General features: G+C 39.8%; 1 protein-coding gene across 1 annotated transcript; it reads right to left on the minus strand.

Annotated features, from left to right (window-relative positions):
• Positions 1-10452: 10452 nt before the first annotated feature.
• DCTN4 (dynactin subunit 4) lies at positions 10453-41593 on the minus strand. Its single transcript, XM_003404605.4, has 13 exons — positions 40884-41593; positions 36501-36571; positions 33980-34158; positions 28332-28375; positions 26297-26404; positions 24668-24741; positions 24138-24250; positions 23726-23835; positions 21094-21167; positions 17346-17400; positions 16204-16311; positions 13842-13939; positions 10453-11241 (listed from the first exon to the last, which is right to left on the minus strand). The coding sequence occupies exons 1-13, from the start codon at positions 41016-41018 to the stop codon at positions 11028-11030; spliced, it is 1383 nt and encodes a 460-aa protein (XP_003404653.2). The 5' UTR covers positions 41019-41593; the 3' UTR covers positions 10453-11027.
• Positions 41594-63765: the final 22172 nt, after the last annotated feature.

Raw genomic sequence — 63765 nt, forward strand, 5'->3', positions numbered from 1 at the left:
CCAGATCGGGCTCCGAAGGTCACCTGCCTGGTACGCTGGCTCCTGGTTCTGAAAACGATCGCTGTCGGCCCGTATTTGTTCGTTCTCTGTCTCTAAGTCTGTGTTTGTTGTTCAGAGTTCGTAGATTGTTATGTATGTGATCGATTCACTTGTTTTTCTGAGTCTTTGTTGCAAGAGGGATCCGCGGTAGCGTCCACCTAGTCTGCCATCTTGGCCCCGCCCCCCTTTTTATTGGTATTTATTGAGATGATTGTTTTTCTTCTTTGGTTGGTTGATACGGTGAATTACACTAATTGGTTTTTGAATGTTAAACCAACCTCACTTTCCCATGATAAACTCCATTTGATTATGATTGTATTATCCCTGTTATATGCTGGATTACATCTGCTAATACTTTGTTGAGAATTTTTGCATCTATGATCATGAGGGATCTTGGTTTGTAGTTTTCTTGTAATGACTTTCTCTGGTTTTAGTCTCAGAGTAAGGCTGGCTTCATAGATTATGTTGAGAAGTATTTCCTCATTTTCAATGTTCTAGAAGAGTTTGTGTAGAATTGGTGTTATTTCTTTCCTAAATGTTTGGTAGAATACACCAGTGAAGACATCTGGGCCTGAAGCTTTCTTTTGGGAAAAGTATTTTTTTTTTTTTTTTTTTTTTTTTACCACAAATTCAATTTAGTATAAGACTACCTGGGTTCCATTTCTTACTGAGTGAACTATGTTAAATTATGTCTTTCAAGGAATTGTTCATTTCATCTAACTTTGCAAACATACTAGCATAAAGTTGTTCTTAATATTCTCTTATCATTCTTTTGAAATGTGTAAGAGCTGTAGTGATGGCCACACTTTCATTCCTGATATTGGTAACTATGCCTTCTTTCTTTCATTCCTGGATAGCCTGGTTAGAGGTTTAAAAATTTTATTCATCTTCTCAAAGAACTTTTGATTTCATTTATTTTCTCTATTGCTTTTAGCTTCATCGATTTCAGCTCTTCTCCTTACCATTTCCTCACTACTGCTTGTGTTGGTTTTAATTTGCTCTTCTTTTTCTAGTTCCTTGAGATAGAAGCTTAAAACACAGATTTCATATACTCTTTTCTGATTAAGCATTTAATATTATGTTTCTTTATAAGTGCTATTTTTAGGTATATCTCACAATTTTTTTTCATATTTATTCAATTAAAATATTTTATAGTCTTTTTTTTTCAGTCATGAATTATTTAGAAGCACTATGAGTCGGAACTGACTCGATGGCACTGGGTTGGTTATGTTAATTTATCAATATTTGGGAATTTCCCAAATATCCCTATTGTTGATTTCTAGCTTTATTTTGTTCTGGTTAGAGAACATACTTTTATTTCAATTCCTTTGAATTTAAGTTTTTTAATGGCCTAGAATGCAGTCTATCTTGGAGAATGTTTCATATACACTTGAAAATAATGTGTTCTGCTGTTTTTCATTGGAATGTATAAATGTCAATAAAGTGAAATTGGTTCATCTTCTACGTTCTAATTTTCAGTCTACTTGTCCTAGTATTTACTGAGAGGTGTATGTTGTTGTTGTTAGGTGCCTTTTGAGTTGGTTCTAACTCATAGTGACCCTGTGTACAACAGATAACATCTCGTTATCCCTGATAACATTCCTTGTTCTGAGGTTTGATATTAACGTAGCAACTGCAGCTTCCTTTTGATTAGTCTTTGCATCCTTTTTAGTTTTTCCATCCTTTTAATCTATCTATATCATATTTACAGTTGGTTTTCATTTTTTTGTATTTTTTTTTGTAGAAAGTTGGGTCTTGCTTTCTAGAACATCTAATCTGATAAACTGTCTTTTAATTAAGGGTGTCTAAATCATCTACATTTAATGCAATTATTGATATGGTTGGATTTGAATTTACCAACTTGCTATTTCTTTTCTATTTATTTCATCTATTCTTTCTGTTTTTCTTCTTTCTGCCTGCTTTTGTATTGAGTAGTTTTATGATTCCATTTCACCTCCACTATTGGCTTAATTAATATTGATTGCCTTGGGTTTTACTAAAAAAAAGCTATACATCTTTAATTTATTGCAGCCTATCTTCAGATGATACTATACAATTTTATGCAGTAGAATGTCCAAAGCAAAAAACCAAACCCGTTGCCGTTGAGTCGATTCTGACTCATAGCAACCCTTTAGGACAGAGTAGAACTGCCTCATAAAGTTTCCAAGGAGCATCTGGTGGATTCAAACTGTTGACTGCTATGCTGCCAGGGTTTCTGTAGTATCGTGTAAGAACCTTGTAAACACAAGTCCAACTCCTCACTCCCAATCCTTTGTGCTATTATTGTCATACATTTTAATTTCACACATTATAACCCCCATAATGCATCGTTAATTCTTCTGCTTTAGAAAGTCAACTATATTTTAGAATGATTAAACTACTCTTCTACAATTATTATTATTATTTTTTTAACCATTTCCAGAGCTCTTTATTTTTGTGTGGATCCATGTTTATTTCTGGTATCATATTCTTTCTGCCTAAAGTACTTCTTTTAATGTTTTACAGTGCCTGTAAAACCCATTGCTGTCCAGCCAATTCTGACTCATAGTGACCCTATAGGACAGACTGCAACTGCCCCACAGAGTTTCCAAGGAGCACCTGGTGTATTCGAACTGCCAAGCTTTTCGTTAGCAGCCAGAGCACTTAACCACTACGTCACCAGGGTTTCCGTTTTACTGTACAGGTCTCCCAAAAGTGAATTATCTCAGATTTTATTTGTCTGAAAAAGTTCCAATTTCACATTTATTTTTTAAAGATTTTTTCACTAGGTAGAGAATTCTGGGTTGACAGTGGTCTTTTGTTTCTTTCAGAAATGTAAACGTCATTCTATCCTAGTTTTTAAAATTTCTGATGAGAATTCTTACCTTTGTTCTTATGTATGATTCTTTTTTCCAATGGCTGTCTTCAAGATTTTTCCTTATAGTTCCTACTTCTGTACTGATATCTGTTCATAAATGTTGTATATATTTTCACTTAGATTCTTTAACACGTTAATCAGAGCTAAAGTCTCTGATATTCCTAACATCTGGATCATAATCTGTACATAGTCCTGTTGATTGCTTTGTCTATGGAAAATGCATTGGTTTTTCTTGCTTGTGTCTCATAATTTGTGATTGAGTTCCAGTCATTATTTACATAACAGTAGAGACAGGTAAACAGTATTAATGCCTGGAAATGGGCAAGCTGCTTCTTCTGTCAAGCCATTTGTGTGGGGATTGGTCAATCTCATTAGGAACTGAATTGGATTTGGGTTTTGTTGTTATGGTTACCTGCAGTGCACCACAGGTTTTAAATACTCTACCATTATTTTGTGCTTTAGGTTGGGCTCCGGTGCTGATGAACTTTTCTCAAGTGTTCATGTTTCATCCTTAGCTTTCAGCCATCCTGCATGCCAGCACTATAGTGTTAAGTCTCTTTCCATACCCGTACCCTGGCATTCTGCTTCTGTAAAGATCACAGCCAAGAAAACACTGAGGGGAAATTCTACTGTCATATGGGGCTGCTTTGAGTTGTAATTAACTCTATGGCACCCAACAGCAAAACCACCCACCCCCCAGCAGCTGATACTTGTTACCAGCCGCTTGCTAGACTGGTATTGGGATAGTGGGAGGGAAGTTGTCTCCCTCAGTCTCTACCTGGCCCTTGGGAATGGGGCTTTTCTCAACATTCTTGCTCCTCCCTGTGGCAGCCAAACTCTGCTTTGTATCTGTGGATGGTCTTGTGGGGGACAGAGTTTTCTGCCCTTCCCCTCAGTGGTTATTGTTGTTGTGTGCTGTTGAGTCAATTCTGACTCATAGCCACCCTACAGGACAGAATAGAACTGCCCCATTGGATTTCCTAGGTTGTAATCTTTATGAGAACAGATCACCAGGTCTTTTCTGCAGCAGAGCTGCTGGTGGGTTCCAACCATTGACCTTTCAGTTAACAGCTGAGTGCTTAGCCACTGTGGCATCAGGGCTTTTAATGGTATTGGTATAGAATCCTGGCTCAGGGCTATATCTTGTCCCTTCTTTCTGCCCCAGTGGCTACGGGCTTTTGCTTCTTATGCCTGGAGGGCCTGGGCAAGGGAACAGAACCTCCTGCATGCCTCCAAACCAAAGGAAGCTCTTTACAGCTCTCAGTCCACCTCAGTCTTTCTCATGAACACCTGGTGGAGGTTTTGGAAAGGAGCTTATGAATGCATGCAAGCTTCCCTTGTGTCTTGGGCTCCCAGGGGTCCTATACTGTCATGTGAGCCCAAACTTCGCCCTTTGCAATTCTTTTAGTTGGTATCTTCTTACCTGCTTGTATGGTGACCAACACCTCTTCCTTTCATGCTCTGCTACAGTTAGCCAGCCTATACATCTCCTTGAAGGGTTCTGTCCCTCCTTGAAATTCAAGCTATTTGACTGCCTTGCAACATCAGTTCTCTAATGGATCCAAAAAAATTATGGTTTTGTCATTTGTCCACTTTTTCTTGTTAAAAGTGGGAGTGACACTTTCTTCAGATGTCTACATTGCAGGCAGATGTGGAACTCCTAAGTTACTTCATTTTACTTAAATTTAAGAGGGAAATTTCCATCACTACTGTAAATGAACAACTTGTATCGCATGCTACAATGTGATGGAATGCTTTTGTGTGGCCTTGCTTGCCATGGCCTTGTAACTCCCACAAATGACTGGGTGGGACCAAAATGTGTATGGAGCCCTAAGGAGGGGTTTTGCCATCCTGCTGGGCTTGAAATGAGCCACCCCAGAAGTGGGAAAGAGAGGATCCCACCACCATAAGGGAAGAACAGCCAAGAGCAGAGTATGTCCTTTGGATCCAGGGTTCCTGTGCCGAGAAGCTCCTGGAGCCTGGAGATGTTATAGCAGCAGAGACCGGCAAGGGAGTCCAGTACATGGTGTGGTGGGCTTCCTGGCCCATGGAGTGAAAAAGCTGAGTGCTTCTGGGCAGGAGGCTTGCTGGTGGAGTGGGGTGCCTCTGGGTACTTATTGGCAGAGCTAAAAGAGCCTTGTAACACTTGCCCGAGCAGGGTAGAGGCTGAGGGCCGGGCCGGAGGCATGCCAATGGGCATGGCTGGGAAGAGCCTGTCCTGATAGAAGAACTGTATCCTAAGCCTGAATTGTAACCTGTTACTTCCCTAATAAACCCCATAATCGTGAGTATCGTCTGTGAGTTCTGTGTGGCCATTGCAATGAATTATTCAGCCTAGTAGAGAAGTAGAGAGTGCCATGGGAGGGACGGTTGGAGAACTGGCGGAGAGAGGAGGCATGTACGACCCCTACCTCATAGGAATCAGCCTTGGGCTGCTGATCTGGATTCTCCCTCCCCCAAGTGAACTTAGAGGAGGTCAGACACCACCTCCACTCTGTTTTTACACATGCTTAGATGTAGCCTTAAAAAATACAACGGGAATAAAACAATGTTATTTAGTAAGTAGCTACTGTTGCCTGTCAAAAGCTCTGAGCCACAAGTCTGTTAAAAAAATTGAGGAAGTATCAGATGTTAGAAACATGATATTATCAATACTTTCTCCTTGATTTAACCAGAAGGGCAGCAAAACAAAATAAAACCTAAGAAGGAAACAATTTTTTTATCATGTGATTTTTACTTAATGTCACTTGCATTTAACATTTAAAGTTAATACCTTGCATCCCATGCAATGAGATGTATTTAAATGAGGATAAAGTTATGAACTACAATCCAGCAAGTGATTTAGCTCTTTGATATTTTGAGTTTGATCCAGGGGGCCCCTGGAATGAAGTTTAGGAGAAAGAGATGACAAAGAGGGCTGGATTTGGCTTTCAGGGAGTATGCAGTCCATTTCAGGGACCTGACACATACAAAAGCCCATAATACAGAAGAGGTAAATGCCCTGCAGGGGTAAAGTGCTATGGATTAAGATTATATCTGGGTGGCAAATAGGGAGAGATGGAAACAGAAAAGTAATTCTGGAAGAGATGCAGAGAGAGGGAAGAATATTCTAGGTAGAGAAAACACTACAGCAAAAAAAAAAAAAAAAAACCACAAAGCAGTTAAGACATTTGGCTTATGACAAAAAGAGGCACGTGTGTACAGATCTTTACCTTTTTAGTATAACTTGTTTGCCATCCAGTCGATTCCAACTCAGCAACCCCAGAAGACAGAGCAGAACTGCCCTGTAGGGTTTCCAAGGCTGTATTCATCATGGAAGCAGACTGCCCCATCTTTCTCCTGCAGAGCAGCTGGTGGGTTCAAACCACTAACCTTTCAGTTAGCAGCCAAGCGCTTAAACACTGCACCACCACAGATACATATATGAGACCCAGCCCTTACCCCCACCTCCCCAAATTCATCTACTACTCTTCCCCCCATGGCTCACTCCACCCCAACCACACTAGCTTGCTCGTTGTTCCTGAAACATCCCAGGCAGACTCCCTCTCAGGAGTGCATTACATTAAAAAGATAAAAGAGCAAAAGCTATATAAATACGGAAAAGAATGCTGTTGTTTATTTGTCAAGTACTGGGTGTCTACCATTGCCAGACATTGCTGTATGCTCTGCAGAGATACTGTAATTAAAAAAAGAAAAAACAAAACATCTGGTCTAATGGAGCTTGTATTCCAGTATGAGCTAGAAAATAAACAAGCACAGTGTACTGGATGATTAGTCCTACGGAAAACAATGAAGAAAAGAAGTGGGATGGAGAATGTGTTTAGAGAACGGGAGTTTGCAACATTAAATAGGGTTAAAAAACCCCACTGCCATCAAGTTGATTCTGACTCAGTGACCCAAAAGGACAGAGTAGAACTACCACATAGGGTTTCCGTGGAGCCAGCTGGTGGATCTGAACTGCCGACCTTTTGGTTAGCAGCCAAGCTCTTAACCACTGTGCCACCAGGGTTCCCTTAAATATGTTTATAGAAGGTTAAGTAGATACTGAGACTAGACCTAAGAAGGACTGTATTGGACCTAAGTAGGAAACCTTTGAGCAAAGACCTGAATGTGGTGAGGGTGTGAGCTATGCACATACCTGGGAGAAGAGCTTTCTAGGCAAAGGCCCTGAGAGGGAGTCTGCCTGGGGTGTTTCATGAACAGCAACAAGGCTAGAGTGGCTGGGGTGGAGCATGAGGGGAAGAGTAGTAGATGAATTTGTGGAGGTGGGGTAAGAGCTGGGTCTCAGATCATATACCTCATAAGCTATTGTAAGGACTTTGTATTTCTCACTTGAGCAAGCTAAGAAGTCTTTCAAGGGTCTTAAGCAGAGAAGAGATGGCTGTTGAGGAGAAAACTAACTAAAAGAGTATGGGCCAAGATCAGGGTGGTTTCAGGGAAAGTAGTTTGGATACTACGTTAAGAACCTAAGGGTCTAGGAAGAAGATCATGGCTTGGCCCAGTATAGTAATGGCGGAGATAGTGTGGCCAGTCTGAAGGTAGGGCTAACAGGATGTGGCATATAAGAGGAGTCAAAGGTGATGCCAAGGTTTTTGATCTGAGCAACTGGAAGGATATAGTCGCCACTTAGTTGGGGACAACTACAGGAGAGGCAGATGTGCTAAGGGAAAATTCAGGCTGTGGTTTTGGATTATCAGAGAATATTTCAGAGTTTGCATTCAAATTTGGAGATGGCCTGAAAACTGGGCGAGGTCATTTAAAGAGTGTAGAGAGAAAAGATGCATAAGAAGCAAGACCTGATTCGTGTCAAGGCTGAGGAGACGGGGAAGAATCTGCAAAGGATATGGAAGAAAAGTTGCCAGTGGGGTAGAAAGAAAACCAGGTGTCCTGGAAACCACGCGAAGAGTCTCAAGGAGACGGGTGAGATCAACTGTCAGATTCTACTGGAAGGTTAAGAAGATAAAAACTGAGATTTGGCAGTTCTATTTAGCAATGTGGAGATCTTTGGTGACCTTGATGAGATCAGTTTTGGTGACGTGGTAGGGGTAACAGCATAACTGGAATGGGTTCAGGTGAGAATGGGAAGAGAGGAACTGGTTGATAGTAGTTTTGTATTAAAGGAAGTAGAGGAATGGAGGTAAACGGCAGAAGGGTATGAGGTCAGCTTTTTTTTTTTTAAGATGAGAAAATCAGAGGATGTTGATGGAACTGATTCAGGACAGGGAAAAATTAAGAGGCGTGGGGGGGTGGGGGTGGCGGCAATTGCTGACATGATATCCCTGAATAGGCACAAGGATGGGATCTAGTGCATGAAGTGGTGAGACTGGCTTTAGACAGGAGGGGCATGAACAATTCATCTAGAGTAACAGGAGGGAAGAATATATGGGTATAGGCGAAGGTGAGTGGCTACTTGTCGGACTGGACTATTTTGTATATTGGGAAGGATATCTTTGGGGAGCAATGACCCAGGATTAAAGCTGGTAGAGAACAAAACAGCATTTATATAATGGCTTACCTATATAATGTTCTGGTGAACTAATCTGATATGAAGTTTTAGTTTAGTTCATTTAAAGAAATGGTAGAAGACAGCATGGCCCACTGATTTTCATATACCAGTGCTCTTGATTCTCCCCCATCTTCTGACTGTGAGCCGTGCTGGTTCGGTCTTCATGAACCCAAACAAAAGACACACTCAAGCTTCATCTGCTTTATTTTACTACATTAAGTTACGCAATAAGGCAAAACAGTAACCTGTCATTAATAAACATCAAGAAGGAGTGCCTCTTATTCCCAAAAGGGACCAAGGAAGATGCTTCTTCACAAACATGGATGACATTTAGCGCATGACACCTATTTTTTTTTTTTGCAACAAAAGAAAACTTCAGTGGGTTAATAGAATCACAAATCTGAATTAACTTAGACTTAAGTTTCCAAAACTTACAGTTTCAAGTGCTAACAGCATCTAATTCCCTTGTAGCGGTCCTCACTGACTACGCATTAAACAACCCTACCCCTGATCTAACATAAAAAAGCAACAAATACGACTCCTAATTCACCAGCTGAATCAGGAACCATTTCTGTGCACACATAAAATACCAGCTTATACTAAAACTATCTGGAGGAAACATTAAACCCATGGCTCTGTTATTCTGCAAGTTAATTTGGCTTCTGAAGAAATTCTTATTCTATGACCAAAAAGTGTTTTTGTGGGGGTATGAGACCCATTACCTTATTACTTTAGGGAATATACACGGGCTTTCTGCCATAAACACATGACATACAACTGTGTGCAGGCTATGCAAATGTGTAAACATATGAAGCTATTCTCTACCCTGATGCCCATTTCCTTCACTGGCGATTATGGAGCAGTGGCTTCATAGGTAGTGAAAAAAAAAATTACTCTGACACCCTGTGGGGTTACAAAAACTTAAAACTCTTCCTATAGTCTGAAAGTTTGTCATTATCCAACCCCTACCCCAAGTCCTAAGAGGCTAAACCCTACTGAACACTGTCATAGATACAAGTCATTTTTTCTTACACTGCAGCATATATATTACTCTGTAGGAATATTGTTTCATATAACTGACTTGACCTCAAGAGTACAATTTAGTGTCTTTCAAAGGCTTCCTAAATGCTTCTATCTTTCAAGGGGGAGCTGACAAGTTACTTTGTCCTGTCTGTGGTCTAGATGACAGTTTATCTTTTTTCTTTTTTTCAAACGAAAGACTTCAAATTAAAAACCAGGGTAAACAGGAAATTTCTCTTTCCCCCAAATGTCTGTTGGCCACTTGCTAACAATGCATTTACTGAAAATGTAGTGCAGCTGGTGGTATACTTTGTCAAATTTCATTTTAGAAAACATCACAGACATTAAGGTTAGCAACCCAACTTCGGAATACCAAGGGAAACAGCATGTGTGCTGTCTGGCCAGCATTCTGGCCTATCTGCTGAACTAATTTTATAGTTTACAATCAAAATGGTCTTACTTGACACACCAAACGATAAAAGTCATAACTTCAGGAAGGGGAAAAGGTTCTCTTTCTTCCTATCTAGTTTTGGATTCAAAAAACTGTATGTAACTGTCAAATTTCTCTTTCAAATCAACAGAAAGAACAGTAATTCAGATGATGCCTAAAAAAAAAATCTAACCTTTAAAATGTTTTCTGCATTCTTGGAGTGAACTTGTTCACTCAAGTTTCTTTTGGACTCTTTCCAGATCCCAAATACTCTGAACAATTTATGGAGTTCAAGAAGCAGAGCAGAGTGGGTAGGGAGTAAGACATACCAGGACTGCCTCCCTGTGGCAGTATCAGTCCCTGGATATTACGGCAATATTTAAATGAACAGAATTTGCCACCCTCTTGACACAACAGGTAATTATCTGCTTCTCAAATTCTTCTTAAAAGACAAAGTTTCATAGTCTACTGAGGAAAAAAATTCAGAGCAATCAATAAATGAAAGTGTCCTGTTCTGTTTTCATTAAGAGAGCAAATGAGAGTGCCTCAAGAATTTCACAGGTTGTTCTAATCATCACAAAGCTAAAGACAATGTGACGATTCTATTTTTTTTTTTTTTGGTCTGGTCAAATGGCAGTTTATGGCAAGATGGGAGCCAAGATGGAAAGTGAGGGGACATGTTCAGACTGAAGATAATTAATGCAATGCAAAAAGCAGCTGGTACATTGAGACCAACACTGAACCATTAGGAGCAGGTCCACCTTTGGGTTATAACTTTAAGCGGTTATCACTAAGTTTCATATATGAGATTCAGACACTTTGTGAGATCAAACTGGGAGATGTTATGGTCAGAGCGTCTTAGGTGGTAAATCTTACACCACTCCAAGGAACAGCTGTCCCCTTTCCTGGGATGGATCTATGCTGCTGTTATTCAACATGCAGGGATTGGTGAGGGAGACACACGTTTACCGGTGTTACAGAAGGGACAGCAAGAAGAACAGCAGTTTCCCTGTGTTCCTAATACCTTGCCTATGCCCCCACTCTCCTAAAAATAGGATTCAGTAGTGCATGGGTACATCGTTAATAAACAAGGCCTAACGGAGCAGTGGCTTTGATATTTTAACACAGGTTCGTGTAGACACTGTCCTCGGGGATCTGCCTACCAGTGGAAACCTTTAAGGAAGAAGAGGGCCCAAGCTGAGTTCCACATGCTGAGTGAGCCAGATGACTTCTGTGCCCTGGTCACTTTCTTCGATGGGGCGGATGGGCGCTGCCAGGTTTTTAAAATCATGTTTCATCTTAAAGCACACGGTCACTTCGCCCTCCTCACGTTGTGGGGTAACTTTGATGAAAATTCCCACTTTGTTGGCCTTTCTGAAGGCTATAATGCTGTGAGAGGAAATCAGCACAGCATTAGGTCACAAGTCTGTCAAACCACTAAAAGAGTCATTTTATGTCTTAACAGGAAATCCCTGAAGACAAGATCTGACCACTACCCCATTTACCAGCAATGAAGTTTCTTCAGCAAAATGATGATCTTTTCATTTTTTTTTTTTGTATTACAAAACTAAAATATAGCTACAAAAAATTCAAAGGGAAAAAAGTTAGTCTTTTCCCTTCTTTTCCCCTTCAACGCACCACCCTCCAGAAGAAAACTCTCAACGCTTTGGTTCTTAGCCTACCATTTTCTGTGAACTTACACTTTTCTGTTTTAGAAAACACAAGTGGGGCATATTATTTCATAACTTTTTCCCCCACTTAATACATATAGCACAAACACCTTTTCAGATTGGTATATATAGACTGTGGTCTTTCTTTTTAATGGTTGCACAGTATTCTATCACATATTTAGCATAACTGGTATACATTGATGTTGTGGCCAATTTTCTTCTATTATAAACAATGCAGCTGTGACTATCCCTTTACATCTATCTTTGTGCACATGTGGTGGTAACATTTTTATTAGCTATAGAACTGTGGGAAGTTTTAAGAACTCAGAGTTTTAAGGGAATTTCAATAAATCAGTGGTTTTCATAACTAACCTCTGTAAATTAGGAATTTTAAGAATAGAAAAAAGTCTCTCCAGTTGAGGTTTCCATTTCAGGTTTCCCTCATAAGTGCTTTAATAACTTAGCTTCAGTAAGTAAAAGGGCAACAAAATAAAAAGAATCTGACTGACTACCCAAATGATACTCAGGTACTCTAAGTTACTAGAATTAAACATTTGCATATTTATACAGTATTACAGTATTAACTTCCAGATATTTTAAAGTTCTATAAAATACATTATTGTGAAATGTAATTAACTCATTTTTCTATTAATCTGTCATGTACTTTGGCTGGAATATATGATATTTTAGAATATTGTTCCAGAAGTTTACCTTGGCTTAACAAACTTGTGTATCTAATTAATACAATTTAAGGACACAACCACAGTCACTATGAGTCTGGACAGCAAAACGCATGGATTTCAGAGAATGTATTTTGTATTGTACTAATTAACCAAACCCTTGATTTGTATCAAATTCATATGCCAAAAAAAAAAAAAATTCAAATGGTTAAGAACAGTGTAAAGTAAAAAGTAAGTTGTTCTCTCTCATTATTAATTTTCCAAGCAACCACTGATATCTGGAGAGCTTTTAAAAAAATTTTAGATTTCTAGTCTCCACCTAGGACTGCTAAAGACAATCTCTGGGGATGGGATATCGGATTCTAAAGAATGAAAAACAAAACAAAGAACCCGCCCTGGTGTTTTCTCAAGTTAACCCAAATTTGGTAATCACTGTACTAATCTCACCTTCACTTTATTTTTTCCAACTCTCCCCAGGTTCTCCAGGTTCTCTCCAGTATCTTGCTGAGGGAACTTTCAATCATTCTGCTAAAAACCTTGAAATGGTCCCTGTGCCCATTTATTAAGCTAATGTTTTCCACCCCCAAACCCACCTTTCTATACCTGGCTTTGTGACACAGGACTCTGCTAAACACATTTCTGCTTGGTAGGCTGGCTCCTGTCAGGCTCTGTCAACAGAGGCTCTAATAGGAGACTAGGAGCCTGGAGGAAGAAAGGCCTTGCTCCTCTCTGCGAGCTTCCTGTTTGTAATTTCTGTGCGCATCACTTCAGCTATGTTTCTTCACCCCAAAAGTGGCAGTATCCATTTGCAGATTTCCAGCTCTTGCATTCCTCTGCCAGCTTGTTGAGGTGTCAGCACCAGCCACGCAGTACTCCCTCCACTGCATCCCCAGAGGTCCGAGTTTCAGCTCTACATGGCTCCTCCTTCAAGCTGCTAAATTTTAATAATTCTAACCATTTCCCTCTGTTTCCTCAGCATAGGGGTGGTAGCTGTTTCATAAAGTTGCTACCTCTGGGATACTCTAGAGTTCTATTTTACTCTTTCAGTTACCCATTTAACGTGTTTAACCTACTTAACAGTTCTTTGTATTAAATTCTCTCTGTTCAAATAATTGATGTGATTTATGCCTTTAGAAAGAATTCTGACTGATATATTCCCTATGCAGGGAAAGGTTTGGTTTTTTACTTCTCAGTTATTAGGTATGACAGAATAAAATCTATTAATTACTCTAAGGGGGAAGGTGGGAACAAATCCAACTGTTACTCGATAGGGATGGAATATTACACCCTATATCACATCCATTAGAAATTATGCACTTGAAAAACTTTCATTAACATGGAAAGACGTAAAAATATTTAAATGAAAAATAATGGCAAAAAAACTATTTACAGAATGATCTCAATGATGGAAGACATATCTGGAAGGACAAACACCAGAATGTTAATGGTGTTTACTGGTGTTTAATAATAGGTAATTTTTATTTTATTTCCTCTTCATGGCTTTATATTTTCCCAAATTTTCTACAGTATTAGCTTTTATAAATAGAAAAAATTATTTTAAATCCAGGTAAAAAAATTGGAATATATAAATGGTGGTGTGTGTGTGTGAGGGAGGGGGTGTCACAAAAAGATCACTCACTCAGGGTCATCCTGAAAGTCCTGGGGTTCTGCCAACTCATCATATTCTGCTGCTGCGTCCTTGCCAGCTAAAACAAGCTCTTTGGGAGGCACCACCACCTGGAGATCAACACGAAAAGGCCTGGCTCAGGAAGGGTCAGTGCGTGGTAGTATGTTTATTCAGTGCAATACAGTCAGGCACTGAATCAATCTAGACATACACAGTGAAACCTGGGAGAGCCTGAACTTGATAGGACTGCCTTGTTTTTCTGGGTCTCCCAACTTTTCTGCCTTTGACAGGGTGCAGTCCTACCACCTTTCTACGCTCGTTTTAGTGGAAAATATTTGAGTTTTCCTTTTACGACTATTTTCCTTTCTGCCTTATACAAGTTCTGGCTTTTGTAGGTTTTACTGTGTATGTAAACAGCAAGTTTCAGGAAACATAAAGCATTATATTAATGACATGGTGTTTTACAACACTGTTTCAGAATACATACATTTCAAGTAAAAGCATAAAAACAGAGAAATTCAAGGGAATGATAAAGTCAAGTGAGTAGTTACTTCATTGGGGCTGCAACGGTAAACTCAACTGGAGAAGATACATGGGGGCTGAACTGTGTCTTTAGTATTTTATTTCTTAGGAAGGTCGGGGTTACATGGGTGTTTGGTATATTAGTCTCTATACTTCTTGGTGTATCGGAAACATTTCATCATTTAAAAAAAAAAAAAAAATATTGTTCCAACACTGGATATTTTCAGAAATGAGAAGGCTGGGTATGTTTATGATTACAAAAACTGTTAAGAATCCTTCAGACTTATGTTGTAACTAGGCCTCAACTTTGCTATGTTAGAGGTTGACAGATAACAATATCAACGAAATTTGCAATTATGGCTATGAATGTGGCAAGGGGAGGTGTAGAGAGAGAAGGACAGAAAATCTACAAGCTGGCTGTAAGCAGCAGGCATTTCTTTCTTTCTCTGTCCTTAGTGGAGGTGCTTATTAGTGTTCTTTAAAACAAGAGCAAGGATAGATATAAACATCATCTCCTCTCTTTGGAAGTGATGCTAGTAAGTGAAATCATTAAAAACTAGCAGAAGAAAAGAGAAAATGGGGGTGAAGAAATTCTATGATAATAAGTATTGATACAGGGGTCCTTTCTACCAAATGGAAACCCTGGTGGCGTAGTGGTTAAGAGCTATGGTTGCTAACCAAAAGGTCGGCAGTTCGAATCCACCAGTTGCTCCTTGGAAACCCTATGGGGCAGTTCTACCCGGAATCGACTCAACGGCAACGGGTTTTGAATATCAGGCTGACTGCAGTTGTAAGTATGAATGTTACGAGTACTATGCTGAATTAAGAATCAGCAATAGATGGTATGTAGAGAAAAGTTCTTGATCTAAAATTTTAAGTACCAGATGAATCACCAAATGACAAAATGTAGAAAGGCCACATTTCATCCATTCAACAAACATTTAGTAAGAGTCATATTCACCCATTATGGTATTTTGTTAAACCCTGTTGCTGTCAAGTCAATTCCAACTCATAGTGACCCTACAGGACAGAGGAGACTGCCCCAAAGGGTTTCCAAGGCTGTAAATCTTTATAGAAGCGGACTGCCACATCTTTCTTCCACGGAGTGGCTGATGGATTTGAAATGCCAACCTTCTGGTTAGCAGCTGAGCACTTAACCACTGAGCTACCAGGGCTCCTTGATATTTAGTTAGTGCTATGTCTATATTTCATATAAGCTGAGGGAATCTAGAAGAGGCATACCAGCTTCTAAAAAGAGATGGTATTTTATATAAGCCTTGAAGAATAAGTATGTGCTAAATTCAAAGAGATGAGTGGGTGCGTGTTAGCGGGGTGGGGACAGGAGGGACACATTCGAGGGAAAAGGAATAGCATATGCAATGCTCCAGGTACCAGAGTTCACAGCCCCCTGATCTGCTTGGATCACAACCATCAATCTGTACTATTTGGAGACTGTAAATGTGGGGACTTGGGAGAAGATCATGCTGGAAGAACAGACAGAGGTAAGGTCATTAGGGAGCTTTCATGCTAGGCCAAGGAGTTTGGACTTCAACCCAAAGTCAGGGGGAAGCCAATAATTTCAGAAAGATCACCCTGGCAGCAACATGGAAGATGGACTGGAATGGACATAGGGAATGGGCTAAAAACTACGAGATCAGTTAGGGAGTCACTGTCACAGTACAGGTAAGACGTGGGAGTCTGTTTGGGGATAAAGTAAAAAACTTAGGAGGTGGAATCAAAAGAATTTGATGACTACTTGGATGTGGGGATGAAAGACAGTGTGCAGTCCTTTAAGACAGGTCAAATGAGGCTAAAGTCAGGGCCAGTCAGAATGAAGCAAAATATTTCTTACCTTAGCAGTGCTATTGATATTATCAGGGTCACCCTTCTCACACTCCAACAGAGTCACATGGGTGAGGTTCTCCACTGGATTTGTTAGAGTCAGGAGTACCTGGCTCTCCTGGGCCAGAGGAAAAACAACTCTCAGACATGCTGTAATACTGCCACATAGATTTACTTTCTTAGTTGCTACATCAAATATTCCACAAAATCATCACTCCTTGATTACCCCTGATCAATAAAACCTACCATTTTTACTTATACTATATATTCTGTGGAGCTGCTATTTCACCGAGGAAATAGGACTGATGCTATAGAAAGGGCCAGCCACTAGGTCCAGAAATTCTCAGGATTGTATGCTACATGACTTTTTAATAATTTACAACTCTTGCCCCACCCAGGCTGCCACTTAAAGCATGAAAAGAAGGGAGCCCTCATAAAGAGAAAAAGGGAGCCGTGCGCTACTAACATTAAAAAAAAAAAAAAGGTGCAAGATTATAAAAACCTTTTAATGTTTCTTAAACTATGATAATCTGTCCTTTTTTGGTACTCCCTTGAGATAAGCAATAGAATCTTTAAAATGAACAGAGACTACAGATAGAGGTGTCTTCATGATAGAGATGTCTTCATGAACATCATGAAAGAAAAGAGCTGAAGAGGCTGTTGCAGAATATTCTACAATTTAATTGGGGTACATGTGGTAGAAAGGAGTATAAATGAGACCCCAAGGAAGAAAAGGGCACCAGCAAAGAAGAAATCTAGCTGATTGCTGGTATAACACACATACACACACAGACACAGACACAGACACAGACACAGACACACACGAAGGTAAAAAATCCCTCCTCCACCCCAGCAGGAGAAGAGGAGCTAACCACGCCTGTGGGGGCCAGTATCTTCTCCTTTCCTTTCCCCACCTATGATTCTACCTCTACATTATGCACACTGATCCTTATACATACATTCCAAAGATGCTGCTGTCAGGAATCCCAGACTAAAGAAATTTAAAGTTTCAATCCCTTTATAATTCCCAACTTTATTCTTTTCTATCCCTTGTTCACACATTCTTGTGCCAAACACACAACCACCAACATACACACATTCATGCATCTTTGATCAATCCTTTCTTTTTCCGTTAGTAAGTAAGGTACTAACCTTCATGTAGCGAAGGTTGGGAATTGACATGATTCTCACTTCTGGGATATAATTGCTATGTATGATAAAAATATGCATTAATGCTTGCCAGAATCCCTTATTATTTTTTAGCTAGTGCAGCAAATAAAATATTTCACGTTAATTAGAACATATTACAGAAAAAGAATTTTAAATAATTGCACCATCACTGTGATAAGAAGCACTTAATACATGATATGAAACCAAATTTGTAATAAGTTCTTTGTAAAATCTTACATTTACTTTTAGTTTAGATCTTGTATGTGTGTATGTCATGGCAGATGTCTCCCTTATACATTTATTAAATATATTTGTTAAGATCTTATTTTATTAGTTTGTGTAATTCTGAAGAGGTAGCTGATTCTAGACTCCAAGGCTGATTTAATAATACATTTTATGGATTTTAACACTACCACATACTTACCAAACACTTATACAGCACTCACTATGTGCCAGATACTGTTCTAAGTACTTTACAAATATTAACTCAAGTAATCTCTTGAGACAGGTATAATTATGCCAATTTTACAAATGAAGAAACTAGACATACGGAGGAAAAATAACATGCTGGTAAGTGGCAGAATCAACACTCAAACCCAGGCAATGTGGCTCCAGGGTCCTTACTTTTAACCACTATGCTATGCCGCCTCTCAAATAGACAACAGAATATTGCACTTAGATGTGTTTGTTCTAGACTCAAAACTGCCCAAGTTCAAATCCCAGCTTAGCCTTTATATACTATGTGATTTGGGGCAAGATACTAACATCGCTGTGCCTTGGTTTTCTTAATCATAAAATGAAGACAATAATATCTATCTCTTGAGAGAGTTGTAAAGAATAAACTGGGTAACACATGCGAAAAGTGCTTAGAACAGTGCCTGAAACAAAAACACATAGGAATTGACTCAATGGCAATGGGTTTGGTTTATTGGTTTATTACGGAAGACAAAATCTTATATTGTGGAAACAAAGTGAAAATAAAAAATGCACCTTAGAATCAAGGCAATAAGGTATTTTAACTTCAGACCAGATATTTTTCATGGGGGCCATCAGTATTACTTGGTAACTTCATATAAATTCAAGAGCCTACTACTAAGGGTTTGGATTCAGCAGATCTCAAACGTGGCCAGAACATCTCTATTAAGATTCCCGGGCAATTCTGCCATGATGAAAAGAACACTTAAAAAAAACCTTTTTTTGTGTGTGTGTAAATAAATGTAACAAAAAGTCTGGCATCTCAACCGTTTTTATATGTACTATTCAGTGACATCAATGATATTCACTATCCATTTCAAAAAACTTTTTTCATCACCCTTCACCAAAATTCAGTATCCCTTATGCAGTAACTCTCCATTTCCCCCTCCCACACGCCTCGGTAACCACCAATAAACTTTCCTCTCTATGCATTTGCCTATTCTAGATATTTCATATAAGTGGGAACATACAGTATTTATCCTTTTGTGTCTGACTTCTTTTACTTAGTATAATCTTTTCAAAGTTTATCCATGTTGTACCATGTATGAGACTTAATTTCTCTTTATGGCTAAGTAATATTCCATTGTATGTCATCACCACATTTTGCTTATCCACTTATCTCCTGATAGACACTTAAGTTGTTTCTGCCTTTTGGCTACTGCGAATAATGCTGCAATGAACACTGGTGTACAAGTATCTGTTTGAGTTCCTGCTTTCAGTTCTTTTGCGTATATACTTGGGAGTGGAATTGCTGGGTCAGATGGTAATTCTGTGTTTAACTTTTTGAGGGACTGCCAAATTTTTCCACAGCTGTACCATTTTACATTCTCACTGGCAATGGATGAGGGTTTCAATTTCTCCATATCCTGGCAAACACTTGTTATTTTCTGCTCCTCTGGTAACAGCCATCCTAGTGAAGGTGAAGTGGTATCTCATTGTGGTTTTGACTTGCATTTCCCTAATGGCTAATGGCTATGAGTCAGACTCAACTCGACGGGCAACGAGTTTGGATTTGGTGGGTAATGGCTAAAGAGCATCTTTTCATGTGCTTGTTTGCCATTTGTATATCTTCTTTAGTGAAATGACTATTCAATTCTGTTGCTCATTTTTCTGACTGGGTTGTCTGTCTTTTTATTTTTGAGGTTGTAATGAAAAGAGCACTTTTTCTCAAAGCAAGTTTAAGAAACTGATATTAAACACTGTCTGCCATTCAGAGCTTCTGTAATGACTACAATTCTTAAATGAAAAAAGGAGCTTGTACCAGACTTCATATGGCCATTTTTGTCACTCTTTTCATTCCTAACCAGTCATGTACTAAACCACAGTGGTTAGGAAAATGCAACATGTTTTATAGTGATTTACAGCACAAACCATTTGTACACATAATATTTCATTTGATTCTTCTCAACAACCCTGAGAGGGAGGAAGCACAGGGGTTACTCGCATTTCAGAGATGAGGGAACTAAAGTTTAGACAGGTGCAATAAGTGACAGACCTCATACCGGGCCTTTCTAGCTCCTCCTAACTCACTAGGCCTGACCTTCTCCACCTTCTCGTCTGCCAGTGACTTGTTTTTAATTGCTGCATAATATTCTGTAGCATGAGTGCAACTCAATTTAATCATTTCCCTGCTGATGTTTAATCAGCTTGACAGAGAAATTATTTCCAACTCGCTGCCACTAAAATGTTACATGACACATCTTTATAAATATACCCTTATATACTGGTGCTTTAGGTTCTACAGAATAGATTCCTGAGATAGTATTGCTGGTTCAGGACTATGTAATTTGTCTTGATGTTCCCCATCACTCTCCAGATCAGGCTCCAGCAATTCACAATCCTACCAACAATGTTTGCAAACATGGGCTTCCCCACATCTGCACTAGTGCTAGATGCTATTTATTTTTTTAACTTTTGCTATCAAATCTCAGCATCTTTCCATATAGTTGTCAGCCATTTGGATTTCCTCTTCTGTATAAGCTCATTGTTCAAATCCTTTGCCCCACCTCCTCCCTCCTTTTTTATCTTTCCAATTCGTAGAACTCTGTATACCAGGGATATTAAAACTTTTATCTGTCAGGAGGGACAAATATTTTTTACTGCTCCACTGCCTGTCTCATGACTTTGCCGTTTATTTTGTCTTTTACAACTTACGTTTCGTTTTGTTAAGGTTGAATCTGTCTCTTTTCCTTAGTGACTTCTGTGTTTCCTGCCTTGCTTAGGAAGGGCTCTCTCACCCCAAGGTAAAGACAAATGTTTCCCTGATTAAAAACATTTTTTGTTTGTGATTTTTATATACAAAATGCTCTTCTACTGACAAGTCCTAGTGAGTTGACACTAACTTAATCACTTTTATCCCACTCGATGAAGTATATGAGAACACCAGTAAATAAAACCACTATACAGGGATACTATTCAATCTGCTATACTTTATTTTTACTGTACTTTTAAAAGATCATCCCGGAACTTAGGTACTTTATACTTGCTATGAATGAAGGGTGACTCTCCACCCAATAATCAACAGACCACACTACTATGATCACTGTGTCCCTGATACAAACACCTCTGATTCTAAGTCTTAAACTTCATAGTATGCAACTAAATTCAAAAGCTAAACAGAAACAGAACACAAGAAGATTCTGATGTAGTTCTTCTTTTCTTTTTTTGAGCCAAGAGTAAACACCATTCACAATGAAAAACCAAACAAAAACAAAAAATAAACAACAATTTTAAAAACCAAGCCCAAAATACTCACACAGCAACCAGTTGGATTTTGAATTTGATAGATGTTGGATTAAATTCTGGCTTGCTCAAATTATGTTCACATTTCTAAAAAAAAAAAAATATATATATATACATTAGAGGGAAAAAAAGAACGCACTTTACCAATTCATAGAGCTGCTAAATTCAGAAGAGTAACACTTACTAGTGTTTTGTTTTATTCTGCTAGAAGACGACACGTTTTAAAACAGTGTATGTCACTGATAACCAAAATTTACAAAGACGTTGTTTTTGGATTTTGGATGTAAGTGACCACACTATCCAATATCATTACACTTTTACGGTGCTTTAAAAAAAACTGAAATAACGGTTAACACATACTTACTTACTATGTGTGCCAAACAATGTACTCAGTGTCTTAAGTAGACTTAAAACATCACATTGCCCTTATGAGGTAGGGCTAGTAGGTACTATAACTTCTACATATGATGTGAATGGGGCACAGGAACGGTAAGTAAGCTGTGCAACTTCACAGAGCCAATAAGAATTGGAGCTGGGATTTGAATTCAAATAATGAGACTCCAGATCCTACGTTTAAAAAAGTTTAAAAGCACAGTAACCACTACTTTCTAGAATGTGTACTACATATACCTAGTTAAAAAATTTTTTAGGGGAAAGGGACAGTACTGACACATCTTGGCTATTGCAATTAGTGTCACAAAAACAATTTGTGTATGAAAAATTTAACATATGAAAAAGGTATACGTTATAAAGACATCCTGTTACCTGTCCCCTTGTTCCCCTCCCCAGAGTATATGCCCATTATGTCAAGGCTGCTAGTTTAAATGTTCTATTGATTTCCATTTGTTTGTTCCCTCAGATACTGAGGAAAGTATGTTAAAATTTTTGACAACGATTTGTCTGTTTCTGTATGTAGTGTTCTTAAATTTTGCTTTATATATTTTGAGTCTACATTATCTGGAACATACAAATTTAGAAATGTTACTTCCTCTTTGTGAATGGAATCTTTTCCTTTATGAAGTATCTCTTTTTAAAATTAGTATCTGCTCAATACATCTTTTTCCATCTATTTTTACTTTCAATCTTTCTGAATGCTCATGCTTGTGTTTCTTATAATCAGCATGTAGACAGGCTGTTGCATTTTTTAATTTAATCTACGAATTTTTTTTCTCCTTTAATAGAAGTTTAGTTCATTTAAGTTAACACAAATACTGACACATGTGGCTTCAAATCTGTCATCTTACTATATACTTTCTGTTTTTCTTTACCCCGTTATCTTCCTTTCTTTTAAAAAAAATTTCTCATTATGGAAAAATTTTAACATACACTAAATTACAGACTAGTTTTTTTTTTTTATTATAACCCCCCAAGTACCTAGCTTCAAAAATTAGCAACTCATGGCCAATCCTGTATCATCTATACTCTTGCCTACTCTGATTATTTTGAAATAAATCCCAGAGATCGTGTCATTCATCTATCAATAGTCTAATATATTTCTCTAAATGACAGGCATTTAAAAAAATACCAATACTATTATTAACACAAATAAACCCATAATTTTTCAGTAGAATAAAAAAATCCAACCAGTTTTTAAATTTCCCCAAAGGTTTTGTAAATTTTTCCTCATTTCCTTCACATTGTTTGGCTGATACGCCTCTTAAGTCTCTTTTAATCTAGAGCTTTACTGTCTGACACAGCAGCCGTCAGCCACACGTCGCTACTTAAAGAAGAGATTCAGTGCTTTAGTTGCACTAATCACACTTCAGGTGCTCAGCAGCCACGCAGGGCAAGCGGCTACTACGCTGGACAGTGCAGATACAGAACATTTCCATCATCGCACAGTGCTGATCTAAAAGTTTCTTTCCCATCTGCTGTTTTGTTTGTTCTGTGGACTCCCAGAGCCTGGATTTGCTGATTTTTCTTTAATTATTTTTTATTATTCTTTTTCATCTCCTCTCTACTAGCCTAAAAGTTGTAGTCTTTCACTATTCTTTCACTGGTTAGCACTATGTGCTTGGGTGAGTAACTTAATCTTCACATGCCTTGGTTTCCATATCTGTAAAGTCGGGATAACAATAATATCTACTTCGTAAGTTCTGATACATGCTGCAACATGAATGAACCCTGAAAACATGCTAAGTGAAATAAGTCAGACACAAAAGGACAAATATCATATGATCCCACTTACGTGTAACATTTAGAACAGGCAAATATATAGAAACCAAAGCTTATTAGTGGTATTAAGTGTAGGAATGAGGCGGGGGAAGGGAAGTTACTCCTTAAGGGGTAGAGAGTTTCTGTTAAGGGTAATGACAAAATTTGGAAATGGATAGTGGTGATGGTTGCACAACATGGTAAATGTAATTAATGTCACTGAATTGTACACATAAAATATGCTGAAATGGCAAATGTTTTGTTACATATAATTTTACAATAATAAAAAATATTCCTACTTCATAGATTTGTGAGGGTTGAGTTAATATATCAGGAGTATTTTAAATAGTGCCAGACACCTCATACATTTTTTGTGTTTTCTATTTTCACTACTTTCCAGAAGTCCTGACATTCATCAAATACCAATCATGTTTCCTTTATTTTTGGTTTTCTCTTACACAAATGGTAACTCTACAGGATGGAACACTTACCCGGCAGCGTAGGGACCGTTTTATCAGAAGATGCTTGTGGCGAGGATAGAGCTGTGAAGCACAGATTGGTTGGAAGTCTGGCTGTAAGAGGCGCTGCTGAAGAGTAGTCACTAGCACAAAAGGAAGAAGCCACACTTAATTTACTGGGACTTGCTCAAAATCTGACTTAATTGTAGTTGGTAATTACTTGAAGCAATGCTGCCTTTGTCAACAATGTTTTTTAAAAAAGCTACAACAGAAGTTTGATAGGTATTTAAAGTTCTTCAAACAACTGTATCTATTTTATTTTCTATATGATCATTTTACTACTAACAACTATGCCATTAAAAATCTCAGGTGACAAGGCATATAGTAACAAAAAGCAGAATTAGAACAATTAGAAAGAAAGAAGTAGGACAGTGTATAAAATTACCCTCTGTTAAATTTACTGGTCTTGTATAATAGTCTTCTGGGAGAGGTTCCACTTCATCTACAGCCTGAGCTGGCTCAATCTTTATCTCTTTTTGGTCTTCTCCTTCTTTAAGGCTAAAAGATAAAAAGCAGTGACTTCTCAAGGGTCTACCTGACTATCCTCAAAGTCTGTGATATCAATAATTGAAGTATTCTTCTAAATTTTCTATTTAGGTCACATCCTGCATTCCAGTTAATCTTTTCTAAACATGAGAATCTTATCCCTCAATGGCAACTCTTATTTACTTATTTTATCCTATTCCTTCAATATTTATTTGACACTTGCTTTTCTCCACAAATGGAAACCCTGGTGGTGTAGCGGTTAAGTGCTATGGCTGCTAACCAAAACGTCAGCAGTTCAAACCCGCCAGGCGCTCCTTGGAAACTCTATGGGCAGTTCTACTCTGTCCTATAGGGTCGCTATGAGTTGGAATCGACTCGACGGCACCGGGTATGTATTTCTCCACGAAGCCGTTTAATGTCCAAACTTACGAAAGTCCGGCAAGGGTACTGATGGATGCACCAGCTCGTGGTCGTTGAAGCCTGGTTCCAAGACCATATTTGTCCTAAAGAGAGTTCAGAAATTCCTATTAGAAATTCCATACTTACACATTCTATTTTTTTAAAAAAAAGAACTTTGGGAAGGACAGCATGAGAAGCTCAGGGAAATAAGCAAAAAAAATAAGAAAAAGAAAAGGCTAATTTAAAAGCTTTTAAAGAGAGTAATATGTAGCCCCAAGTCATTACCCTATTCTTCAAATAATAATGAAAAGCACCAACCATGGAGATTGGAGCTTGAAATTAGCATAAAAATATCTCAGCTACAGCTCAGGCCAGAACTATGTGGAGCGCCTAAGGCACACAACAAACGTCTTCCTGGAACACCTGTTACCATCCGCTAGCTTCTTCAGGGTCACCAATAATCATAAAAGAGAACTTACCACTACATGAATAGTATGTTGCTGTGGAGAGCCCCAAAATAGCAGCAGGTTGCAACAGAGACAAAAAAGCGCAGCATAAGATAGGAGCAAACTCATACAGCAGGGAGGTTACATGGGAAAGTTGGGAGAACAACGCATTTAACTTAAATTCTTCTCCTAAACACACACCAGAGCATATGCTGATTGTATCACTGGAAAATATTCATTTAGACTTCATTAAAGTCTTTGACAAATGCAGGTGCTCTGCAAGTTTTAATGTTTTATCAAATCCTAAACTAAATATTTTTACATGGACCTTACCAAACCTTAGGGTTTCAAATGGCTTAACCAATTCTCACATGGAAGCTGTGTGAAAAATTACTTAACTTTCTCAGGTCTTATTTTTCAAGTGTAAAATAGGGATGTACCCCCACAGGATTGCTGTGAGGATGAAAAAAGTGTGTAGAAAGTGCTTAGCACAGAGTATGGTGCATTGTCAGCATTTAAAAAATGTTTTTTATTAAATGTCAACTTGCTTGGCCCCAAGCAGGCACACAGAGAACTAGCCGTTCTGTGACAGCAAATAAAACCTGGGGACAATAACAAAAGTTCTAAAACCTAACTTCCTGCTTTAGATTGGTAGCATTTAAGCTAGTAAAGAATGACTTTCATAAATAATTCCTATAAAAAATTCCACTCACATGTATTGCTATTTATTTAACCACCCTGAATGCACTGTATAAAAGTCAGTGTTTTTGAACAAGTAATATGGGAAGGGGCCAAAATATTACACCTGGAGTGAGGAAACCACCACTACCAGGAGGTCACAGGTGGTCTACATGGGCAATACGAATAAAATCTACCACTAGTCCACCTTCTTCTCTGACTCCCAGAAATGCCTAAAAGCTATAGTTGAGTTCTGTAGTGCCTATAAGATTAACAGTAGTTTCTCTGGGCAATAATCAGAAAGACAGTGATGCAGAAAGAAACACAATTGTCCTGATAACTCAAAGTCACAGAACTAACGGCACGGCAAAAGCATAACTGCTGGACTTAAAACACCTGTGATTTGAGGAACACCTCTCTGTTACCCACCATTGAGAAATCTATGCACAAGGATCACTTTCTGAAATGGTCACTATTCTCATGCCACACAGGTTCATCAATGAACCGCGAAGTCCTGTTTGTACCAAACCCTCACCGAAAAAGCCAGAGGCATATAGTTTCGACGTCGTGCCAGTTTCTTGCGATCTCGCTCAACTTTCTCTTTCTGGGCAAGCTGCTGGTAATATTCAATCAGTTTGTTCATCTGTAACAAATCAAAGACTCAGTATCTGTGTAACGGAACATACAAAATTCATGAACTACACTAATGAGGCATATAACGATGAGAGATGACAAAATTGTTAAGGTAGGCAAGTTTGCCCTTTTCCTTCAAGGAGATTTCTCTTCATCACATGATCTGCTTTCAGGACTGAAATGGAACCTCCAAGTTTAACAAGAGAAAGAAATGGGAAATGAAAAGGTTTGGAAATTTCATTCTCTCTTTTCACTGCTCTTTTACTTCATTATCTATTTCCCCATTACTTATTGCTCCTATTCTTTCTGCACTGCCAGAGGACCATTTATCTCTAAGAACTGACGTTTCATACCTTTGCATATTTTTGAAACCTGTTTATAGGCATAGAGCTTTGATATGTATAAAAAATACAGGATTTTTCAATTTTTTTTACATACAAGGGATGAAGTTATTTTATAAGTTCCTTTTCACTTTAAGTATCATAAACTTTCCACCCAGTGCAAATACATCAAATACTTCCCATATGATACAAAAAGATACACCTTATTCTTTTTAAAGGCTGCATCGTACTCCCTAATATGATGTCCTATAAGGTATTTGACAATTTCCTATTATACCTCTTAAAGGGTCTCATGGTAGCTACTCTTGTCCTCTCAATTCAGCAGCAATTATTTTTTTTAGAAATCTGATCCTATCATCTTCCTGCTTAAAAACATCTAGAGGCTTCCCAAACTCCTTAACTTGGTCTGCATGGTCCTGCTTGGTCTGATCCCAAATACCACTCTTCCTTCACCTAATACTGTTCTCCACTCCAGTCACACTCATCCTCTTTTGCTTCTTGCCTAGAACTTGCTTAGCTTCTTCTAGCTCTTCCCACATGCTGTTCTTCTACCTTGAGAGCTTTCCCCTCTGTACCTGGCACCCTCAGATCTCAGGGCAATCTTCAGCTGCGGAACTAACAAGCTGACATTTCCCGTAATAAATGTTTACATGGCACAATTTATTTCTCCTACACATCACTTGAATCAATTCAACAGCAACTAACAAACAACAACAGCACATTACTTATCATAGATAGGTTTTCTTTAAACTGTGGATTATTTTATTGATATTTGTTTTCCCAATAGACTTAAGCTCTATGATGGCAAGGACCACATATCACTATTGTTTAACACACAGTCTCTAGCCACATTATAAGTTTTCAATAAATGTGGAGCAGATATTGCTAAGAGCTGAAAAAACCTGTACCAATTTACAATTTACACTAATACAACAATAGTATATGTGAGAAGACCCATTTTCCCACATTCTCATTCTGGATATTTTCCAGTATTTCTAATTTTTGCCAATCTCATAGGTGAATAATTGTAAAATACTGTTTAATTTGCGCTTTGACTGACTGTACATACTCATTCCTGCAGCAGTTCATCATCTTTCTCATATTCTAGCTCCAGAAGTAAAAAAGTCAGCTCTAAGACCTACTGCACAGAACATTTCACTATGAGCTATTAAAGGATGTTCAAGTCATGATCCTGTAAGCAACAACTGCTGAGTCCATGGGCCTCTTCTAAATTGGTGATGTCTCCAGGAGTAAAAGGAACTACACTTTACTGATATATCCTAGAGTATTTCAGAACAAATGAAGCCTTAACTCAGTTGCTGGGTACACACAGAAAAAAATCAAAAACATAACCTGTTCCCTTGTTCTGGTCCACAACTCAAGTGCAGAAGTAAAACTATACCTAGTTTCTCTCCAACTTAAGTCAGACTGGAAGAAGCTGCCACTTAATGAGAGGAACTTACTATATATAGTAAATAACAAAACTCACATCATGGGCTTCTAAACATGGGTCATATCCACTAACAAAATAGAAGATATTCAGCCTTTTCCTCCATTTTGTCTTACTTCCTTCCTCTCTAATGACCCTTTACTTACCCTTTGTGTATGAGAATTTTCAGGTTCCTGCCAACCGCCACTAGCTGCAAAATAAAGAAACATTAAAGAAGACTCTCACATTTGATATTATTTTCATAAAACTAAGTCTTCTGCAGGCCACAAAATGAAACTCAAAAACATAAAATGACAGAACTTCCAAGAAATAATCTTAGAATTTGTATAAATAACCGTACGCAGGTAAAAAAAAAAAAAAAAAATATATATATACACACACACATACATATACATATATAAAACAATGATCACCACTACCATCATGATGACGACAAATAACGTGTATAGACAGCTTTTGTGTCAGGCACATTAAATGCACTACATTCTTATTCTCATAATAGCCCTCTGAGGTAAGGACTCTTTAATATTAGTCTCATTTTATAGATGAGGAAACTGAGGCTCAAAGAGGTTAAATAACTTGTCCAAAATCATGCAGCTAGAGCCAGGATTCAAATTCAGATAGTCTGACTTCAGAGACCCCCCTCTTATCGGCAACACTGCAATTTCTATGTTCTATGGCCTTAGTGTAGAGAATAATTTCTTATATAAAAAACAAACAGCACAAATCATAAAGAAAAAGATTATTCAAGAAAGTAGAAAGTAAAACCATATTTAATAGTTTCAACAAATGGTGCTAGAACAACTGGATATCCACATGCAAAGAAAAGAACCTTGACCTTCACTTTACATCATATAGAAAACTTAACCTGAAATGGATCATAGACTCAACTCTAAGAGTTAAAACTATAACATTTCTAGAAAAAAATGGCAAAAATCTTAGTGATTTTGGGTTAGGGTAAAATGTCTTCAATAGGACACAAAAAGCACAAACTATTAAAAAAAATGATAAATCGTACTTCCTTGAAATAAGACACTTGTGCTTTTCAAAAGACACTGTTGAGAAAATAAAAAGACAAACCACAGACTGGAAGAAATATTTGCAAAATATCATCAACAAAGGACTTGTATTTGGAATATATTAAGAACTTTTACAATTCAATAAAAAGACAAAAAACCCAGTTAAAAAAATGGGAAAAGGATTCATACAGACATTTCACCAAAGATACATGGATGGCAAATAAGCACACAAAAAGACGCTCAAGATTATTAAACATTAAGGCAATGCAATGAGGTATTACCACACGCTCAGTCACCCCATTGTCGTCCAATCAATTCTGACTCAAAACGAAACTACAGGACAGGATGAACTGCCTCATAGGGTTCCCAAGGCGGTAGTCTTTACAGAAGCAGATTGCCACATCTTTCTCCTGTGGAGCCGCCGGTGGGTTCAACCTGCTGACCTTTCAGTTAGTGACCTATTGGTTAGCATCTGAGGGTTTAACTACTGTACCACCAAGGCTCGTCACACTCCTAAAATGGCCAAAATGAAAGAGACTGACCACACCAAGGGTTGCTGCGGAACTAGAATTCTCTTACTTTGCTGGTGAGGATGAAAAATGGCACTAGGTTACTTTGGAAAAATATAGTTTGGCAGTTTCTAGTCAAGTTAACTATACACCTATCCTAAACCTATCCTACGACCTAGCAATTCTACTCCTAAGTATTCACCCAAGAAAAGTGACAACACATAGCCCCACAAAGGCTTGTAGGCAAATGTTCATAGCAGCTTTATTCATATGAGCCCCAAATTGGAAACAACTCAAATGTCCATCAACTGGAGAACAAATAAACTGTGGTACATCCATCCATACAATGATATATTACTCAACAATAAAAAGCAGAAATATGGACAAACCACAAAAGCATTATGCTAAATGAAAGAAATTAGACACAAAGGACTATGTACAACAAGATTCCAATTATATAAACTAGAGAAGGCAAAATCATAGTCACAGAAAGCATATCAGTGGTAGTCAGGGGCCAGGTGGTAGGGAGAAGGAACTGATTGCAAAGAGGCATGAGGGAACTTTGGGGGGTGAAGGAAATGTTCTATACCATAATGGTGGTAGTAGCTACATGACTATTCACATTTGTCAAAAATCATACAACTCTACACTTAAAAATGGTGAGCTTTACCATATGTATATTATACCTCAATAAAGCTAACAAAAAAAAGCGGGGGGGGGAGGGATAAATTATAATGAGAAAGCATTTCACAACCATCAGTATGGCAAAACTTTAAGAGTCCAATAATACTAAGGATTGCCAAGGATCTGCAGCAATAGGTAGTCTATTCCTATGTATCACTCATGGGCAAAAATTGGTAAATCACTCTGAAGAGCTAAAAATGTACACACTTTGTGACCAACAATTTTACTTCTAGGTGTACAAAGGAGCTCTTATTCTTGTGCCTTAGGAACCACCACAAGACTATTTGTAGCAGCACTATTGTCAAAAGAAAAAAAAAGGAAAACCTAAATTTCCATCAAGCAGAGGTTGAATAAGCAAATGTGGTTAAGTCATGCATAAATTAACTATGTATCAGAAACATAAAGCTGACTCAGAAAAGTTGCAAAGGACACATACAGTATGTTTCCTTTTGTTTAACAGTGAAAAATACTATGTTAGTGGCTACCTATGTATGTTGAGAAGTATAAAGATATGGATGGAAATTAATAAACAATGAATTCAGGAAGCAGAGATGAAGGGGGTTGCAATAGGGAGAAAACTACACAAGGGGCTTCAACTATTTTAGTTCTGTTTCATTTCTTAAGCTGAATGGTGAGTTCAGGAAATCTATAGTATTACTGTATAATGAAAAAATTTTTTCAAAACAAAAAGGACTCAACTACCTTGGTAAGGTGACACTGTACCCTCTTGCAAGAAATGGCAGAAAGAACATCCTTGAGTAAAATGTTCGTATTTTAGAGGCTGCCTTACTTAAGGCAATCATGAAAAATAAAGAATTACGCAAGAGAAATGTTTCACTTGTAATAATATTTTTAAAAATCTGAATGTTTGGCCTAATTGCTTCTTTAGAGCTGGTAATTTATTCTAAACAGCAATCTGGGAGACATAACGAACTCTATTTTTCCCTGCACATTACCGACACAATGGCTTCCTTATAAACAAACAAATAGTTTCAATTAAAGTGGTTTCAGGGCTTCCCAGACACTGATGACATCATGGAAGAAAGAAAATTATCTGTACTCTTTAAGAGCTCCTTGTTGCAATTATCACTGTTGCACCCTAGAGGAAATAGGTTTTCTAGAAGCTAGCACAGAAGTTACATTTATATTTCTAAAATACAAATTCTCTAATCTTAATGGTTCATAACCCAGAAAGTATAAAACATTCACTTCACAAAGCAAACAAACTGAGAAATATATTTGAATTTCTGGGCTTTGCTTCTTTTATTTGATAAAGAGGCAAAATACAAATGTGAAGAATACACTAATTCACTAAGGCACACACGATGTCACTTTGAGAATGTTTCTGTCATTTAACTTAAATTTTTAGACAAATTCTAACAATTTACCTGTTACACTGACATTTAAAATACACACACATAAATATCTGCTGACAATCTAAAAAGATGCCATAGAATCTTTGTAATATAAATTATGTCAGGTAAATATCTACCTATTTTTAAAATATATTTGCTTTGCTTTTATTTTTGAAAAAAATATATACTTTATTAACTCAATGTACTAAGCCAGAAAAACAACCAAGAGCTCAAGCATTCTAAATCAAAGGGCAAATTCAACAGAATCAAGAGTTAGAATTTTAAGAACACAGTTGAACCTGAAGAAACTTCACCCAAGGAGGAAAGTTAGGAATAGGAGGAGGATATGAACGTGTGGCTAACTGCCTACATGAACAACTGCCTCCTTTGCTATAAGACCAGAAAAACCGGATGGTGTGCAACTACTGTTACTGAATGTTTTGATCGAAGATTCCATAGTAGAATCCTGATCAAAAGGGGGAAAAACACAGAATAGAATTTCACATTCTCATGGACTCTGGACTTCCTGGAGCCACGGAGGGTGGATGAAACCTTGAAACTATTGCCCTGAGATAATCTTCAAACCTTCAACTAAAAATATCCCTTAAAGTCACCTTAAAACTGAACAGTAGTAGTTTAGCTTAACTAGTAGAAAAAGGTCTGCCTTAAGCATTATGCTTTTTTAAGTACTATCTATATGGGATCAAATTGACAACAGCAACTTGAAAGATTAGATAGGAACCTCAGGGGGACAGTGGGTTTATGCTAATGGAGGAAGAACAACTCAGAAAACAAGAGTGAGAATGGTTGCACAACTCAAAGAATGTAATCAATGTCACTAAATTGTACATGTAGAAACTGCTGAATTGGTGTATGTTTTGCTTTGTATATCCCCCCCAAAAAAGAAATATTACCCATATTTACTTCCAAATTGCTTAAGAATCTATGGAAAGTTTTAAACTAAAGTTCATTTTTATTTTAGTTATGTCAAACAACATATAGTGAGACTGTTACGGGCTTCCTAATACATTAAGTAAACTATAATTTCTATGAAAATCCAAAAATGGAAATTTTTACAAATGTAAAAAGTTTTTAGGAAATTAAATGATGAAATTTCATAAAATAAGAAAAAAGACAATAGGAAGTTAGTGATCTACTATTTATATAAAGCATAAATAGCAACTCAAGATTTTGAACGGTGCTTCATCTCTCTGATAACCACAGAGTCCCTTTGTGGTGCAAATGGCGAAGCACTCCACTATTAGCCAAAAGGTTGGTGGTTTGATTCGAACCCACCCAGAGGTGCCTGGAAAGACAGGACTGGCAATCTGCTTCTGAAAAGTCACAGCCTTAAATACCCTATGGAGCGGCTCTAGTCTGCACGCATGAGTCCTCATGAGTTAGAAGCAACTTGAAGGCAACTAACAGCAACGATTTTCATGTTTCATTTAGAAACCTCTCTCTGTATACATACACATTTATATATATCTCTGAACTCATGTTTGAGTATTTCTCCAGGATGGATACTGGACACAAAATTGCTGGGCGGAAGGATAATTTATAATTTTATAGATGTTATCAAATTGTTCTCCTAGGTGGTAGTGTATGAGAAAAATACTTTCCCATATTCTAGCCAATAACACGATATTACTAGAGTATAAAACTCTTGCCAAATTGATAGATGAAATTTTAATTTGCATCTCCCTGATTACTAGTGAAGCTGAACATATCTTTTTGCATATTTATTACTTTTATTTCCACTTCTGAGAGCTGCTATTCATATCCTTTGCCTATTTTTCTAGTGAGTCATGTCTTTTTCTTATTGATTTATAAGAGTTGTTTATGTTTTGGTTATCTATCTTTAGTCTGATGTATATGATCCAAATATTTTTCTTAGTTTGTTACTTATTTTTTAATTTTGTTTATAGTGCATTTCATCATCAGGAGTGTTTATTTTTTTATGATGAGCATGACTATTTTCATTCTAAAAAAGTGTTAGACTTATGAAAGCTATTTTACCAACTCTAAGAAAACTCTATAGTATTACTCATCTCGGGTAAAGCCACATGGCCTAAAGATGTGAGAATATGGGAAACTAGAAGATTTAATGACAAAACACTCTAAATTTAGCTCTCACCGCTCCAAAAAGTAGCAGAAACAATAATCTGAGGGCAATAATAGTACTGCCAATTTCATAAAATCTCATGTTTAAGTTCACTTCACTCACCCACAGATTTGTCTGCCATGCCCACATCTCTAGATGTCCAGCGACAAAATCCACAGGCCAGATAATAGGCTTTCTTCATTGTGGTCTTAGCGGGGTCATCTGGGAGCTGTGTGGAGATGCTTGTTGCTCGGGTGGAGAGGGTATGCATGCAGCCAGGACAGTCAAAGCAGTTGGCACATCTGTAACATGGCAAATGAAACCATTCATTCATTCAATAGATACGTGCCAAGTACCTGCTATACACCACACACTGTTCTACATGTTAGAATTCAAGAGTGAACAAACTGTAAGAGAGGAGTGGCTCTCAAACAAGAAAGAAATTTTAAAAAGTATTCCCAGGAGTGTCCTACCAACTTTGTTTTAAAATGTCAAAAGTATGTTTATTGTTAACAAACAAAAAATGCAATCATCATCAAACCTCCAGAAGAATTAGTGCTTGACTCAATGCCACAGAGGAATTCACTGTTATCAGTCTGCATTTTACTATTCTAGACTTGTTTTATGCCTATACAGAGCACAAAGATTTCAGAAGAAAAGAGAAATGCCACAGCTTATGCCTTCAGAGACAGGAGACCAATCACATGGTAGAAAACTGAGAGGCAACAATAAAATAAGCTGTGAAACTGGGCTTGGAAAATAACTGCTCATTTGCTGTGCCAGAAAACTGAAATGATACCAGACAATGCCATTAAACTGGGATGTGTCGGAAGTGATCCATCTTCAAGGCTTTCTGATCTCTCCTTAGACACTACTCTTCCTAGTGCTCAGCCAACACTTCCCCTTCAGCGATGTCTCCCGTATGCCCCATTGTTTTTAACTCTCTCACCAAGATTTCACCTCCAGTCCTGGCTTTGCTCTAAAGTTCTATCCCATAACTATAATTATCCATTATTTTGCCATCTGGATGTTCTCATTTGCTCAATGAGGATAATAACGGTACCCGTGTCACAGGGATAAAATTAATGTGTGGAAAGTACATAACACAGTGCCTGGCTCAATAGGAGCTATTTCTTGTAGGAAAGACAAATAATAGTGGTTCACGTCCATGGATGGGTAGGGGTATGATTGGTAGCCAAAGGGCTTTCACAGCAAGCTAAAAATCAAATGGTACGCAGTAGCAATGAGCAAGCCTAGAGCCCAGAGCTTGGCTTCTAATACCTTCTCCAGTAAAAGGAACCAGGGCTTCCTGCAGAAATTGTTAATTCTAGGATTGAGGCAGGAAACTTACAAATAGGCCTGGAGCATTCTACAGAATTAGAAAGTAAGAAATTGTGCAAACAACCCAAAATAGAATAAAACAAAAAATAAAAACTTCCAGACTTACCATGATGATCAGGTATGTCAAAGTGAAACAGGAGTTAACTAAAAGAGCTCCTAATGGCCAACGGTGAACAATTTGAGCAAAAAAATACAGAACTGGATTATAACCCATACAAAAAAATAACCCATAGTAGAAAATAAATATTCACGAGTCCATACTGATATAATGAGCCCTGGTGTTGTAGTGCTTAAAGCGATTGACTTTTAACCGAAAGGTTGGCGGTTTGGAATTATCAGCAGCTCCATGGCATAAAGGTGTAGCAGACTGCTTCCGTACAGATTTATAGCCTGGGAAGCCCTATGGGGACCCTATGAGTTGGAATCGACTCAGCAACAGTGGATAAGCTGATATACTGATGGAATAAATAAACAAAGGGGGAGCAGAGACAAATCTTCCATGCAAAAGAACTGCAAATAATTTACGTAGGTAGCCAGCCCTCAAGGAGGGGGCGCATAACTCCCTACTCCTTAAGTGTGGGTTGTGCATAGCGACTACCCTCCAAAGAACACAGTACAGGAAGGGAGAAAAAAAGAATAACTTTATAGTGAAGAAACCTGACAAACACTAGCTCCAGCCAGGCAATCGAAGTTAACATCACCAGTGATGTCATATTGACAGTATGCATGTTTGATGTGTCCCTGGTCTCCCATTATTCCAGTCTAATCATGAAAAAAACATCAAATTCCATTTAAACAAATTCCAAATCTACAAATACCTGACCAGTGCTCCCCAAAACTGCCAAGATCATCAAAAACAAGCAAAGTCTGAGAAACTACCATAGCCAAGAAGCACTTAATGAGACATGACTACTAAGTGGGATGTGGTATCCTGGATGCGATCCTGGAATAGAAAAAGGACATTACGGAAAAACTGAAGAAATGTGGATAAAATATGGAGTTTAGTTAATAACAACATATGAATATTGGCTCATTAACTGTGACAAATATAAGATATTAACAATAGGGCAAAATGGGTATGGGGTAAATAGGAACTCTCTGTACTAGCTTTGCAACAATTCTGTAAATAAAAAAATCTAAAATAAAAAACTTATTTTAACAAAACCAAAGGACATTTTATCTTTGGCAAAGGTGATGCTAAAGAATGAAAAACAGCTGGTTAAAAGAGTTAATTCCATGTGTGTTCTTACCAGCTATTAAAAAAAAAAAATAGGAAAAGAGAAAAGGTAGATACCAGTCTTACCTATTCTTTTTCAGTTTGGCTTCAGCTGATGGCATGTTTTCTAAGCAACTGGGACAATAATGGGAATCCACCTAGAAGGAAACAAGAAATCAAAAAATCGGAGGAAGACAAACTCAATTAAGTTTGTGTGTATATCTATGCCAAATAACGAATTTTAGAAATACACTATACTGCAGCAGAAGGTGAGAAACCACTAGTTCCACAAGGAATCTGGGCCATTTTCAGTTTAGGGTTTATTTTTTAATCACGTGTTTTTTCCTACTCTCTGGATTTCCTTTTCTGTTTTCCCTTTCTGATCTTTCCTGTGCCCTTTTATCAGGGTTTTTGTGTTAGACCCATTGAAAGTAATTTAAATAATAATTTAAAGTTCCAAATGAAAAACTCTATAATAATCTAAAGAACAGATTAATAAACAACTCAATTTTTAAAGCTAGGAACCAAATATTCTCCCATATGATTCAGCTTTATCTGAATAACTTGACCACACTTAGTTAACGGACATTAAGAAAAAAGTTTTCTAATTTCAGAAGGGATACGTGTTCACTGTAGAAAGTCAAACTGTTGTTGCGTTGTTGTTAGGTGCCATCCAGTCAGCTCTGACTCACAGCAACCCTACATACAACAGAACTAAACACTGCCTGGTCCTGTGCCATCCTCACAATCGTTGCTACGCTTGCGCCCACTGTTGCAGCCACTGTGTCAACCCATTTCATTAAGGGTCTTCTTTTTTGCTGATCCTCTATTTTACCAAGCATAATCTCCTTCTTCAGGGACTGGGCCCTCCTGATAACATGCCCAAAGTACATGAGATGAAGTCTCGTCATCCTCGCTTCTAAGGAGCATTCTGGCTGTACTTCCAAAACAGACTTGATTGTTCTTCTGGCAGGTAGTAGTATATTCAATATTCTTCACCAACACCATAATTCAATGCATCAGTTCTTTGGTCTTCCTTGTTCGTTGTCCAGCTTTCACATGCAGATGAGGGCGACTGAAAATATTATGGCTTGAGTCAGGCACACCTTACTCCTCAAAGTCAGCTGCAGCCAACAATTTAAGAAATTTTTTTTTGCCCCAGTTCATTTTTTTCTTTAAATTTTATTTATTTTGCTGTTGTTATGCAGAATATACACAGCAAAACATACACCAATTCAAGTTTCTACATGCACAATTTAGTGAAACTGATTACATTCTTCGAGTCGTGCAACCACTCTCACCCTCCTTTTGAGTTGTTCCTTCCTCATTAACATAAACTCACTGCCCCCTAAGGTTCCTATCTAATCTCTCGAGTTGCTATCGTCAATTTGATCCCATCTAGTTCTTAAAAGAGCACAATGCTTAAGGCAGGCATTTTTTACTAGTTAAGCTAAACAACTGTTTGGTTTTAAGATGACTTCAGTGGATATTTTTAGTTTAAGGTTGAAAGACTATCTCAGGGCAATAGTTTCAGGGGTTTATCTATCCTCCATGGCTCCAAAATGTCTAGAGTTCATGAGAATCTGAACTTTTGTTCTTCATTTTCCTCCTTTTGATCAAGATTCTTCTACAGAATCTTTGATCAAAATATCCAGTAACTGTAGCCAAGCACCATCCAGTTCTTTGGGTCTCACAGTGAAGGAGGCAGTTGTCTGTGGAGGCAATTAGCCACACATTCCATATCCTCCTCCTATTCCTAACTCTTCTTCTTCCTCTGTTGCTCCAGGTGAATAGAGACCAATTGTTGTGCCTCAGACGGCCACTGACACTATGCAATGAACTAGCAGGCAGAACAGAAGCACTAAACACTCTATTAGGCCAGCTCACTGTCCCATGAAACCATGACCCCAAACCTCCAAACCAATAAACAAAATCCCATGAGATGTTTGGTTGTACATAAGCAGCCTCAGCAGCTACTTTTTGTTGTAATTATATTTATCACACATCTTTTCCCAATTCAACTTTTACAGGTGTACAACTTACTGACAGCAATTACAATAACTGGCTGTCAATTAAGAGACACTTAAATAAAACATTAAACAACTAAAATAACAAGACAGTCTTATTATATTTAACTTAAAAAAAAAGCTGTCTAAATATTAAATTCACTGTACTTTTAAAGACCAGAATAATTATTTTCTTTAAGGCAGATAGATAATTTGAGAATTCTAGTCACCTGCAGATGGGCTGTTTTACATGAATATAAATACTATGATGGAAACTGGTATCTTCCCTCATCTTCTGCAATAATCTTCAAGAAGATTAACAAAGTTGCTGCTCAAATAACATACAGGAACATAAAATACACTACTACTAACTAATATTTACACTGACTTATCACAAAAGGCAAAATGTAATTGATTCCTTCTTGCCCCCTTTCCAAATTCTACTCAATCCCTTCAGGTGCATCTCCAGTCCAAGCTTCTCCATTAGCACCTTCTCAACTGCTCCAACCGTCACTAGCTCCATTCTTCCCCAAATTCTCATGGCCTCTACCTCACAGGTACACACGCACTGTGTGAAAAATGCAGTCACAGACTGAAATGTCCCAGCTGTAGAGATTCTTAGAAATCATGGAGACTGAATCCCCTAATGCCCACTACAGGATAATTTGATCCAGTAAGTTCTGGGGTGGAGTTGCAACAGGAAAGTATCATAAAGAAAAGGGGCCTGCCAAGAAGATACACACACACCTTACAAAACACATGGAATATGGCACTGATTTTTCTTGTGTTATTGCCCTCCATTAGTACTTTCTCTCTGTGTGTGGGATATATATGTTACATAAATTATATACATGGCATATATATGTGACAGATGTGACATTAATTTTTCTTATTTTACTGCTTTCCCAGATTACTCTTTGTATTAGTATGAAAATATCCTCAATAAAACAAAAGTATTAATAATGTGTGAAATGGCTTGCAGTACAGAACATGTTTTTATGTACATTTTTAACAGTTCAGGGATCTTCAGTAAAGTGCTTAGAGTCAGGCTGTTGGAGTTCAAATCCTGATGCTCCCTCCCATCCCCAAATGCCCACTCTGTGACCTAGGGCAAGCACTCTGTTTTTGTTCCTTTACCTCTAAAATGATTTTTTCAAAAAGAGTATCCATTTCGTTAGTCTGTAGGAAGGATTAAGGGAGATTATGTAAAGCATTTGGCACACAGAAAGTACTAAATAAATGGTAACTATTATTACTGTCAAGGAGCCCTGGTGACTCAGTGGGTAAAGCAATGGACTGCGAACTGAAAGGTCAGCAATTCGAAACGACCAGTGGCTCCACAGGAGAAAGATGTGGCAGTCTGCTTCTTAAAGATTTACAGCCCTGGAAATCCTATGGGCTCACTATGAGTTGGAATCCACTCAATGACAGTGGGTTTGCTTTTTTTACTTAATTACTGTCAGCAGAGCCCTGGTGGTGCAGTGCTTAAGAGCTTGGCTACTAACCAAAAGGTCGGAAGTTCGAATCTACCAGCCGCTCCTTGGAAACCCTATAGACAGTTCTATTCTATCCTATAAGGTCACTATGAGTCAGAATTGACTGGAAGGCAAGGGGTTTGATTTTTTTTTTTTAATTACTGTCAGTTTCTCCTTCATTAGATGGTGAGTTACTCAACAGCAGGAGATATATTTTTCTTTTAATTCCCAAAGCTCACCCAATGAACAAGATGTGTCAAGTGCTGAAGAAAGTTTGAGGTTTTATTTGTTGATTTTTTTGAGGGGGGAGGCACCTTCTACATTCTGAGCAAGCTCATCTTCAATACCCATTGTGCCTGTGAAGGACAGCACTGCACCCTCTGGAGAAGCGCCACGAATTTAATATTTTGGGCTTCTTAAACGCCAGACCCTATTCTAAGCGCTTTTCACTCAGCTCAGCTCACCCCACCCCACCCCACCCTCTTCCGTACTGCAGGCCTGGGCCTCAGCCAGGTAGCAGGACAAGGCAGTCTGATGAAGGCTCAGTTTCTGATGAAAGTAATGGCGGAACTTCCAGGATAGGTGGGGCACGAACGAGAATGCTTCGCCCCTTCGCCCGCCAAATCAACCTGGAAAAAGCGCCTCGTTTCTCAAGAGGCCCCAACTACGCATCCCACACTTCTTTCTCCCTAAGCCACCCAGGAGACAGCCAGAGTTCCCTCCTCCCCAGTCAAGTTTGTCCAATCAGAGGGCGCTCTAGAACCAGAACATCCGCTCAGCCCCACCCGAAGCCGCCCCTCCTTGCCAAGTGACAAGTTATAAGCAAATTAAATCGCAGGCAAATGTGAGGGACAGAAAAAAGAGCCAATCAACAAGCTGGGAAAATGACCGCCGGCCTCCAAAGGCGGAACTTCCCCGCCGGTCGCGGTGACTAGGATGAACGCCCCCCCCCATACCCACACACACCCTTCACGGGACGACGCCATTACCTCGTGAGACACACATTCCAGCGACCGCAGCTCGCTACAATACCGACAGAAGTAAAGCTGCGACAGCGGGGCCCGAACCTTCTTTTCTCCCTGGACTAGGTAGAGAACCCGCTCCGATTGCAGCAAGGACGCCATCTTGGAAAGGGAGGAGTCAACGACGCTCCCACTGCACCACGTGATTCGAGATCTGCGTTTTCCTCGCCGCCTTCCCTACGTCTTTAAACGTAGACTTACGTAAGATTTCGGAATTAGGCGGCTTTGCGCGGGTGGAGGTGCGCGTGCGCAGTGGGATTCTGCTCCCAGCCTCGCCCCTTTGGCCGACCCCTCCTTCAACCCCACAGCGTTTTACGGAGAGTCCGCAGACTTAAGACGGGTCGGCTCTTTTTTGTTTTTTACATTGTTTTATTGTGGCAAAAATTGCCGTAGAGAAAAACTTGAATGCTGTTTCAAGTTAAAGTAGAGAGGCTTATTAAGGATTTAAAACAGTTTCAATTGGGGAGTTACATCCAAAACCAAAAAAAAAAACCCACTGCCGTCGAGTCGATTCCCACTCATAGCGACCCTATATAGTTCATTGAAAATGGAACCAGGCAGTCCCGGGGCAGTTTTGTTATCCAAGTATTCTAATACGGTAAAAAGAGGAACCAAACGATAGGGAGGGCAGCTATAGGAAAACCAATGAATACTGCAGTCATCACGCTCTGATTTGTTACTGATTATTAATAGTATAACTAGTGATTACAGATAGTTTCACAGGATGCTTACATCATGGTCACAGGATGTTCGCGTGTAGTTTCTTATGTCTTGCAAAAAGAAAAACTACCTGGCAGCAACAGCATCAGACGGCACTTTTCCGGAACGTATGGGTATTTTCAGAGGTGCAGGTGGTCACTTGGTTAAGACCCCTAGGAGCATATGGTTTCACATCCTGGTTTTGACCTCCAAGGAAAGAACATATTTTTCTCAAAAAACATAGTCTAGAATCCAAATTAAAATTAGATAGCGTGCATGGTCAGCATGTTATGCCTTTCTCACTGACTGCACTGAAAGTTGTCCTTTCCAGACACAAAGTATATATAACAAAAACTTCCACTCTAACCATTTTTAAATGTACAATTCAGTGAAGTTAGTTACATCGACAATATTGTGCAACCATTACCACTATTTCCAAAACTTTTTCATCATCCCAAACAGAAACAGTACCTATTAAGCAATAACTTCCCATTCCTCCCTCCTTTCCAGCCTTTGGAAACCACTAACTTTGGTCTCTGTGCATTTGTCTGTTCTGGAAATTTCATATAAGTGGAATTATACTACACTTGTCCTTTTGTGTCTGATTTATTTCACTTAACATGTTTTCAAGTTTCAATCATGTTGTAGCATGTATCAGAAATTCATTCATTTTTATGGTGGAATAATATTCCATTGTATGGATATACCACATTTTGTTTATCTGTTCATCTGTTGATAGACTCTTGTGTTGTTTCCATCTTTTGGCTATTGTGATAATGCTGCAGTGAACATTGATGCACAAGTATCTGGGTCCCTGCTTTCAATACTTTTGAGTATATACCTAAGCATGGGATTGCTGTGAGACATGGAAAGCCTTCTGGCAGGAGACTAAAACACCCTGCCTGTCTCCTGCCAGGGACTCTCCCCAGCTTCAGGGCCCAGACTCTAGTCCCTATAATTCGGTTCCAAAGAGCCTTATCTGCCAGACTCTACGATTAGACTTGGCTGCGGGGATCTGTGTTCAAGTGCCAACTCCAGTCCCCTTCCCAAACTCTCTCCCAACCTTTTCCTCCTATCCCTGGGTAATCCAAGACCTACTGCTGTCAAGTCATCCCTGGGTAATATTCAGGCTTTAATAGCATTGCCATGCATTGGGTCCATTAACTGATGCTGACAGTAGTGATAATAATAATCACAGTAAACTTTTATTGATTATTTACCATGTATCACCAATTTTTTTTTAATTGTGGTAAATACATAGGTAACAACACATTTGCCATTTCAACAGTTTTCACATGTACAGTTCAGTGACATTGAATATGCTCATCAACTTAATAGACAATCGATAAGTGGTAACTTCGGTGAAGGGCAAGACAGTACACAATACTGGGGAAGCAAGCCAGCACAACCTGTACAGGCAAGGCCGTGGTAGCTCCATAGACACATCCAAACTCCCAGAGGGTTGAGGGGTGTGGGGAGCATGGTCTCAGGGAACATCTAACTCAATTGGCATAACAGAGCTTATAATGATGAGTAGCTTTGATGAGTAGTGTCTGGGGTCTTAAAAGCCTATAAGCGGCCATCTAGGATACTCAACTGGTCTCATCCCTTCAGGAGCAAGGAAGAATGAAGAAAACTAAAGACATAAGGGAAAGATTAGTCCAAAGGACTAATGGACTACATTTACCATGGCCTCCACCAGACTGAGTACGGTACAACTAGATGGTACCTGGCTACTACCACTGGCTGCTCTGACAGGGATCACAATAGAGGGTCCCGGACAGAGCTGGAGAAAAATGTAGAACAAAATTCTAACTCAAAACAGAAGGACCAGACTTGCTGGCCTGACAGAGGCTGGAGAAACCCTGAGACTATGGCCCCTGGACACCCTTTCAGCTCAATAATGAGGCCACTTCTGAGGTTCACCCTGCATCCAGAAATTGAACAGTCCCATGGAACAAAACAAGACTAAAGGGGTGCACCAGCCCTGGGGCAGGGACTGGAAGGTAGGAGGAAACAGGAAAGCTCATAATAGGGAACCCAGGGTTGAGAAGGGAGAGTGTTGACATGTCATGGGGCTGTTAACCAATGTCATACAACAATGTGTGTACTGTTTGATGAGAAACTAGTTTGTTCTGTAAACCTTCATCTAAAGCTCAGTTTAAAAAAATCTGAAATAAATAAATATGTTCATCACGTTGTCCAACCATCACCATTCCCAAATTTTTCCATCACCTTTAACAGAAGCTCCATGTACCCTAAGCATTGTGTCTTCTTTTCCCCCTCCATCTCTCCCAATCTTTTTATTTTAACCATATAGCTAATACACGAATACATTCTTGAGACACCTCTGGGAATCCACTTGACGAATATGGGAGTATGAAGGAGTTAACATCCCATGGGGCAAACTTTAACCAATGTAGGGTGGGAGCCTATGCATAAATATCCCCCTCTTCCATCCCTCAGGGATTTTCCAAGGCTCCTTAGAGCCTTCTGGCAGGATCAAGCCCTAGTGGTGCAAAGCAGTGACCACCTTGATAACGTACGTTTGTATTGACTTTCTTTCCTACTGTTTCACTCTTCCTAGCCCTGAACTCACCCCAGTTCACAAGGATCACTTCTCAATGTAGGCTCCTTGCCTGCAAGGTCTTATATTAGGCTCTGCTTTCTAAGGAGAGCTCAGGCTAAGACAGAGACCCAGGTCAAAGAGTAACCACATTTAATAAATATTGACGAGGAGGCCTTGTGAAAAGCTGGAACGATTTATACTCTCACAACAACTGTGTGAGAGTTCCCATTTCCCATCTGCTTTGCCAGTATAGGGTATTATCAAATCTGGGTGTCTTCTAGCTGTGTGATCTTGGGAAAGCCATTTTTTACCTCCGAGTTTTGTTTTATAACACATAGCATGGGAAGAATAATTCCTGTCTTGGTGAAAACAAAAAATTATCATGGCTGTGAAAGCACTTTCAAACTGTGAAGCACTAACCAGTAACCAGCTGCTGCTGAGTCGGTTTGGACTCAGGGTTACCTCATGTTGGTGAGTAGAACTACACTCTATAGGGTTTTTAATGGTTGGTTTTTAGGAAGTAGATCACCAGGCCCGTTGCTGTCAAGCCAATACCAAGTCAGTGACCTAAGAAGGATTGATGCAGAGGCTACAGAATGGGCTCAAACAGCAATGATCGTGGGTATGGTGCAGGAGCGGGCAGCATTTCGTTCTGTTGTACGTAGGGTCGCTAGGAGTCATGGAACTGACTAGACGGCATCTAACAACAGCAGATCACCAGGCCTTTCTTCTGAGGTGCCTCTGAGTGAACCGCCAACTTTTTGTTTAGTAGACAAGCATTTAACCATTTGCACTGCCCAGGTGCTTGTTAAATACTAGGCACATGTAAAAAATGACCCCTAATTATCCCAAACATGAAAAACCCTAGGGAGTTTTTGTGTCTCTAAAGAATCCTTTCAGAATAAATCTACAATAATAACTGGAGGTTTTTTAGACTTTGGTCAAATGAGGTCTTTTGGAGAGGTTGTGAACTTGGACTCCCACAGCAAAGGCTCAGGGTCTCTGTAGCTTAGGAGTCCTGGGGAACTGCTCTGACCAACCCTTTTCTGCAGTCTGTTAGGCAGCCGTTTCTGCTTTTGGTTTCCTACTCTCAAACTAAATTAATCACAGGTTTTCCTGCATTGAGCCTGCAGACTTACCTAAAAGCCAAAGTAAGGGAACAAAGGGGGAAAAAGCCACTGTTTCACCGACACCCACCCTGGTCCTTCAGAGGCCCTCCCACCGCCTCCCCAGAATACATGGCAGCGGTGCTGACTAAAGCTTTTTCCCAAGTGTAAACATGGCAGAGGGCCTCAGCATGGTTCGTCCTGGGAGACCTGTCCAGGGACTGAATTCGGAATTGCTTTTTACAGCGCATCTTATCTTGCCCATATACCTGCCCCTCCTATTGTGCTTATATCTTTATGGTCACCTAGCTTCCCCTACCAAAAACTTGGTAACTTTCCAGGTTGTTGTTGTTGTTTGGTGCCGTTGAGTCGGTTCCGACTCATAGCGACCCTGCGTACCATAGAAGGAAACACTGCCCAGTCCTGCGCCATCCTCACAATCGTTTTTATACTTGAACCCATTGTTGCAGCTGCTGTATCAATCCATCTCGTTGAGGGTCTTCCTCTCTACCGCTGACCCTGTACTTTACCAAGCATGATGTCCTTCTCCAGACACTGATCCCTCCTGATAATATGTTCAAAGTGAGACAGCCTTGCCATCCTTGCTTCTAAGGAGCATTCTGGGTGTACTTCTTCCAAGACAGATTTGTTCGTTCTTTTGGCAGTCCATGGTATATTCAATATTCTTCACCAACACCACAATTCAAAGGCGTCCATTCTTCTTCGGTCTTCCTTATTTGTTGTCCAGCTTTCACATGCACGTGATGAGATTGAAAATACCATGGCTTGGGTCAGGCACACCTTAGTCTTCAAGGTGACGTCTTTGCTTTTCAACACTTTAAAGAGATCCTTTGCGGGGGATTTGCCCAATGCAACGCGTCTTTTGATTTCTTGACTGCTGCTTCCATGGGTGTTGTGTATCCAAGTAAAATGAAATCCTTGACAACTTCAATCTTTTCTCCATTTATCATGATGTGGCTTATTGGTCCAGTTGTGAGAATTTTTGTTTTCTTTATGTTAAGGTGTAATCCATACTGAAGACTGTGGCCTTTGATTTCCAGCAGTAAGTGCTTCAAGTCCTCTTCACTTTCAGCAAGCAAGGTTGTGTCATCTGTATAACGCAGGTTGTTAATATGTTCTGCTGCTATTCGTAAGGTTTTCACTGGCTAATTCTTTCCAGAAGTAGACTGCCGCCCTTCTTCCTAGTCTGTGTTAGTCTGGAAGCTCAGCTGAAACCTTTCCTCCGCGGGTGACCCTGCTGGTACCTGAATATTGGTGGCATACCTTTCAGCATCGCAGCAACACGCGAGCCCCCACAGTACGACAAACTGACAGACACTTTCCAGGTGGATCCTTCCTTTTGATCCTGTCACCTGAATAGCTCTAACACCTGCCTCTCTTCATTCTCATAGCTATTGCCTCAATTCAGGATTTTACAATCTTCATCATGGATTTACTGCAACTTCCCAACTGTTATCCAATTAGTTCTCTACATTGAGAACTAATCTTTCATGTGTTTTAGTTTCCTCATGCTAAACCATTAACCCATTGTTGTTGGGTCAATTCAGACTCATAGTGACCTTATAGGACAGAGAAGAACTGCCCCATGGGGTTTCCAAGGAATGGCTGGTGGATTCGAGCTGCTGCTTTTCTGGTTAGCAGCTGAGCTCTTAACCATTGCGCCCCCCAGGACTCCTTCTTCATGCTGCTGTAACTCAAATACCACAAGTGGGTGACTTTAAAGAATAGAAGTGTATTTTCTCACAGTTCTGGAGTCTAGAAGTCCAAATCAAGGTCTTGCTCCTGTTGATTCCTTTCCGGGCATTCCTTGGTTCCTTGGCTATCCTCACATGGCATCTGCCTTCCCCAGTACAGTATGTGGTTACTTGTGTGACTAATTTGCTCTTTTTGTAACTCAGAAGTGGTTAGGTTTAGGACAGACCCTACACTGATAATGGCATCATTTATATAGCAAAACTCTTCCCAAATGAGATTATATCCACAATTTAGGATTCCAACACGTATTATGGGGGAACACAATTTAATCTATAATACCATATTTTAATTTTGCTCCTTTTTTTGTTGTTGTTTCACTTCCTTCAATGGCTCTTCATCATCTGTAGGACAACCCCTCTCACTTCCTGGATCTGGGACCAACCCACCTCTTCAGCCTCATTTTCCAAACACCTGCCACTTGCACTCAAGGTCTACCTGACTTTTGCTGATCCACTAATGAGAGTATACAGTGTCTTTTAATGCCTTCAGGCCCTGTGTCCAAGGTGCGTCAGCCAAGAATACCTTTGTCTTTCTCAGTGTCTTTCTGAGTGACACCTTGTCTGACTCTACAAAGAGGGAGTTGACCATACATGCCTTTGTCCCACAACTGTGTTCTGTTAGAGCAACTTGCATACTGCAAGCCTTCATTTTTTTTAAACAAATCTTTTTCACCTTCTAGACCATGGGCTCAGCGAGGCACTGGCAAAGGGCCTGGCCCACAATATGTACCTGTGATGGTTAAGGTTGTGTGTCAACTTGGCTGGGCCATGATTCTCAGTGGTTTGGCAATTATGATGTAGTTTGGCAGTTATGTAATGATGTAATCTCCTCCACGATAAGAACTGCTATGAACAGCCAATCAGTTGGTAAGGGAGTAACCTTGGGAGTGTGGCCTGCATCCAATAGGTATGGCCTTTCTGGCAAAGCTCACTGGCTTTTGCTGTGCTCTGCATCATGCATTCAGCTCGTCATCATCTGAACTCTGGTTCTTAGGATTTGAGCCACCAGCCTCCTGTCTGACCTGCTGATCTTGTGTTCATCAGCCCCTACAGCTCTGTGAGTCAGGAGAGGTCTCCATCCTGATGCCTGACCTGTGGACTTGGGACTTTCCAGCCTCTCTAACTATGCAAGCCATTTCCTTGATATAAATTCTCTCTCTGTATATATATACAGACTTCATTGGTTTTGCTTCTCTAGAGAACCCAGCCTAAGGCAGTACTCAATGAATTTTGATGATTTCTATGTCTAGGGATGTTTGCTACATGCACAAATTTCTACATTTGCTAACATTACCTGATAGGTATTATTCGCACAGCAATTTACATAAACAGAACAACACTGGGAGGCAGGTACTATAATTATTAATCCAATTTTACAGATGAGGAAAAAGACTCAGAGAGGCAAAGTAACTTGCCCAAGATCACACCAGTAGGAAGTGGTAGAGCTAGGATTTGAACCAGGTTATCTAACTCCATACCCTATTCTCTTACTGATTATGCGATGGTTCATGGGTTGGCAAACTTTTTCTGTAAAGGGATAGATCAAAAATATTTTAGGCTTTGCAGGCCAAGAGGCAAAATCCCTCTCAATTGCCTGGGGTGGGTTGCACCTGGTGGTGGGCACACTTGGCACCCAGTTGCAGTAAGTTGGAGCAAGGGAGATGTATCTTCCAGTAGAGTGTAAAGGGGTTGGACAAGAGGAAGAGGGGCTGCTGGCCTGATCAGTTAACTCTCTGCCCCTGTGACACTCAGATCCTGTCTCAACTTGGATCTACTGAGATTCTTGGGCTGAAAGTCCACCACTTTGTGACTGACATTTGCCAGCAGCAGAGTCCCCAATGTGTAAGCTGTGACTAGCACGGGCTCTGGGCAGGATGAGGTGCAGGCATGGGCCAGGAAGGCAGGGGGTGGGAGCAGAGGGGAAACAGGCAGAGGAAGACACCTGGCTTGGTTTCTGAGGCTCACAGTGCTGGCCCGGTGCAGTGGTTCTTGCAGATTGTACAAAAACAGGCAGCGGCAGGCTTAGCTTACAGGTGATATTTTGCTGAGCCCCGCTATAGCCTCCTGGTGTAGTAGGCTGCATTATTCAGAATCATGTATTAGAAAGATTCTAGTTTAATCCCTGTGCTTTTCAGATGGAGAAACTGAGGGCCAGAGAGTCAAAGAGACATGCCGATGGGTTTTTTCACTCCTAGTACAACATTCAGTTTTCTAATTCCGTAAATGCAATTCCCTGCTTCACACCATATCTGTTAATTCATATCCACAGTAGAATAAGAAACTGGCTGCTCTCCTAACAACACTTAATGAAAGCAAATGCAGGTGGAACTAGAATACTAATGGATAGCTTATTCAATAGGTATGGAAAGTTTGCAGGAATTGCATCATTCCCAATTTGGGCAAAAGTTTCATATTCTGAGACTGCTGTCCCCTTGGCTCCAATGGGAATTTACCATGCATACCTCAAAACTAACTGTGATGTTCAGTGTTATGTGTCAGCTGGGCTAGGCTATGATTCTCAGTGGTTTGGCAGACATTGGACTGATTACTCTTCCATAATGTAATATGAGATCTGCTATGAGCAGCCAATCAGTTGAAAGGACAGTTTCCTTGGGTGTGCGGCCTACCTCCAGCGTAGAAATGGATGTTCCAGCAAGGTTCTCTTTCTTTTTGAATCCTACATCTGACTTGTCATGATCTGACCTCCAGTTCTTGGGACATGAGCCAGCAGCCTGCCTCCTGATTTGCAGATTTTGGGTTCGTCAACCCCTGCAACTAAGTGAGTCAAGAAAAGCCTCCAGCTTGATGCCTCCTGACCCGTGGATTTGGGACTTGCCAGCCTCTGCAACTGCGTGAGTCATTTCTTTGAATTAAATCTCTCTGTCTCTATTTGTATATATACATTTCACTGGTTTAGGTATTCGAGATAACCCAGGCTAAGACATTTGGTACCGAGAGTGGTTTTTGTTGTTGTTAGGTGGCGTCAAGTCGGTTCTGACTCATAGTGACCCTATGCACAATAGAATGAAACACTGCCAATTCCTATGCCATCCTCACAATCATTGCTGTGTGAGCCCATTGTTGCAGCCACTGTGTCAATACATCTTGTTGAGGATCCTCCTCTTTTTCACTGACTCTTTACCTTACCAAGCATGATATTCTTCTCCAGAGAGTGGTCCTTCTTGATGACATGTCCAAAGTACATGAGAGAAAGTCTCCCCATCCTTGCTTCCAAGGAGCACTCTGGCTGTGTTTCTTCCAAGACAGACTTGTTTGTTTTTCTGATAGTCCATTCAATGTTATTCACCAACACCGTAAGTCAAAAGCGTAAATTCTTCTTCGGTCTTCCTTATTAATTGCCCAGCTTTTGTATGCATATGAGGTGATTGAAAATATCATGGCTTGGGTCAGGTTCACCTTAATCCTCAAAGTGAAATCTTTGCTTTTGAACACTTTAAAGAGGTCTTTTTTTTTTTTTTAAATAATTTTTATTGAGCTTTAAGTGAACGTTTACAAATCAAGTCAGTCTGTCACATATAAGCTTACATACACCTTACTCCATACTCCCACTTACTCTCCCCCTAATGAGTCAGCCCTTCCAGTCTCTCCTTTCCTGACAATTTTGCCAGTTTCTAACCCTCTCTACCCTCCTATCTCCCCTCCAGACAGGAGATGCCAACACAGTCTCAAGTGTCCACCTGATACAAGTAGCTCACTCTTCATCAGCTTCTCTCTCCTACCCATTGTCCAGTCCCTTCCATGTCTGATGAGTTGTCTTCGGGAATGGTTCCTGTCCTGGGCCAACAGAAGGTTTGGGGACCATGACCGCTGGGATTCCTCTAGGCTCAGTCAGACCATTAAGTCTTGTCTTTTTATGAGAATTTGGGGTCTGCTTCCCACTGCTCTCCTGCTCCCTCAGGGGTTTTCTGTTGTGCTCCCTGTCAGGGCAGTCATCGGTTGTGGCCAGGCACCATCTAGTTCATCTAGGGTGATGTAAGTCTCTGGTTCATGTGGCCCTTTCTGTCTCCTGGGCTCATAGTTATCGTGTGACCTTGGTGTTCTTCATTCTTCTTTGATCCAAGTGGGTTGAGACCAATTGATGCATCTTAGATGGCCGCTTGTTAGCATTTAAGACCCCAGACACCACATTTCAAAGTGAGATGCAGAATGTTTTCATAATAGAATTATTTTGCCAATTGACTTAGAAGTCCCCTTAAGCCATAGTCCCCAAACCCCCGCCCTTGCTGCACTGACCTTTGAAGCATTCAGTTTATCCCGGAAATTTCTTTGCTTTTGGTCCAGTGCAGTTGAGCTGACCTTCCGTGTATTGAGTACTGTCCTTCCCTTCACCTAAAGTAGTTCTTATCTACTAACTAATCAGTAAATAACCCTCTCCCACCCTCCCTCCCTCCCCCCCTCGTAACCACAAAAGTATGTGTTCTTCTCAGTTTATATTATTTCTCAAGATCTTACAATAGTGGACAAGACATATTTTTGAGGGACACAATTCAATCCATAACAAAGGGGTATAGAAAATGAGGTCATAGAGGTAATGGGCATGCAGCTCAAGAAGGTCCTTGAAGGACATTTTAAGGATATTTATTATGGGTTTTACTCTGAGGGAAGTGGGGAGGCATTGCAGGGCTTTAGGCAGAGCAGTGACGTGATCTAACCTACATGTTACAAGAGTCACTTTGGATGTTTGCTGTGGATTGAATTGTGTCCCCCCGAAATGTCTGTTAACTTGGCTAGGCCATGATTCCCAGGATTGTGTGAATTTTCTACCATTTTGTCATCTGACGTGATTTTCCTATGTGTTGTAAATCTCTATGATATTGGAGAGATGGGAATAGTGGTAGTTATGTTGAGGCGGGACTCAATCTACAAGATTGCATCATGTCTTGGGCCAGTTTTTTTTTTTTTTTTGAGATATAAAAGAGAGAAGTAAGCAGAGAGACATGGGGACCTCACCTAGCAAGAAAGCAATGCTGGGTGAAGAGCACGTCCTTTGGACCCAGGGTCCCTGCATTGAGAAGCTTATAGACCAGGTGAAGATTGATGACAAGGACCTTCCTCTGGAGCTGAGAGAGAGAGAAAGCCTTCCCCTGGAGTTGACACTCTGAATTCAGACTTCTACCTACTAGACTGTGAGAGAGTAAATTTCTCTTTGTTGAAGCCATCCACTTGTAGTATTTCAGTTATAGCAGCACTAGATAACCAAGACAATACTGTATTGGGACTAGACTGTAGGGAGGTGTCCTAGTTTGCTAGGGCTTTAAAGTGGGTGGCTTTAAAGAACAAAATTTATTTTCTCACAGTTCTGGAGGCTAAAAGTCCAAATCAGGGTCTTGCGCTGTCGATTCCTTCTGTGGGTCTCTCTTGTAATTTCTGGTGACAACTGGCAAGCCTTGGCATCATCCTGGCACCCCCCCCACCTTGTGTGTGTCTGTCTCTTTGTGTCTGTACTCCCCTTTATAAGATACTCAAAAGAGATTAGGTTTAGGACCCCCTGTATTCCAGTATGACCTCACTGACATAACAAAACAAAATTATTTCCAAACAGTCACAGGATCACATTCACAGGTTCACAGGTACGGAGTGGGGATGGCTGGCGGGGTAGGGAGGGTGGGCGGAGGTTAGGATTTCAATTCAATTCATAACAGGAGGCAAGGGTTAGAAGAGGGGCCCAGTTAGGAGATTACTGCAATGATCTAGGCAAGAGGTGACGGTGCCATGGACCAGTGATTCTGGATACAATTTGAAGGTAAACACTATGGGACTTCCTGATGCCCAACTCTGGGGCATCATGTCCATATGCTACCATGTGCGGGTGTACCTTAGTCATGCAACATGGTGGCCCTTGTTGGGCCAGGGGATGATCCATTTCATGGTTTGGTTGAATTCAGCCACTGGGAGCTTATTTCCTCAGAAATTATCAAAACTATCCATTTTTTCTCCCTGGGTCAAAATTAAAAGTACCACTGAAAGGACCAGACACTTTTACGTTTAAAAGAAAGGGATGAAGCTAATTTGTTCTGTCTCTTGTTTACTTTGTTCCAAATTGCAAAGGATGATGATTACTACACAGGAAAGGATATTTCACAAGCGATCTAGAGAGAGAGCCAGTCAGTTGCTAAACACATTAATCAGATCTTCAGTAGTCCAGCTCAGGCTGAGAAGGAGAAGCTGGTGTGGGAGAGCCTAGTCCATGTGGAATTGGCCAAGAGCTCCTCCAAACAAGCTTTACTGTTGCTATGAGAGTAAAATTAGTTAATAAAAATAAAGTGGGTAGCTCATGGCACATGTAAGTGCTAGGTAATGATTCATTATTAACCCACAGAGGTTAGCCCAATCTTCTAATTCACAAGTAGGAAAACAGGTTCAGAGAAAGGAAGCCTTTTGTCTAGAGTTACATAGGATATCCAACTTACTTAATCGGCACTAATTTGATTTCTTTTACTACATTTGGACAACTGGGATTTCTAATCCTGCCCACACTCCTATCTGTGATCTTGGGCGCCTGTGACAATTCATTTCTGGGAAGCTCTTTGAGACTCTCAGTGTCTCATCTGAAAATGTTTTCTGCCATCACAAAGAAGTTCAGTGGGATGGCTGTTACTCTTGAGAACCTGTGGAAGCCAGTTTCCAAGTTGGCAACCAATGATCCCTGTCTCCTGGTATTCATACCTTTGTGTAGTTTCCTCCCACACTGGAACAGGGTTGGCCTGTGTGACCAATAGTAAACAACAGAATTGACGGTATGCTACTTCCAAGATTAGATTATGAATGACTACATCTTCTGTGTTGAGAGCTCTCTGGCTGGTGCTCTCTCCCTCTCTCTCTCTCAGATCACATAGCAAATTGTTATGTTGTGAGCATCTCTATGGAGAGGCCTACGTGTCAGGGAACTGATGGCACCAGCCAACAGCCAATGAGGACCGAGGCCTGCCAACAACCAGTGGTAGTTTGGAGTGGATACTGTAGCTCTAGTAAAGTATTCAGGTGACCATAGTCCCACCTGACAACCTAACTCAGGGGCAGATTGCCCAGTAAGCAAGGTAAGCATGAACTTACTTGTGCTTATTACTAACCTGTAGTGATCATTTCACATAAGTCTAAAAGATGTGGTAAAAAAAAAAATGTGAAATTGTTCACTACAGACTAATAAGCAAGCACAAGTAAGCATATGCTTATTTGTGCTTACTGGGTCATCTGTTCCTGTCAGGGACTGTATATTTGAAAAGAGGCTTTGATTCTGTAGCGAGGTGCTGTGGGATTGGGAGAGAGACAGATGCCAGCCATACCTAGAAGCAGAATCTTTGATATGATGGAAAAAATATGAAATTGTTCACTACAGATAATCTGGTAGGCAAGGTAAGCACCGTGCTTACCTTACCTGTTGGATAATCCACCCCTGACTACAGTCTTATGAGAGACCCAGATCTAGAACCACCCAGCTAAGCAGTTACTGGATTCCTGATCCTCAGAAACTGTGGGATAATAAATGTTTGTTATTTCAAGCTGTTAAATTTTGGGGTACTTTGTTATACAGCAATAGATAACTAATACAACCACCTTCCCTTGGCACCACCGTAACAGTTAATATTTGCTTCACTGTATACTTCTCTCTCCATCTTTGCACCCTTCACCATCCTTGCCATAGCCTTATGCTCTGCTCCTGTATGTGGTGGTGGTGGTTGTTAGGTGCCGTTGAGTCAGTTCTGACTCATGGTGACCCTATGCACAACAGAAAGAAACACTGCCTGGTCCTGTGCCATCCTTAAATCCTTGCTATGCTTGAGCCCATTGTTGCAGCCACTGTGTTGATCTATCTTGTTGAGGATCTTCCTCTTTTTCGCTGACCCTCTATTTTAGCAAGCATGATGACCTTCTCCAGGGACTGATCCCTCCTGATAATGTCCAAAGTATTTGAGACATAGTTTTGCCATCCTTGCTTCTAAGGAGCATTCTGGTTGTACTTCTTCCAAGACAGATTTGTTCATTCTTTTGGCAGTCCATGGCGTATTCAATATTCTTCTCCAACACCACAATTCAAAGGCATCAATTCTTCTTCCGTCTTCCTTATTCGTTGTCCAGCTTTTGCATGCATATGAGGCAATTGAAAACGCCATGGCTTGGGTACCTGACCCTTAGTCCTCAAAGTGCCATCTTTGCTTTTCAATACTTTAAAGAGGTCTTTTGCAGCAGATTTGCCCAATGCAATGCATCTTTTGATTTCTTGACTGCTGTTTCCATGGGTGTTGATTGTGGATCCAAGTAAAATGAAATCCTTGACAACTTCAATCTTTTCTCCGTTTATCATGATGTTGCTTATTGGCCCAATTGTGAGGATTTTTGTTTTCTTTATGTTGAGGTGTAATCCATACCGAAGGCTGTGGTCTCTGATCTTCGTCAGTAAGTGCTTCAAGTCCTCTTCACTTTCAGCAAGCAAGGTTGTGTCATCTGCATAACGCAGGTTGTTAATGATTCTTCTTCCAATCTTGATGCCCCATTCTTCTTCATATAGTTCTGTATACTTATCACCAATATCTTCTCTGAGGCCAAACCCAGAAGTTATCAAACCTGCTGAGTCAGTCACAGTAACAACAGGAAACAGATGGTGTGCTAAAATTGGTAATTTGAGAAAAGCTCAATAATGGGACTATTTGCAAAAGTGTGGATGAGGAAGGGTAATTACAAGGAAGACTGAAGTACCCCAGTGATAGTAGGCAGGGTGCTGTTTTTGGCCTGAGGCCTGAAGAGTAAGAAGATGGAAGAGTTATTGAAACCTGGAGACGCAGAGAGATATGTAGAGAGGGCCTTCTGACAGAAGCTGGGACCTTTGGGTCCAGGATGCAGCCAACCATTGGAAGCTCCTGCTGATGCTTTGCCCATGGCTGAACCCAACAGGAAGCTAGAAATCATGGAAGCCTGTCTTACTTCAGGTACCTCAGAAGCAGACTATGACATAAAGATTTGAGAGCAAGTTGTTATTTGAGAGGTTCACGTCATACGAGTAGGGGAGCGAGGAAGTGGTAAGGGAAAAGAATGCAGCCAATAACAGTGTGTTACTAAGCCAACTATCATGATGGGAATGATGGGTGACTGGAACTTAGTCCCATGGAGAAAACAATGTAAACACACAACTCGGAATTATTCTACCATTTATACACCAGCTCGCTATAGTCTTTGATTGAGGGCTGCTCCTGGGGGGAGCGGTTATGGTGTTAATTTCTGGGTACTTCTGGACTATCAAGCTGGCAGACTGGCCTTCTGTGGATCTGAGAAAAGCTCTTAGTCACAAAGATACAGGTCCTGGCAGTTGGAAGTCTGCAGAGCACTCAGGTGGTTTGGGCAAGGGATTCGGGCAGGGCACTGGCAGTGCCTGCTACAGGGTTCACTCATGTGATGCGTGCAGATGCACCTCTGTGCACAATGCAGGATGGAGAAGGTGTGGAGGCTGGGTCTGCGGTGGCAGATGAAACTTAAACGCAGATTCAAAATAAATAAGTAAATTCACTAATATTCTCTCAAATAGCAATTATTCAAAACAATAATGGTTCCTTTTGAGTCTCATAATTAATATCTTACCCTTAATCAAGGGGGCAGCAGTGGTTCAGCAGTAGGATTTTCACCTTCCATGTGGGGGATCCTGGTTCGATTCCTGGCCAGTGCGCCTCGTGCACAGCCACCTCCCATCTTTCACTGGAGTCTTGTGGGTTACTGTGATGCTGAATAAGTTTCAGTGGAGCTTCTAGACTAAGGCAGACTAGGAAGAAATGCCTGGTAATCTACTTATGAAAGTCAACCAATGAAAACTATGGATCAGAATGGTCCAATCCCATTGCTCATGCTGTCACCATGGACTGACTTGATGACAGCTAACAGCAACAACAAGCCTCAGTCATAGTCATTTATCCAATTGTCTGATCCTATCCTGTGTGTTAGCTGTCCTACACCATCTTATAGAGCAGAAAACAGAGGCACAGAAAAGACTGAATTCAGGAGGAGTCAGTTAGGTACAAGGCATTTAGAATCAGTTCTGCTGCTTACTGGCTGGGTAATTTTGACGAGTTACTTATTCTCTTTGGGCCTGTTTTCTCATGTGTAAAATGGGGGTTAGTAACTGTCATGGATTGAATTGTGTCCCCCCAAAATATCTGTCAATTTAGCTGGGACATGAGTCCCAGTATTGTATGACTGTCCATCATTTTATGTGATTTCCCTATGTGTTGTAAATTCTATCACTACGAGAAATGAGATGGATTACTGGCAGTTATACTCATGAGGTCTACAAGATTAGATAGTGTCTTAAGCCAGTCTCTTTGAGATATAGGAGAGCAGCAAGCAGAGAGACATGGGGACCTCATACCACCAACAAAGCAGTGCCGAAAGCAGAGCACATCCTTTGGACCTGAGGTTCCTGCGCTGAGATGCTCCTAGGCCAAGGGAAGACTGGTGTGTCACAAAGACCTTCCTCCAGAGCCAACAGAGAGAGAAAGCCTTCGCCTGGAGACAGCTCCCTGAATTCAGACTTCTAGCCTACTGGATTGTGAGAGAATAAACTTCTCTTTGTTAAAGCCATCCACTTCTGTTATAGCAGCAGTAGATGACTAAGACAGTAACATTTCCACCATACAGTTGTTATGAGAACTAAGTAGTACAATAAACATAATACCCTTGCTATATGGTAAAGACTCAAGAAGTGTTTTTAAGATAAATGATCCTTTTTTTAAAAAAAAGAATAATAAAAGCAAAAGCTTTTATTATATTTTCCTTAAGACCACAGTTTACCCTGAAAATCAGACTGGCTGAACTGAGGTATCTGCTGGTGATGGACATTCTCTTCTCTCTCAGCTACATGACCATGTGATAATCGAACACTTTGGAAGTAAGCCATGAGTATTGATTCAAATGATTATAACCACACTGATGAGCCCATGTGACCATCACTCCACTTCAAAGCTATGAAATGGAGCCCTTCCATTTCCTTTTCTTTCTTCCTGTCTTCTCAGCAACTTGTTTGAGCTTACATTCCACATGTTTGGAAAATTCCATCATTTTACCTTCTTACCTAATTGTTAGATCAACGAGGTCTTTCAGCTAAAATTAAAAAAAAAAAAAGATTTAATTAAAAGAATATAAAAATTCCTGCATCTAGTTTTCAGACTAAAAGTGTATTTCTTTTGAGAGCTAGTAAGCAGTTGGGGCTTCCGCAAAGAGTTATTGTCATGTGCCAATGAGTGGATTCCGACTTGTAGTGACCCCATTGACAGAGTAGATTTGCTCCCTAGGGTTTCCTAGGCTGTAATCTTTTAAGGAGCAGATTTACAGGTCTTTTCCCCCATAGAGTGACTGGTAGGTTAGAACTGCCAACCTTTCAGTTAGCAACTGAATGCTTAACCATTTGCTTCCAGGGCTCCTTTCCCCAAAGAATGAGAGGACATTTTCCCAGGAATCTATATAGCAGGAAGAACCTTAGGAATTTTTCCAGAGGGGCAGATAGGGAAGGGAGGGAGAGCAGTCAACTCAGGAGTCCTGGTGACCAGTGCCTGACATTTTGGGAAGAAATGAATTGTTTAGGGATCTGTTAGAAGGGAGCTAGTAGGGCACTGGTGGTTCAGGTAGAAATTCTCGCCTTCCGAGTGGGAAGCCTAGGTGTGACTCCTGACCAATGCGCTTCATGCGCAGCCACCGCCCGTCTGTCGGCGGAGACGCGTGTGCTGCTATGATGCTGAAAAGGTTTCAGTGGAGCTTCCAGACTAAGGTGGACTAGGGGAAAGACCTGGTGATTTACTTCTAAAAATCAGCCAATGAAAAACAGCCGATCGATCCCCAATGATCATGGGGATGGTGCAGGACCTGGCAGCATCCTGTTCCGTAGTGCATGGGCTGGCCATGAGTCGGGGGCCAACTGGACAACAGCTGACAACAACAAGGAGGGAACTGGTGTCTGAGCACCAACACATCCATTGGTGGCGCAAGATGGGTCACCTTGCACAGGTATCCCTTTTACTCAAAACCTGCAATTCGAAGCACATAATTTTGCTTTTAGATACAACCTCAGAACTGGAGAGAGAAGTCTTGGTTGACCTTTCATCTTTCCAGCATTCTGACATCATACATTCGTTAAACAAATGGAACACTTACTCTGCTCTCAGGTGCTAGTAGCAGAAAGGAAAATATTTGCATCAGAGTTCTGAACTGAGGACCTTGATAAAATTAGTCCCTGCCCAAAATTGTTAGTGCAGAATGGTGTAGAATTTAGGCTCTGGAGTCAGACAATTCTGGGTTCATATTCTGGCTCTGACAATTACTAGCAGTGTCTGTCATGAATTGGATTGTGTCCCCCTCAAATGTTTGTCAACTTGGCTAGTCCACGATTCCCAGTATTGTGTGATTGTCTGCCATTTTGTCATCTGATATGATTTGCCTATGTGTTGTAAATCCTGCCTCTATGATGTTAAAGAGGTGCGATTAGCGGCTGTTATATTAATGAGGCAGGACTCAATCTACAAGATTAGGTTTTGTCTTAAGTGAATCTCTTTTGAGATATAAAAGAGAGACGTGAGCAGAGAGACTGGGGACCTCACACCACCAAGAAGCGAGAGCCAGGAAAATAGCATGTTCTTTGGACTCGGGATCCCTGTGCTGTGAATCTCGTGGATCGGGGAAGATTGATGACAGGGACCTTCCTCTAGAGCTGACGGAGAGAGAAAGCCTTCCCCTGGAGCTGATGCCCTGATTTGGACCTCTAGCTTACTAGACTGTGAGAGAATAAATTTTTCTTTGTTAAAGCCATCGCTTGTGGTATTTCTGTTATAGCAACACTAGATAATTAAAACAGTGTCCTTGGCAAATTACTCAACTTTCCTGAGCCTCAGTTTCCCCATCTGTAAAAGGAGGGGTTTGGATTAGATGGTCTTTGATTTTTCCTTTAATTTTGGGGCATACTGTTTCTCTATTTAATCAAAATTCATGAAGAGAAGAATCATACATAGGATGAGGGATCTACATCAGGGCCCAGGAGAAAAAAAAAAAAGGCCTACATATGAATATGTACATATAAACACACACACATACACCAATATGAATATATACTCTGTACAACGAAACCACAGTGAAACCTGTGAGGGCTGGAACTCGATGGGACCGCTTTGTTTTCCTGGGTCTTAAAAATTTTTGACAGGGTGAAATCTTATCACTTGTTTAAGTGGAAAATATTTGAGTTTTCCTTGTCTGCTAGGTTTCCACCTTACACAGATTCCAGTATTTGCAGGTTTTACTGTATTTCATAAATGAGCATCTACTATACATACAAAGAAATTACATTTACTGGTCATGAGTTCTTCTACATTCATGATTTCATTTGTTCCTATTTCATCCTCACCAAAACCTCTTGAGGTAGCCATTAGTATTTACATTTTGCAGACGGGAAAACTGAGGCTCATAGAAAGCAAATACTTTGTCCAAGGTCAAACAATCATTGTCAGAACCAGTATTCAGACTCAATTTTTGCAACCAATGAACTACCAAAAAAAACCAAACCCAGTGCCATCAAGTTGATTCCGACTCATAGCAACCCTATAGGACAGGGTAGAACTGCCCCATAGAGTTTCCAAGGAGCGCCTGGTGGATTCGAACTGCTGATCCTTTGGTTAGCAGCCATAGCATTTAACCACTATGCCACCAGGGTTTCCCACATGATCTTATTATTACACCATGTACCAATTTTTGCTTGGGAGCCAAGCATTTGGGAAGAATGGCATGAGTTAAAGAAATCCAGGATCTGTTTCCAACACTGTATTCTCAACAAATGGTTTGTCAAAGTATCATTTTCAGAATATTAAAAATATGACTTGTATACATACACATAGTGAGCATGTATCAGAGTTTTATTTAGGGTGGCAAAGAATACTGAAATAAGATTGATAAATTAGATGCAAAACTAGTTAATGTCCTACAGGGCAATAAAAACATCACCTTGGGGGTTATCTTTTCTATCAGACAGAAGTGATTTGCATCTCTATTGGACAAAACAGACCAAAAAAAATTTTTGTTTTTTTTGTTCTTGATCAGTTTTCTACAAGTTCGTATTTAACTTGTCTGGGCCTGATTGAGATAAGGAGTCCCTGGGTGGTGCAAATGTTTCCCTTGGCAGTTAACCAAAAAGTTGGCTATTCAAGTCTACACAGAGGTGCCTGGTGATCTACTTTTGAAAAATCAGTCTTCGAAAACCCTATGGAGCATAGTTCTACCGTGACAACACATGGGATTGCCATGAATTGGAATTGAAGACAACTTTTTTTTTTAAATTGTTGTTGTTGTTAGGTGCCGTTGAGTTGGTTCCAACTCATAGCGACCCTAAGTACAACAGAACGAAACATTGCCCCATTCTGCGGCAACCTCACAATAGTTGCTATGTTTGGGTCCATTGTTGCAGCCACCGTGTCAACCCATTTCTTTGAGGGTCTTCCTCTTTTTTGCTGAGTCTCTACTTTACCAAGCATGATGTCCTTCTCCAGGAACTAGTCATTCCTGATAACACGTCCAAAGTATGTGAGATGAAGTCTCACCATCCTCCCTTCTAAGGAGCATTCTGGTTGTACTTCCAAGACAGATGTGTCCGTTCTTCTGGCAACCCATGGTATATTCAATATTCTTCGCCAACACCATAATTCAAAGGCATCGATTCTTCTTCGGTCTTCATTATTCATTGTCCAGCTTTCACATGCACATAAGGCTATTAAAAATACCATAGCTTGGGTCACGCGTACCTTAGTCATCAAGGTGACATCTTTGCTTTTTAACACTTTAAAGAGGACTGTTGCAGCACATTTGCCCAATGCAATGCATTGTTTAATTTCTTGACTGCTGCTTCCATGGGTATTGATTGTGGACCCAAGTAAAATGAAATCCTTGACAACTTCAGTCTTTTCTCCATCTATCGTGATGTTGCTTATTGGTCTCCTTGTGGGGATTTTTGTTTTCTTTATGTTGAGGTGTAATCCATACTGATAGTAAAAAGTAAATCAAACAAAGGTACATTTCCTTAGAGAGTCAGGTGACCCTTAGGCAGACTTGTTAGGTCATGCTCTAGTATGATGTTGAAAGAACACCCAGTCATCTTTTTGATTTATTTTCAAGTTTTAAATAATTTTTCCTATCGGTCCACCTCTGTGATCATAAACTTAAGAAATTATTGATGACTACAAAATGGCTGGTCTTATTATATTTAGGGGTTATTTGTCCTGATTCATTTACATGGAAGCCTTATTGTTTTATGGTTAGCAAATTGAGAGCCATACAGTTTGAGCAACTACTATAGCCAGAGAATTACCTTCTGTTTGGAAATTTCACTAGGAACCAGAATTGAATTTTCAATATCCTCTATTATTCCAAAGATATCCTCAACTTTATTGAGATATAATTCACATACCACAAAAAAAAAAAAAAAAAAAAAAAAAAACCAAACCAGTAGCCATAGAGTCTATTTCAACTCCTGGCCACCCCAGAGTAGAATTGCTCTGTAAGGTTTGCAATGACTGTGAATTTTGGGAAGTAAATCACGAGAGCTTTCTTTGGAGGAGCCTCTGGGTGGATCGGAATGCCAACCTTTTGGTTAGCAGCCAAGCACTTAACTGTTTGTGCCACCCAGGGAATCCATAATTCACATAGTTAATCCATTAAAAGTGTACAATTCAATGGCTTCTAATATATTCACAGAGTTGTGCAACTATCACCACAATCAGCTTTACAGTTTTCCCTTTAATTTGGGTTTTTGATAAATTTTGAGTTAGTTTTTGCATGTAGTATTAGGTAGGGATCCAAATTTATTCTTTTGCATTTGAATACCCAGTTGTCCCAGCATCATTTGTTGAAGAACCTATTGTTTCCCCATTTAATTATCTTGGTACCCTTGTCGAAAATCAATTGAACATAAAAATGAGGGTTTATTTCTGGACTCTCAATTCTATTCCATTAATTTTTATGCCTATCATTTTGTCAGTGCCACACCGTTTTTAACTACTATAGCTTTGTGGTGAGTTTTGAAGTCAGGAAGTGTGAGTCTTTCAAATTTGTTCTTTTTCAAGATTATTTTGGCTATTTGGGGTCCCTTGGGAGCCCTGGTGGTGCAGTGGTTAAGAGCTCAATTGCTAACCAAAAGGTCGGCAGTTCAGATCCACTCGCCAATCCTTGGAAACCCTTTGGGGCAGTTCTACGCTGTTCTATAGGATCACTATGCAGTAGCATCTACTTAATGGCGATGGGCTTACTGAGATGATCATGTTATCTTTGTCCTTTATTCAATTGGTGCGTATTACATTAATTGATTTTCAACCTTGCATTCCTGGAATAAATCCCACTTGGTCATGGTGTATAATATTTTTTTAATGTATTTCTGGATTCAGTTTGTTAGTATTTTGTTGAGGATTTTAACAACTATATTCATAAGGGATTTGGTCTGTGTAATTTTTTTTCTTGTAATGTCTTTGTCTGCTTTTGGTAATAAGGTAAAGGTAATACCAGCCTCATAGAATGAGTTGGGAAGTATTCCCTCCTTTTCTGTTCTTTGGAAAAGTTTCTGAAGAATTGTTATTAATTCTTCTTTAAACGTCTAGTAGAATTCACCAGTGAAGACATCTGATCCTGGGCTTTTCTTTTTGGGAAGTTTTTGATGGCTAATACAATCTCTTTTT

This window comes from Loxodonta africana, chromosome 2 (genome assembly GCF_030014295.1).
Source record: "Loxodonta africana isolate mLoxAfr1 chromosome 2, mLoxAfr1.hap2, whole genome shotgun sequence".
Taxonomy (NCBI): Eukaryota; Metazoa; Chordata; class Mammalia; order Proboscidea; family Elephantidae; genus Loxodonta; species Loxodonta africana.

Excerpts from the sequence above, each read along its gene's own strand:
- DCTN4 (XM_003404605.4), bottom strand. The coding sequence starts at position 41,018 with ATGGCGTCCTTGCTGCAATCGGAGCGGGTTCTCTACCTAGTCCAGGGA. Across the intron at positions 26,405-28,331 it reads AAAATTCTCATACACAAAGG|ATGAACAAACTGATTGAATA; the intron begins GTAAGTAAAGGG and ends GATTTGTTACAG. Across the intron at positions 24,742-26,296 it reads ATATGCCTCTGGCTTTTTCG|GACAAATATGGTCTTGGAAC; the intron begins GTGAGGGTTTGG and ends AACTCTCTTTAG.